Genomic DNA, 72,089 nt, shown 5'->3' on the forward strand with positions numbered 1-72,089 from the left:
AAATGGCCTCTGTCTGCATTTACCAGCAAGTCATTTACTACTTTAACGAGTGCAGTTTCTGTGCTGTGATTTTTTCTAAAACCTGACTGAAATTTATCAAGAATAGCATGTTTATTGAGGTGGTCATTTAACTGCATAATGACTGCCTTCTTTAGAACTTTACTTAAGAAGGGCAGGTTAGAGATGGGTCTAAAATTTTCAAAAGCAGAGGGTCAAGTTTATTTTTCTTGAGTCGGGGTTTAACTACAGCAGTCTTAAGACAGTCTGCGAAGACCCCCGTATTTAATGACAAATTTACTATGTCAAGAATATTATCAATTAGCACACCTGATACTTCCTTGGAAAACCTTGTTGGTATTGGGTCAAGGACGTAGGTGGAGGGATTCAGTTGAGAGATTATTCTATGTAAATCAGGTAAATCTATCCTGGTGAAAGAATTTAATTTGTTTATAATGGAGTACTGGGGCTTAAGAGGTTCCGCAGTGTTGGGTTAGGGTTAGGGTTATTGTTATGTTATTTCTAATATCATTAATTTTTTGATTGAAAAATACAGCAATGTTCTCACAGGTTTCACTGGAAGTATTTTGGGGGCATTCCTTTGTGTTACCTGGGTTTAACAGACGATCAATTGTAGAAAATAAGACTCTGGGATTACTAGCATTGTTATTTATAATCTTAGAGAAATAGCAACGCCTCTCAAGACGGACTGTGTTATTGTATTCTGTTATTTTAACCTTCAATATCTTATAATGAATAGTTAGTTTAGTTTTCCTCCATTTACGCTCAGCTCTACGACATGTTCTTTTTAAATCAGACACTCTTTGGGTCTTCCATGGAATAACAATGCTAGAAGATTTTTAACTGTCTTTTCAGGTGCAATATGTCAACAGTAGCTCTTACTTTAGAATTAAAATTTTCTACCTTACTACTTACATTATCCTCGCTATTATAGTTGGCACTATAAATGGACTGATTGGTTAGAATGTTTGTAAGTTTTAAAGCTGCTGATGAGTCAAAGAAGCGTTTTTTAACAACATGCTTCTCATGAATGCTTTCTATCATTATTTCTATATTAAATAGTAGAAGAAAGTGGTCTGATAGACCAATATCAATGATCTGCTTCACATCAACTTTTAGTCCTTTGGTAATTACTAAGTCTAACATATGACCTGCTTTATGTGTAGGTTGATTAACGAGCTGTCTCAAATCAAAAGAGTCCAGGAGGTTCATGAATTCCTTTATTTTTAGGTCACACTGATTATCGATATGAAAGTTAAAGTCAATGACTATTAAGAATGTGTCATAGTTCGTAATTAAAATTGACATCAAGTCTGAAAATTCCTCAAAGAAAGACGCGTTAAATTTAGGAGGTCTATACATGGATAAAACTAGAACATTAGAATCTCCATGAATAACAACGGCGAGATACTCAAATGACTTAAATTTACCAAAACTAACATCTTTACACTTTAACCGGCTCGAGTAAATATTTGCCAAGCCGCCGCCATTCTTTCCCTGACGGTCTGCACGTGTAAAACTGTAATCCGGAGGCGCAGATTCCACCTACAGTCCTGCAGCTCCTACAGTCCTGTCAGAAGGTATTTTTTTGATCGGGGAATCAAACGTTCTGCTAATTCCTACAGACTCGGGTGAGCTATTTCAAAGGACTTATATTGTATCATGGCGCAAGACTGACTGTATGTCTTTTATGACGAAGAGGTGATTGTGCTAGTAGTCCGCAATTTTCAGGACTCCTCGTTTGGCCTGCCGGCAGTTGCGGGACAGAACAGTGGACATCTGTGGATCTATTTATCATCTCTGGGGGAACTGGGGGAATTAATATTGTTATTGTGTAAATATATGTATATATTTGTGGCGCTACAGAATAAGGGTTATTTATGGTGGCAGGGGTGTGGTGCATGGGTAAGAGATTGTATTCTTTTTTTCATTGTATGTAATATAGTCGTTATTTGATGATAGATCTTGACTATTGGTTTTTTGGGGGGCTATAAAGTATTGGCATTAAGGGACTGAACCGGGTAGAATAAAGGGTGTAAAGGAAATTGTTTGGGGTGTGATATTGGCCTATCCTTTTATCATCTGCGATTACCTAGGACAGATTAGCGGTAGCAATCGGCTCGTGTTAGTGAGCGGGACGAATTGTTACAGTGTGATGCCTTGTTCTATTAAGGGGTAGTCTTCCTCCACAGGTGGGAGGATGGAACAGAAAGACCAACTGAATATTTGTCATGTGTTTTTACAAAAGCTGAGCAGGGCTACCCAAGATCTGAAAAGGAAGCATTAGAAATAATCTATGGTTTGAGTAAGTTTCATCAGTACCTCTTTGGCAAACCACTTACAACTGGGACATAACACAAACCCTTGCTGGGATTGTTTGGCGAACGGGGGGGGGGGTGCCTTGATGCTGGTAGCAGCATAGGTTCAGCACTGGGCATTGTCATGATCTTCATATGGATATAATTTAATGTATAAAGAAGAAACACCACATGCAAATTCCAGTATCTTGAGTCATCTTTCACAATGAGGAGAGAGTAAGAAAAACCTAGAAAATCTGCAAATATGTTGGGCTATTTAAGCTCATGTATAGCACTCCAGTTAAGGCCAGTCAGATAAAGTCATGGATCTGAACCTATACTTCAATAGGGCCTTTTTAAGGAAGCTAAACATGTAAACATGTCAAGCCAACAAGACAATAATATATTTGCAGTGGAGCACAGTTAATTGTTAAAGATAGTTAGTTGTATACTATAATGGAGTCCACAAGATAGGAGGAAATTAACAATCAAGCTACATGAAGCATACCCAGAAATCAATTGTATGAAAGCACAGTTACATCTGTTGGCCAAACATGGATAAAGAATTGGAGTTAGCAGTACATGAATGCACCAGTTGTCAAGAAAATCAGGCCACACTTGCTGGGACTCTCCTTTTTCCATGGCAGTGATTTGAACGGCAATGGTCTTATCTCCACATGGGCATTTATGCCCTTATATTGAGTAAGATATTGCTTATTTGTGTTGATGCACATTCCAAATAGAGACGGAGGAATAAATATATGATGACATCAATGACTGGCCACTGAAAAGTTGCAAGTAATTGTTGTCCACACATGGTGGTAGGACCGATAAAAACGGTGAATGTTCGACCATTTTCCCAGATCTGCTAATTTTTGAGTCCCATGACATTGCACAGCCACAACGTGACCATATCCCAGTGATATAATTATGTGATTACCAACTTTGCACCCTGTAAACAATAGGACATTGTCAGCACACAGAACAGAAAGAGAATAAATGATTTAATTATGCATAAACATTGAAAAAAATTCCCTCAGTCATCTGAAGTGTTTCTAGATTCAGAGATGATTGACCTATATAAAATAACATGACACTCCATTCACCAGTCTTGATTACTAAGAATACATATTCTAAAATTCAACTTATATAATTCAGTTAAACAGAAAATCTGTAACATGTAGTCTTAATTCCATAACAATCAATACGTGTTCATCTGTTATATTAACTAGAACATCTAATTTTGAGATGTTTGAATCTAATTGAGAAGTTAGTTGGAATTAAAAACCTTATTTCCAAATGACTGAAGCTGGGAAGCACCTAATATTCTAGCAACTACATGGCATTATCTACCTACATAGCAGCACTAATGTGCTTAACTGACTAGCTACCCACTTGAAATTTGTTATGCCCTGGAGGTAGAAAGTGCATATCTTTCCATATTGGATCTTTTCCAATTAATATGACATAATATATCATCTTTTTTGAAAGGATTGCATTCAGAGGCTTAAAACCCCTTTAGTCTGCCCATCTTCTCCTTATCAATTTTCTACTTTGACTGTTCAAATTTCAGTTATGCAGGGAGCAAAAGATAGAAACCAGCTCTGGACATGGTATTGGTTTGCTACAGAACACACATTTGCCTACACAATCATTCCTACTCACTGATCCAGTTTAGTGCCACCAATGAATCTTACATACATACCTTTGTGTTGTGGGGTATATGGAGAGACGTCCATGCAGACACAAGGAGAATGTGTAGGTAGCACACAGATAGCATCCAGATTTAGTTTTTGACTTAGTCTGTGGAAAGTACAAGGTGACAGCACTAAAACTCCATCAGATCAATAAGGTTTTGTGTCTAATTGTTTAACACTATATATTTGCAGGACTGGGTTCAAGTTCATTTTCAGCCTTTAGCAAATTAAGGATGCATTTATGGATAAACATTTTTTTTCAAAGTCTATAAATGGATTTATGAATGATCATATTTTTTTTCTAAAATTATATCCAGAGTGTACATTCCATTAACAACATAAAAAACCATGAAGTGCCTACGCCTGGCACAGTAGATATTAAAGTATTAATTCTCAGTTGTCATCTTCTGCAAAGTACCAGCCAGAAAATTATGTATAGTGTGTTCTCTTGGCTTTCCTTGACCTAGATGAGTTAACCCTCGCATGAGTCAATAAATCGAATCTTTTATACGGTTTCAATTACAGTTTCTTGGAGCAACCTTTCTTTTCTCCCATAAATTTACCCCTAAGGTTTTTCTTTTATCATTTTGAAAGCTTAATGAATTTCAATTAATCTTAAATTGTAGTGTATATTAAATAAGTATGTCCATTTTCATTCCTAAATCACTTTTTTCATTTTTTCAACCGATATAAAATATCAGTATTGTCTAGCAAAACCTATGATGTTAATCATTCTTAGTTTAAATGAGTCTTTAATTCACAAAGTTAGAAAGTAAGGATATTAAATGTTTTGCAAAATTGACTTTAGAAAGGACAGATAAAAATCATAATAATTTTAGCAGTTTGGTGCTTCACAGGCGCTTTATTTACTTGAATGCTCTCCATTTGCTTTTTTGTGTGAGAAATGCGGTCTCAACACTCTAGGCTGGACAGACATATACAGATTTCGATCATAAATCTTGACCTGCCCACTCTAAACAGAGTCTAATGCCCATGTTAAACTGACTTGACTTAACTCAGTCAATCAACCCAGTTTGTCATTGTCAAAACTCTTGCCCCCACCTTCCACACCACTGATAAGACATGTTAACCAAGACCTCCCCACAATATTCAGTGCTTTCGTCATTTCAGATCTCATCCACCTTTGCACTCTTGTCATTAAGGAGCTTTTTAATAGAAGAAGTGACTTCACCACAGAGTCAGACCCAATCGAGTATCCCTTTTCTGCAATGACTTCTCCCTGGAATGTTCATTAAATGGGTGTAAGAGTTCCTCAACATGTTCCTTCCACATGTCAAAGATACCTTCAGTCAATACCACCTGAAAGTTATTCCCTCTAGTGTCTGCAAAGTTCTCCTGCAGGCCTTACTGCTTTAGTAACTGCCTTCTTGGCCTTTCAGTACCTCTCAGTCAAATCTGGAGACTTAGATGCTAACATTGTACTAAATCTATCTTCCTGCCTTTGGATACAAATGGGTCCTGAGATGGCTAGTTACTGTCATGATGCTAGCACCATGGGAATGTAAAATCTCCCAATGTAAAATACAACAAATTGTCTTAGGTGTTCTCTTAAAGTGATGCTAATTCAGATGGGTTGGTTATAACCATGCAATAAGTTAATAAGAATTACTGTAGTAGGCTACACATTCTTTATTACAGCGGTCCCCAACTCCGGTCCCGGAGGACCACAGTGGTTGCAGATTTTCATTCTAACCCTTTTCCTAATTAGTGACCTGTTTATGCTGCTAATTAACTTCTTTTGAATTCATTTTAATTGACTTGCTCTTGAAGACTCAGACCCCATAATTGTTTCTTTTTCCTTATTTAGCAGCCAAACAATAATGAGATATAAAATGGACCAAAACATGACCATTAAACGGTGTCAATCATACAATATCTGGAAAAGAAGAAATGTGAAGGTCTCAGGAATGTCGATCTGCTCAGGCCCCCAAAACATTTTAACAATGCTCTTAGAAAAGAGAAAATCAAAGATTTCGGAAATGTGTGCCATTGCACAATGAGAGCAGCAACAAGCCACAGAATTAAAGAACGAGTTTAATTAACAATGAGACTCTGCGCCTAATTAAGCAATTGGTTGGAATTTCAGATCCTGACTTATCTGGTCTTCTGTTGCCTCACTCACTTCACATTTCTTTACAGTTTAGTTGCTATTTAAGGAAAGAGATGAAGTAATTTAGAGCAAATGACGAAAAAATTCAGGGGAACAAACCTTAAAAAAATCAATTAAAATGAAAGGAAAAAGAGTTAATTAGCAGCAAAAACAAGTCGCTAATTAAGAAAAGGGTTAGAATGAAAACCTGCAGCCACTGGGGCCCTCCAGGACTGGAGTTGGGGACCCCTGCTTTATTCATTTTATTTTAGATGGGCCATGTCAGTCTACAAATGTTTTAGCCTTTATTTCTACTGCTGCGCCTGACACAGACTGGTACAGTGGTCTTTTTTACCCTAGTGTATTTGTTTACATGGCATTAATTATTCATTAGTTTCTACCTTTAGAATGTTTGTAGGTTTTTATGCCTTTATCTATGGGACTTGTAAACTACCTTTGAATTTGGCTCAGAATAGGTGGTGTTCCTGACCTCTGTCACCACAACTGCCTCAGATATGCTTTGGCTCGTCCACCAACTGTAGAAAGAACTTAGCGGCACATATTTCAGTGATACTACACACAGGCAATGACATGCTTTACATCTGTGATAATATATCTGTTTTACATTGCATGTCTGGGATACTGTTCTTAGATTACAAGTCAGTGTATTACAGATCTTCTGGTCACCTATAGGTGTCCTGTGACATTTAAAGGCAAGAGAGGTGATTATAGCAATACTCTACCCAAAAACTATATATTTGATTAAATGTCACTTGCCTTATGTTGTTTGTAGTGGTGGCCAAGAAAAAAAAAAAGAATTTTATGTTTTCATGGAGAATGTAGGAAACAATGTTTTTGCTTGAATAAAAGCATGCAGTAAACAATGCTGGACAACAGCGAACAAAATCAAAAATATCCATACAACTAGGATACTCTTGTCGCATAATGTCGTATGCTCACAATGTGCAAAATGCATGCCATTTTGCAAAAATATTTTTGAAAAGAAAGTAGCCCACAACCGAAAAGCCCTTTCATGTAGGATTAGACTTTTAAACTGAAAATCCACCTCTGCACCAGTTCATTGGTCAAGAGTCCTGTCTTAATGTGAGCATTTTCCAGAAGTGGTTTACTTAATAATATTTTAGTAAAAATACATTGTTTTTCCCATTGAGGGCAAATGCCAAGATGATCTGACATGTGGATTATGTGACACGAGTACCCTGAGATATTTTCAATGATCTTTGTTTGCTATTGTCTGTCATCGTGTACCTCATATCAAAAGACAATTTAAAGTTAGGAGAAGCAGTTGTGTGTCCTCAATAGTAGTCAGGTGCTTCTGCTGTTTCCTTGGAAAACTCCTGAATATTGGTAAGGCATCATCAAGAATGTTTTATTTCTTTTTTATCTAGTAAATGGCGACAAAGACCATAAGATAAACCAAGTCTCACACATTTTAGATGTCTTTTCTTACAGGATGGCTTCAAATATAAGCCATTGTTTTCAATAAAAAATACAGAGTATATTTTTCATATTTTTAATGAATTGGATTCTTTACTATCAGATGAGAATTTTAAAATCAAGGAATAAAAGTGAGAATGTGCAGCCTGTAAGAAAAAAGATTTTTTCAAAAAACAAAATGAAAACAGTCTCTAAAGAGTGTAAAAGACAAAGGGCACCATTGAGCCCCAAAACCTCAGACACAACATACCAAACTGTCTCTGGTGCAAAGCAAAGGTTTTATTTCACAAAAATACCTTTTTAAAGAGCAATCAACAATCTTCCAGTTCAAATTCCTCCTTTCCCTTCTCCAGGTAAGCTTTGCCTTCTGCCTTAGATGGCTTGCTTTTATGTTATACCCGGATGTACTTCCAGTATCTGGGCATAGCCTGATGGAAGCACTTCCTGGTCAGATGGAAGCCTCTAGAAACAGGGAGTCCTTCTCCCTGCACCTATCTCAGGTGGCATCCAAGGACCCTGACAGGTTTATCCCTTATGACTAAGATTCCTATGAATCCCTCTGTGTCCTTACTGCCACCAACCATATTGGCAGAGGAACTACTCTTGATGTGCCAACTGCCCCACAGTATTCACTAATTCTTCCTTTTGCATGAGTGATTCAGTTGTATCCAAGCTGGGTTATGCTTCCTTTCATGCTGTCCTTCCATTTCGGCTTCCTGTCTGGCAAAGGGTTCAGCACAGCACTTACAAGAGTTATTGAGTGCTGCAGCTTCAGGTAATTTATAAGAAGAAAGTTTTTAACATAATTAACATTTGCTTTAGCCACAGACAAAGTCAATCAGCAAAGTGCAAGAATATACACTTAATTATATTTTGCTTCCAGTTATGCTTCATTTAGGAGAACCTATTAAACAAAAATGAATGCAAAATATTTGTTCATTTTGTCAAAGTGAGGTCCTCTTTGCTTATGTCTTTTATTCTCAGTCCTGCTGCTTAACACTTAGACTCAAATTCTGCCCTAATGTGAACCATTTCCTGTTACCACAGTTCAACTTCTGTTCTGCTTCTAATTCTGAATCAACTCTCCCTGATTCTCCAGTTGGACATGCTGCAGCTTACGTAGTATTCTTTTGAAATCAAGCAACCTTAATGCTTACTATAATTTTATTTTCTGTACATCGCTCAAGGATTTTTTTTGCAATTACCAAGCAACTAATACCTTATTATTGGTGGATTTTGAAAAATTGAACGGTTTTAAATAAAGTAATATGCTGCATTACATTAAAATGGTTTATGCATGAATTGCAAAATAAATTAGATATGGCTATAAACTCAGAAAAATAAATGAAGCAGCCAATTAAGGAAAAATATGTGGAAAAAGGCTCACTTGGTAAGACTATCATTTCTCTAAGCATGAATTAACCCTAAAACATCACTTGCATGAGGCATGAGTTTCTCCACAAATGAGCAAGACCACAAAGATTGTAGCACCATGGACAAGAACATATATCCTTGGACAGGACCTTCTTATAAGAGACTGTAGACTCAGACTGGCTAATGAAGAGAAACCAATGGAGATGGCTATCCCAAATTACTTACTGAATCTACAAGAAGGTCAACAAGAGGTTCTTCTATGTCCAGGAGAAAAGACCATCAATAAAGAAGATGATATAATAGTGCTGACAGTGTCTGACAGTGAGATCAGACTGCCATATCCCTCTCTCATTTTAACATGCATTACTGGAGCAGAAACCAGCCAAGAGGCAAAGTAAGAGCAAAGAACAGCATGCAGAACCAATCCAGTGTTACATATATCTTATTTCTGTAGATCCCAGGGGGAAAGCTGGCTTGATTCATTTAAAAGTGATCCAGGATGTTATGAAAAAGCTAACAGAGTTTATGGAGGCTGCACAGAAGGTTTCAGATATGTAATTATTTACCTAGACCTAACAGTTGTTAATATTTTTTATATAGTATGATAGCACAGAGAAATACAGGTAAAATTCTGTTACAATGAATATCTTTACAATGGAATTTTCATTACAACTAAGTATTTTTATGGTCTCGACAGTTTCCCCATCTCGTTACTACGAAATACATTCAGCAGATACTTTCATTACAATGAAGTGCCCAAAAGAACTTGAAATGCCTGAATGAATCATCCACAGAGCAGTTAGTTCTGGTCGTCAACATTTGAAAAACATCCATTGGAATTTAATTCATTGTCACCCTCTTATAAAAATGGCAGACATGAAAAAACGATAACAGTTCATATTAAAAAAAAAAAACTTTACATTTTTGCACCTCTCAATTCCGGCAAAAAGAAAAAAGTGAATTTGCAATTTTGCCATCAACACTGTCAACTTTCTTGAAAGACCGAGCAAAAAAAGAAGAAAAATCTCGGGTTGCAAACGTATGCAAACTGCTGCGTTTGAAGACGTTGAAAAAGCAGTTTTTATGTGGTTCAATGATGCTCATTCAAGAAACATTCCTATTAATGCAGCATTCATTCAAGAAAATGTGAGGTTTCTAAACTCTCTTGGAACCTCCCCCAAGTGGAAAACATGCCGAAGAGTGTCCTGAAGTACGATCGCCGTGTCTGTGGAAGACTGTTTATCCATTGCCGGATCAAAAGCAGGCTCATATCTCTGAAAAGATCTCAATGGGTGATGCAAGGAACATTGTAAATGGAGAGAACAGTATTACTTGGTCACTAACCTGGCCACAATCCTGCCTGACTGCTGTGTCTGCGTATAGGAGAGTGGTAGATCCATCCATCCATTATCCAACCCATTATAGATCACATTATAATAAATAAATGTGCTGTTCCTGTTTCAAGCTGAATAAAGCTGGTTTTGCTAAAGTACTGAGACTCAGCCTTGTGTTTTGGGGTGTAAGACAGGGACTTATAGCGCAACCAATATCTTTTAGGATTTGCTTCCATGACACTTCACTGAAGTGCTGTAAGCCTGCTGTTGCCCTGCCACGGCAACGGACAAACAATCTTCCACAGATGCAGCAATCGTACTTCAGGATGCACTTCAGCGTGTCGTTCCCATTGGGTGGGTCCCAAAAGAGTTCAGAAACCTCACAAAATGAAGAAGAAGAAAAGGATGATTCAGCTTCTGATTGATAACTGTGCTGCCCACAACATGCTTCCACATTTAGATAATGTTTGTGTTGAATTCCTCCCACCCAACTGCACAGCAGTGCTTCAGCCATTGGATATGGGCATCATTCGCACCTTGAAAGTGTATTATCACAAGGAAATGCTGAGAAAAATTCTCATTAGCATAACCTGTAGACAGGAGGAGATTAAAATTAATGTGAAAGAAGCTGCTGAAATGATTGCAAATGCCTGCAAGCAAATTAAAGAAAGCACTATAGTGACAAATACAGAATCTCATTACTATGAAATTTTCATTACAACAAAATATTTTTAGGTCCCAGCAATTCATTGTAACAGAATTTTACCTGTATATTGTGCAGGAAGCACCTTATTTGGTATCAAAAGTAAAAACAGATTATTGCAAAACTCTCCAGTGTTAGTCAAATACACCAATATCATTGTTTGTACCTCTTAGGAGCAAGAGAGAAGAAACCGAGAAAAGTCTGGGTTGATTTAAATAAGGAATAAGCTAACCTCTTCTAGCAGGGTTACTAAGAATGAAGCTCCTGATAAAGAGAAAGTGATAAAATATTTCTGGTGCAAAATGCTCCTCTCAATCCTGAAATGTGTCTGTATGTCTACAACTGGATGGGCCAAGCACCAGCATGAAGTGTCTGCCAACTTTGACCACTTCAATTAAGCCTGGGAAATATTTTCTGGTTTTCAAGGGATTACCAGGTTGGAAAACTTGCATCCAAGTACAGTGGGAGAGGAGAATAGTCTGGCATGTGCCAAAGTGAAAGAAGAACACTCACACTGCCATTGAAGATGTATTTGTACACAATGGCATCCAAAGAAGGCCAAGACCAAGGCTTAGTGTTGAGATGAACCCTAAAATGGGATGCAAGTGATTTTAACCATGCCTTGAGAAGGTGAAGGATACAGGCATATAAGGAGTCAGAATTTTTTAGGTTATTTACTTTTATAGAAGGAAAGCTCTCAGCACACCCTACCAGCTAATTTCAGAGGGCTGAGTACTAATGCAGAATTTTTTTATGCCTAGGCTATTACATACTGTACATAATCAGTTACTCTTTAGATCCATTCTAAAGTCAATACAGTTTCTTAGTATTTGCCCATGCCTGCCCTGCCAAGCTCTATACTTCTCCTTCCTATAATGCCTTCTATTACTTTAGCATAATCCTTGGACTTCTGTGCTAATGACTTAACAGTTCACCTTCCCAATTTCATAGTGTCTGGTAACTGTACTCTAATAATAATTTCAGGAATGCAACAGTAGTACATTCTTCAGAATCACTTGGTGTGCCAGATATTATTTACCTAAGGACGAAAGAGAGAGGGGGAATGAGAACAATGAGACTATCATCTTGTCCTCTAAATGGCAGTGTTTTATTGTGGATAGGCAACTTGCCCCTAAAACATAAACCCTTTTTTGATCTTGCATATTCTTTTCCTGTAGACTCAAAGTTATATGTTACAGCTGTGTCTCTGCTTTCAAGTGCCTTTTCTTACATTTATTAACATTGGGGATATACAGTTCAGAGCTGCAATTCACTGGCATATACAGCCCACTGCCTTCCATCAGTTGTTCCTTCAGACTTCACCTTGGCATGGCTGTCACTGTAGCCATCCTGTCAGAGTCATGTTTGACGTAGCTGAGAAAGGAACTCAGTTCCCAGCCTGAGTAGTAGAGTAGAGTAAACATGCAAACAGGGAAGTAGGCTTAATAGCTCTCATCTTCAAACATTATGCCAATAGCTAGTGCCATAACTGAAAGCATATAGAGTGTGACAGTTCACACCATACAACCTGGATGGACCTGTAGTTTTGTAAGACAGACAATTCTATATGTGTGCTGTTTTTCCAGGCGGGTCTTCTCTTGTACTTGTGGAAACTTTAGCAGTGGCTCAAGGCATTCTCAATCTGATTACCCCTCTTCCCCTTACACTGTTTTGATCAGCTCATTGGATATGGTGTACTCCTGTCCCAGAGGTGGCTTGACACGGGGAGAACATGCAAACTCCATGCAGGGAGGACCCAGAAAAGCGAACCCAGGTCTCCTTACTGCGAGGTAGCAGCACTACCACTGCGCCACCATGCCGAACGCATTAATAAGTATTGTGAAAATATTTCAAAATGAATTTAAAAAGGAGGAAGCATTGTTGCCTGATAGCAGTGAGCAGACAAGACCCCTCGAGATGCTTCTTATCACACTGTTGTGGAATGAGCCTGTGGCTAAAAGTGCTCCAAGGGAGCGCCTCCTGAAGGGGATTTTCATGATTGCACAATAAGTAAAAAATGAACAATTAATCAGAATGAAGCTTGGCACATTTTATTAGCATTGCACAGTGCTAGAAACCTTCTAATTTTAAGCAAAACTGCTCTGAGATTTTCCATCACAGAGATAAATATTTTGTATTTTGCCTATATTTGTGCTCCAAAAGCAGCACAATTGAGGAAGAAGAAAATATTTTTTACAAGATATTATTCTTTTGTTTCATTCTATATACTAATATATGACACTGTAATATTTTACTGTTAAAATTACATTTTTATAAAGGGAAAATCAAGTACTGGACACATAAAACATGGAACATCAAGCCGCTTGTTTAGTAAATACTTAAGCTGTCCCAATATCTCATCCAGATACTTCTAATTAAGAATGTAATAATTAATAAGAACATATGATTTGCATTGATTTTTTCCCTTTTGTATCACTGAAGTTCTTTGATTCTTTTTTTCTTTGTATTCTGAAAAAAGACATTTATATTTATATCAGCACTTATAAAAATGTTTTGATAGCTAGGCTCTCTTTGCATTGTTACTGTTTAAGCTACCAAAAGATTCATGGATTTACTTTGTGTTTGCCTTGATTTCAATGAAGAATGAATTGTTAGCTTTAATTTGTACATGTAAGTAGATCTAAGACATTAGACAGCATTCTATTACTTCAGTTTGAATAATCCTAATGTACAAATGAGGACCGTTAAAACTAATCAAGTATTTTCTTTAGACGTTTCAGTTAATCCAAAGTATTCAAAAGTAAGACTTGGTAGTGAACTCTGCAGTAAGCACACATTACATCATAAAACAGTCTAAACTCTTAGGTTTTTGTGTATTTTTATGCAAAGACTGGGAAGTACAGCAGTGACACCATTCTAATACGGTTTATGATCTTTTATGTTTTAGCCCCATCTGCTGGCCAATTCTGGTACCTCCATTTCCAATTTTGTTCTAGGACCAGATGTTATATTGTATATTCATAATGATTCTGTTTATCTTCAGTAATGCGTATCTTGCATTTTAAAATACAATTACTGGAAGAATTATAACAATGCTTAATATGCTACATTGTTCAGTAGTGCTTAAGTTGGAAAAATAATTGGGGAATTGCACTTTCATAATAGATATGTACACTGTGGGATGATAACGTGAACTGGCACAAATTATAATGCAGACATCCTTATATAAATTGACAGTGTGGATCCTTACATAAACTAACAAAATATCATTTGCACTTTAGACATGGGAGATGAACAAACCTGTGTGTTTCTTCATGCCGGTCCCAAGCCTGGGTAAATGGAGAGGATTATACCAGGAAGTCATAAGACAGATCAATATGTGGACAACAATATAGATTTTCATACCGGATTGGTCAAGGCCCGGGTTAACAACAGCTGCCACCAGTACTGTTAGCCAACAGGGTGCTGGGGGAAATTGGGCTACTGCTGGCCGAAGGAGAAGAAGAGGAGGAAGGCGTGCCTGGAGGTAGGGGGAGGTTTAAGGATGAGGTGAGAGAGAACATGCAGGTGGTGGATGTGACAGAGCAAGATGCAGAGGACAGGAAGATATGGGAAAAGATGATCCACTGTGTCAACCCCTAACGGGAGTAGCTGGATGAAGAAGAAGAAGACTAAAGATCACTAAGTAACCAGTAGTTTAACACTGCCCTCCTTTAGCACTCATTGCTGTACCAGACTGAATCTGGAAATCCAGTTGTTTAGTGGCTCCAGCTATTCACCAGTCAGTGTTTTGTTCTCCCAGGACTCTGATTGGTTTTACAGAAACAGTTTATAGGCACCAGTCCCAATAACCCTGAACCAGATAAGATGCTTAGAAACTGAATGTATCAGGTTTTACAGAGTGGATGTAAAGAATGGTCTCTGCTGAATTGCTCTGTTTGTCCTTAGCAATGAGGTTGCAGAGCTGTGTTCTTGTCCCTTTGAACTTACTTTAAGCACTACTGTTCGGTCTAGCAAAGTCATTGCTCCTGGATAAAACAATTTAAAATTTTAGACTACAGTATGTTTTCTTTATCCAGCTTGAAGCATTTAAAGCAGAGAGTGAGAGTGCTTGATTTATTTCTGGGTGGGAGACAATCTGTGGTGCGTGCCTGCTAAGAGTAAAACCGAACTTATTAACAAAATGCTGTAAAATATTTTTCCAGTTACAAAACTTCCTTTTCTGCTTGAAAACTTTATTTATTCTGGCATTCTTTTAGACTTTGTTAAATAAATAGTATTAAAGCATGGTACAGTGGTGTAGTGGTTAGCATTGCTCATATGTCCGGTCATGGGTTAAATCCACTCCATGGATTTTTCTCTAACTTCCCCATCCCCACATTGTAAGTGTTGCTGTGTGTGTGTGTGTTTAGAGGGATCTGTGATGAACTGGCATCCTGTTTTCTGCTTTGCACCCAGCGCTGCTAGGGTAGCCTTAAGGATTTAAGAATTCTTTGTCACCACGTGTAAAAATTGCTATGTCTGGTGTTTAAAAATTGTACTATGTTTCACACATACTGTAACTGCTTCTTAACTTTATAAAAGAATAGCTGTTTTATCCTGCTTCACCCGTAAAGTTTCCTAAGGCAATTGGCCTTGGATATGGTGTCAAGGGTTAATCGAATGTACTGGAAGTACTATGCAAGTAATTGAGCATTTTTCTGTCTAAAATCCCTGTTGTTGTTTTCTTTCCCCCACAGGCTAATATTATTAGTTCACTGAAGCCCCTTACTCTTGAACGTGCTACATACAATTGCACATGAGTAAAACATCAATTTTAGAGGAAACTGTATTCTGTTGAATTCAAAAAAGTTAGGACACTGTATAAAATATAATTATAAACAGAATGTGATGACTTGCAAATCATCTAAACTGGTATTTCATTAAAAATTGAATAAAGACAAATTATCACATGTGAACACTGATCAATTTTACTATTTTATGAGAAATACATGCTCATTTTGAATCACTCATTTTGTAATACGTTTCAAAAAAAGTTGGGATGGGACAACAAAAAAGTTTTGTAATGTTAAACATAAAGTACCTGATGGAACACCTCACAACTTAAGTCGGGTAATTGGCAACAGATCAGTAACATGACTGGTTATTAAAAGAAAAGCAGAACTAAAGAGGGGGAGGGGTTCACCACTCTAAAAGACTGCATAGGCAAATAGTGCAACAATTTAAGAATAATTTTCCTCAACATAAAATTGTAAATAATTTGGGGATCTACAGCACATAGTATCATTAAAATATTCAGGAAACCCAGAGGCTAAAAGACAATATTGTATGGCCATGATCTTTGGGGGCTCAAGCAGCACTGCATTAAAAACAGACACGATTCTTAGGAACCGTTCCAAAAACCATTGTCTGTTAATACATTTTGTCACTGCATTGACAAATACAAGGTAAACACTCAAGTCACCATGATCCAGAACACGCCACTATCTTCTCTGGGCCTGAGCTCATTTAAGATGGACTGAGGCAAAGTGGAAAACTGTCCTGTAGTCTGATGAATCAAAATGTAAATTTCTTTTTGGAAATCATGGATGGCGCGTCCTCTGGGCAAAAGACGAAAGGACCATCCAACTTGTTATCAGTACACAGTTGAAAAGCCAACATCTATGATGGTAAGGGGATGCATTAGTGCACATGGCATGGGTAGCTTGCACATATGGGAAGTTACCATTATTGGTGAACATTATGTACAGGTTTTGGAGAATGTATGCTGCCATCCAGATGACTTTTTTTTTTTTCAGGGAAAGCCTTGCTTATTTCAGCAAGACAATGGCAAACCACATTCTGCACTTATTACAACAGCATGGTGTTGTGTGTTTTTCTTATTTTTCCAATATACCAGTACAGCAAAGTAATTTAACACATACACTAAAATAAACTGCCACTGGATTAACAACTCTTTATTGAACAACAACACACTACTTTTACATACCATACATGCAGCATACTGTATTTACTGCCCTACTAAGTGTACTCCTCCACTAAAGAAACTAGTGCTAAAAGTCTCATGCAATACATTTCCTCCTCACTAAAGTTAACTGTATACAGATGACGAAATACATATATAGATATATTAGAATATAAACTTTACAAATCAAGCATCTCTGGGGGTTTTCTGTACCTGACAGGGTAACGTCTCTGTGTATCCTATAAAATGGAAATTTTGGACTGTTCAGTAACAGATGTCTCAGGTAATCTATAGGGTGGTCCAGATCTAATTATGCAATTTTCATTACGCTATAACTTATTAGATAGAGATAGATAGATAGATAGATAGATAGATAGATAGATAGATAGATAGATAGATAGATAGATAGATAGATAGATAGATACTTTATTAATCCCAAGGGGAAATTCACATAATCCAGCAGCAGTATACTGATACAAAGAAACAATATTAAATTAAATAGTAATAAAAATGAAAAAAAAATAAAATAAAATTAATGTTCGCATTTACTCCCCCGGGTGGAATTGTAGAGTCGCATAGTGTGGGGGAGGAACGATCTCCTCAGTCTGTCAGTGGAGCAAGACAGTGACAAAAGTCTGTCACTGAAGCTACTCCTCTGCCTGGAGATGACACTGTTAAGTGGATGCAGTGGATTCTTCATGATTGACAGGAGTTTGCTTAGTGCCCGTCGCTCTGCCACAGATGTTAAACTGTCCAACTTTAATCCTACAATGGAGCCTGCCTTCTTAACAAGTTTGTCCAGGCGTGAGGCGTCTTTCATCTTTATGCTGCCACCCCAGCACACCACCGCGTAGAAGAGGGCACTCGCCACAACCGTCTGGTAGAACATCTGCAGCATCTTACTGCAGATGTTGAAGGATGCCAACCTTCTCAGAAAGTATAGTCGGCTCTGAGCTTTCTTACATAGAGCATCAGTATTGGCAGTCCAGTCCAATTTGTCATCCAGCTGCACTCCCAGATATTTAAAGGTCTGCACCCTCTGCACACAGTCACCTCTGATGATCACAGGGTCCATGAGGGGCCTAGGCCTCCTAAAATCCACCACCAGCTCCTTGGTCTTGCTGGTGTTAAGGTGTAAGTGGTTTGAGTCGCACCATTTAACAAAGTCTTTGATTAACTTTCTGTACCCCTCCTCCTGTCCACTCCTGATGCAGCCCACAATAGCAGTGTCATCAGCGAACTTTTGCACATGGCAGGTCTCTGAGTCATATTGGAAGTTTGATGTATATAGATTGAACAGGACCAGAGAAAGTACAGTCCCCTGCGGCGCCCCTGTATTGCTGCACACAATGTCAGACCTGCAGTTCCCAAGACGCACATATTGAGGTCTGTCTGTAAGATAGTCCACAATCCATGCCACAAGGTGTGAATCTTTATTACATAGAAAATCACCCGAAAAATCCCGGACCATTGAGAAGTGTGCAAACTGACGACATGAAGAATCGTCTTTGTGCCAAACTGGAATCGTCCCCGCATAAATCAAAGTCATCCAGACTATCTGGATCTACATAATGCTGTTCAGAGGCTGCGGTATCAACTATGACTGAAATGGTATTTTCAGATCACTCTTTAGCTTCATCACTGGATGCACAGACAGCAGGTGAGGTGGGTTTCTCATGCGTGTTTACTATCTGGTCTGCATGCCCTCTCCAGGTAGATTCTCCATTATCTTCTATATATACAAGCAGACCAGTCCTATTGATTATTGTTCCAGGCCGCCATTTCTCATGCCGATAATTTTGTACGAGCACTTCTTGGCCCACCTGTAAACTCCTTCTAGTTCTGTCATTGAAATCTAAAAAACTGCTTATTCTCAGTATTTTGCCTGATGTCTGGCTTAATGAGATTCATTTGTGATGTTAAGTTTCTTCTTTGAGACATCATAGCAGTAGTTTGTCCTGTGCTGGAATGTACTGCATTTTTGTACTTAAATAAAAAGTCATCTATTTTGTGTTGCAGCAAAATTTTCTCAAATCATTAGTAGCAGGATGATATGGGGCAGAATGAAAATGTCTAATAGCACATTCAATTCTTTAGCCAGAAACTGTGGTCCCTTATCAGTACAGACTTGCTTGGGTAATTCATTCTTTGCAAAAATAGTTCTTAGTACAAAAACAGTTCTCTCTGAAGCAGTTGTTTTCAAAACAACTACTTCTGGCCATTGAAAACAATTAAACACGTTAAATCTTTAAAGGGTTCCATAAAATCAACATGTGCTCCTTAGAAGGGTGCAGGGATGACAAGAGTGGAGTACTGTATTTTGTACTTTTTGACATCCATAACAAGTCTTTCTTAAATCCTCTATTTGTTTATTGATTCTTGGCCACCACATGTACAGTAGCTAAGAGCCAGGCTTTTTATTTTAAATGTGCCTAAATGTCCCTCATGCAGTACAACTAACATTCAGTTATGCAATTTAACTGGTATGGGCACTATTGACCCATACATAAGGGTACTTTGACATGCAGATTTTTGGTCTTTTCTTATTGCAAATGCAGAATACAAGTCTGTATGTACTGGCCATCCTTTCAGAATAAGCTCATGCATTTTGATAAAACTCATTCATTTAATATTTCCCTCTATATAAATTAATTTGTGATAGGCAACAGTGGTGTCAAACACATCAGCTGGATCAACAGCATTTGACTCCTCTCTTGTCTTCAGTGGCAAATGAGACAGTACATCTGAATTCCCATGTCATTTAGTCCCTTTATATTCAAGAGCATACTGATGCACACCAAGAAAAAGTTACCATAACCATAGCTGTGTAGATGTCATCATTGAAACACTCTTTATAGGATTAAATATTGTGACTAAGTGTTGGTAGGGCGGCACAGTGGCGCAGTGGGTAGCACTGCTGCCTTGCAGTTAGGAGACCCAGGTTCGCTTCCCGGGTCCTTCCTGCATGGATTTTGCATGTTCTCCCCGTGTCTGCGTGGGTTTCCTTTGGGTACTAAGGTTTCCTCCCACAGTCAAAAGACATGCAGGTTAGGTGCATTGGTGATTCTAAATTGTCCCGTGGGTGTGTGTGCACGCCCAGCGGTGGGTTGGTGCCCTGCCTGGGGCTTGTTTCCTGCCTAATGCCCTGTGTTGGCTGGGATTGGCTCCAGCAGACCCCCGTTACCCTGTAGTTAGGATATAGTGAGTTGGATAATGGATGGATGGATGGACTAAGTGTTGGTGATCAGTAATAAGAATTAACTTTCAGCCATGAAATTGTGGTGGAATTTTTTTTACACCAAATATTAAACTAAGAGCTTCCCTATTAATTTGGGCATAATTGTTTTCTACTGCTGTTAGTGACCAAAAGAAAAGGCCTTTCAGAGCCATCTGGGAATGTATGTGATAATGCAGCACCAGCAGGGATGCATCACATGCCAGTTTGATATGTAAAGAAGGATTGAAATTTGTGAGCACTATATAAGTTTTTTTGGTCTTTTGAAAAGTTTGTTTGCAACTGCTTATCCACTTCCAGTTTGCAGCAATCCATGTAGGGGGTTTACCACTGTGGACAGACTGGGAAGAAACATGTGGTAATAATTTATGAGACCAAGGTAAGAGTGAAGCTGAGAGACATTCTTACAGTCATTCTGATATACAGGATTTAGTCAATCTTTGCCAATGACATGTCCACAGTAAGTTATCTTGACTTTAAAAAATTCACACTTATCCTTTATTCGCTCCCAAACCATATTTACGTAATCTAGTCAAAACCTGCTGTAAATGATTTAAGTCAGTCATTGTTCAACCCGCTATATCCTAACATAGGGTAATGGGGGTCTGCTGGAGCCAATCCCAGCCAACACAGGGTACAAGGCAGGAACACATGCCAGGCAGGGTGCCAGCCCACTGAAGGGCACACACACGCACACACCAGGGACAATTTTGGATCGCCAATGCACCTAACCTGCATGTCTTTGGACTGTGGGAGGAAACTAGAGCACCTGGAGGAAACCCACGCATACACATGCAAACTCCACTCAGGGAGGATCTGGGAAGCGAACCCAGGTCACCTGACTACGAGGCAGCAGTGCTACCACTGCGCCACCGTGCTGCCTAACTTATTCAAGTGGTCCTCATTATTCTTCCCTGTTACAATAATATCGTCCAGATAGCATTGTGTTCCTGGAATGCCTTCTAGTACTTGGTCCATGGCCTTCTGCCAAAGTGCTGGAGCAGAGGCTATTCCAAAAACAAGATGATTATACCAATAAAGCCCCTTCTGTGTATTAATTGTTAAAATGTTCTTTTGAGGTATCTTCCACCTCCATTTGAAGTTAAGCTTGGGCTAAATCAATTTTTGTAAAGCGTTCTGCACCTGTTAATGATGCACTATATTATACTATACAGTATGTAGTACTGGATTTATAGTTACTTTAAAGTCTCCACAAATGCACATGTTTCCTTCTTTTCCCTTTTTTATTACAGGCACAATGGGGGTAGCCATTTCACTCCACTCTACCTTAGACAGGATCCATACCTTCTTCAAGCATTCCAGTTCAGCCTCAGCCTCCATTCTGGGAACAGGTCGAGCCTTAAACTTTTGGAGTGGTGTTTAGCCTTTATTACCTTCAGTATTCCTGTTTGCTTTTTAAAATATGTCTTACATGTATTTCATCTTCAAGCCCCCCACCCCCATTCTTTAAAGTTTATGTATATAAGAGCACTCAGCAATCCAATCCAGTGTGAATTTGTATGGATTTTATACCATATTGTGAGAAGTAAGAAGATGCTGAGAGAACAGTGGAGAGTACTGCGTATACCCCACTTGCTAACCCGTCTTCTTTGAGTTTCACTTAAATTTTCTTTGTCTGCTTCATATCTTAGTTTCCACACAGTTTGCCACTCTGACTCTCTTTCCTCTGCAGGGAAGCTGCCCTTCTTCTCTCTCCATCATCTGTGATTACAGCATCAGCTTGTAAAGTGGCACTGTTCTCCTTGTGGCATTCATTAGCATGAACTACACTGCCCATTCCTCCACGTGATCATAGCATTGCTGTAAACAATATATTTATAGATGCATATGATGTTTAATGTATGACAATAAACACTGCCCTTACTCCATGTGATTCAGTTTGAAACATCCATCTATCAATTCTATCCAGGCTGTATCAGACACAAAGCAGGAGCCAACATTGGATGCCGTGCTAGTTTACACCCTCACACATATTCATACTCTCTCACACTGAGCTGAAAAACACATTGCTTTAATAATTCTATTTTTCTGATTTTCTGATTCCCTGCCTACACTCAATTATATCCTGCCAATTTAGTCACCAAAACAATAACATGCACATAGATGGAAAACTGCAGCATCAGAAAAATCACAATGTGTAAACCACACATACAATAACTGAGAATGCAAGCCCAGTTTCTCAGACTTAACCACTAGACTATTGTACTGCCCAAGCAGAAATATGAAAGATTACTGTGTGTAAATACTTCATAAAATAATTATATGCACACACTAGATGAATCAGATGGTATGGCAGGATCAAATTTGATGATGGCTTCTGAAGTAATATACTGTATATAAATTATTTGAATTTAGAAAATGGTATTTCATTTGACTTGTCTATTTGAATGGATGAATATGAATATACAAAATGATCTACAGTATATACAAAATCATTACAAAACTCAATATGCGGTGTAAATATTGTTCTTCAATGCTTCAACGCACACATTGTGTGTTTTCACTAAAGTGATTGGGATTACTACGATTTTTGTTAAGGTCCTCATTAACATTTTTCAGCACAAGTAGGTGTGTATGAAACTATATTTCAGAAATTAGCTGGAGTAAAAATGTTACCTGATCAGACTCACCTCTATCAAAAATCATGATGGTCAATGTGTGCTGAAGTGCATTCATGCCTCCATATTCCTATGGTCATATGGTGGACAAAATGATAAGTAGTATATCTTTAAAAACATTATTTTCAAAAGATCTTTAAAGAAGCTGACTTTCTCTGCTTTTTTATTTGTTTAAATTGTAAGACGCCAGGGGGTCACTGTTGCCCTTTTAAACCCAACAGACAGACGCATAGGACACTGGGTAAAGGCACTGAGAAGTATTTTTATTATTTTCTTCTCAATAATAGTACCCTAAGTACCACAGCCACCAATAAACTGGCAAGTAATAAGCACAATAACCATACAATTCTCTCTCTATCTTCTCCACACCTCCCAGCAAGCTTTGTCCACCTCCAACCAACTCTGGCAAGCTTGCTGGGTTCACAGCAGTCCTTTATATAGTCCTTGACCCGGAAGTGCTTCTTTCGTTCCATCCATGTGACTTGCCAGCACTGCTAGGTCAGACGGAGAACTTGGAGCTTCTGTCCTCATGACTTGGGAGTACACTTTGGGCTATGGATGAGATATGCAGCATCCCCTGGCGGCACCCACGCTACCCAGATTGGCTGTGGTATTAAACTACATGTCCCATATGGCCCTACAGGCAAGGGGAGCTGACATCTAGCATTTTGTGGGAGACAGTGTCCTTGAAAAGCTGCTTTCCCCCCATCAGTTCCATCCCAGGTGCATCCAGGCCGGTTTGAGCTGCAGGCCGTCTCATACAATATCTTTGTTATATTTTCAAGTTGATTTATTTTTTTGTCATCAAGTTTTTGTTAAAATAGGAGACCTCAATATGGGAATAAATAAACAAAGCCTTACCATGGCACTCAGCGTCAAAAGTCCTTGGTGTGATTGCCATAGGATGGTCCACAGTATGTAAGAAATATTATCAGACAAGGTAGTCAAGATTAGAAATGCAATGCCAATTATTGGCTGACTGGCTCCTTACCAAGGGATAAACTTATATTTGACTTCAATTTTTTTTTTTTTTGTATTGTTTTTTAACCTACTGATGTTCATGCAAAATTGGCATATTCGTGCGTATTTTATTATATCAGGTTGTCTTTTTTTAATTTCCAGATTATAGAGTTGTAGCCCTGCTGGCATCCTGTCCGGGGTTTGTTTCCTGCCTTGCGCCCTGTGTTGGCTGGGATTGGCTCCAGCAGACCCCCATGACCCTGTAGTTAGGCTATGGTGGGTTGGATAGATGGATAGAGTTGTAAGAGTACTCTTGCATATGCTTATTATGATCTCTGTACTCTGTACACAAGATAATAACGACCCTATAAACCCATCATCATGTTTTCCTTTACTGAAGTATTGAATCTAACTTAAAAGTGTTTTAGTGCCATCTGTTGACTGTTTCCAGATTTTTTTTTTTTTACATTATGCTTTCAGTTAAATTAGAATGTAGTCTGTATCATTTTTTCCCACAAGAGGGTGCAGTTGGCTAAAGTCCTTTCACCCACGTATTGTGTGTTTTGTTTCACACTTTAAACTGGGATCTGCATTTTAAAATGCTAGCTGGACTGTTTTAAAGGAAAAGAAATGAGTTTTTACTAACCAATTTTTATGAACACTGTACCATGTACTCAGTAATAGATTATAATTATAAGCTCATTCTTTAATAAACGTTTAAGATCGATGCAACTTAGCACACATACATTTAACAAATACTAATTGTTCTTATAGAATGCCACATTCATCAATTGACTTTTTGTACTTTTTACCAGTATGCTTTTGTGAGGAACTATAGTAGCTTATAATAGATGCAAAGAATCTAGAACCGATGCCAGTCCATTGCAGGGCTCATTCACCCTGTGCAGTCAAACTGGACTAATTTGGTATTACCCACCAGATTGATTTGAAGTTTGCCAGCAAGTTCTTTACAGGTGCCACCACTGCCAAGAATGCTTTAAGCGTTCAGATCCCTTTCAGACAACTTCTGTACCCATTGTACCACTTTAGCACCTCTGTAAGCTGTAATGTAAAACCTATTATAAGCTTTATAAATAGAATTCAGATTTTACACCAACACCGATAACCTTATGTAGAGTGCTTGATCTGTTGCCTAAGGAGTTAAACTACAACACAGAAGGATCCAAGTACAGTACTCATAGTTTGATGTCAACAATGTCATTTCAACTACAGTATATGAACAAGAATCTCTGAGAAAACTACTGCACAGCACCTGTGAGTGTGCATTGGATGTTCATCAATTAGGAAAAGTGCTAAGAAGAAAGAAAAGAAAGTTTGGCTGAAATGGATATAAACAATGCAGAACAGAATACTGCTATAGATCCCAGCTTTAAAGTCCTAGGTATGAACTTTTACTGAGTCTGCATGTTATTTCTGTGCTTGTGTGAGTTGTAATCCCAGTACTGCAATTTCCTCCCCTATCCTGAACTTTGAAATTGTTTAACTGGAGACTTTAAAGTGTCCCCGTGTGAGTGAGTGCACAAGTGTGCCCTGTTAGGTACTGGCTCTCTGTCCAGGGTTGACCGAGGGAGTACACTGGTCATGGAGGAACTGTTGGGGTGACAACCCGGTCACCCCTTTTAATATTTACACAGTCCTTAACCAAAACAAGTGCTTGATGGTACATTCAATAAAACATAATAAAAAAACAGGTTAAGAAAAAATGAAATAAGAGACTTCTTCAATCTTTTTCTCTGATTCTTCAGTTTCAGGAAGGAGCTCCAGTCACCAGTCTGCTCTCTCCTGAGTGAGGCACAATATACCAGGAGTGTCTCTCTTTTAGAAAGCATACATGTTTTATGCCTAATAGAGTACTAATATTTTTTTCCAACACACAAATAATTTGGTGTTGTAAGTGTCATTCTCGACTAAAGTAGTGATATATGAAACTTCAGTAAAAATTGCAATTTTTAAAAATGTCTGAATGATAGAAAAGATACCTTTCATTATTTTTTATTATTTCTATTATTACTGTAATTTTAAACACAATTTAACTAAACAAGAGATTTATACAAGTTTATGTCTATGAGTGTCTAATGTTATGCCTTGTGGTGAAGCTTCCTAGTTCCATTTTTCCATGCCTGAGGAATAATACTTGCATTCATTTGTCATGCCTTTTTTTGAGAGATGCAATTGTAATTATTATTACCCTTAATTATATGGAGTCATATTTATTACTCTTAGTCAACAACTTTCAATCATTTAATTGTATTTTAAGGTTAATTGCAGTTTTATTTACTCCCAGAAGTGCTGAATGTTTTAAAGAAATCCTAAACAGAATTTGTTTAAGGAAATGATTAGAATTACAACTTCATTCTGAAGAAGTGACATTTGGTTGTTATACTGGAATGCATTATATTTAATATTACAGTCTACATCTCTCACCAGCCTTGGTTGCTTTAAGTTAAATGTCTGGCCAATTTCCTCCAAATAAATTGTAGTTTGCCATTCATGGAAATATTTAAGGTTTCATATAAAGTTATAAGCTTTTTTTTGTATATATATATATTAGCTGTGCTACCTATCTAAGATAGGTGGAAATATAAGTACTCAGCCTAGACCTAGTGTTAAGGTTTGCAGTGCACTGTCTTTTGGAATGTGTTTTTCAATGCATGTAGTAATGCAATGCGTTGTATTTGTCATTACAACTGATGGCACATCACAAACATTTGTAGTCAGAAAATGCATTGCTAGAAATATTTGTGCTGTGTTATATGTTGAAAAAACAAATGCAAATGCATTTTATAATTGCAAATGTTTGTGGTGCACCATCGGTTGGAATAACACAAACATGGCAAACAGACAGACACAAACACTCAGACACTTGACCTTTTGTTAAGGTGGATAAGTTGATTTCTGTCTGTTACACAGTTATTCTCTGTTGGATGATTTCAGTACAGTGTGTCCATCCAGTTACTATGTCTCAGTTACATCCCATTTGGTAAAGGATTCGTAAAAGTAGTGCTAATGTTTGTGATGTGACATCTGTTGGATAACAGGGACTAGCAACTAGGCAAACATGCAAAAAGACATACTGACACTTTATTTTGGTGGATATACAGTACTTTTTTGTCTTTCTTTTCAAATTCTTTATTTAAACGTTGTCCATGTTTATTTTATATAGGACAAAGCTGTTATTTGGAAAAAAAAACATTTTTCTGTATCTGTTCTTTTTTGAAGTACTGTATAAAGTAACACTGTTTAATTATTTCAGTGTATTTTGCTCTCTCAAAACATCCAGTCATAGGCTTTGTTTTTTACTTCACACAACGCATGCACCTGTGGACATTACTGCTACACAAATAGGTGTACAGTAATTCCTCACTATATCGCGCTTCGACTTTCATTGCTTCAATCTATCTTGGATTTTATATGTAGGCATATTTAAATATATAACACGGATTTTTCACTGCTTCGCGGGTTTCTGCGGACAATTTACTTCTGGTACATGCTTCCTCAGTTGGGTTGCCCAGTTGATTTCATACAAGGGACGCTATTGGCGGATGGCTGAGAAACTACCCAATCAGAGCACGCAGTTAAGTTCCTGTGTGCTGATTGGCTCAGCAACGGAGCGGCGAATTCGATTCCGCTGCATTAACCAGGAAGTCTCGTCTCGTTCATTCAGCATCAACGTATTTTGCTGTGTAAAGCGTTAACTTTTGTGCTCTTTGGTGTTTATCTTTGTGCAAAGTCAAGCCCTTCGTTATGGCTCCAAAACGATATCTGCTCCTGCTACTGCTTCAGGAGCCGTGCCCAGGCACCAACGGAAGATACTAACGATTGCTGAAAAAGTAAAAGTTTTGGATATGTTGAAGGAAGGGAAAAGCTACACCGCTGTAGGATGCCATTACGCCATCAATGAGTCCACGATTCTTTTTATTTAAAAACGAGGAAAAGAATATAAGATCTATGTGTCCTTTATCCAGGGAGCAAAACGAGTTGTAAGCGGATGTAATAAGGCGGTAGTCCGGATGGAATCTGCTTTAGGGATTTGGATTAAAGACTGCCGGAAGATGAACAACGGCGGTGCTACACAATCGCCTGAAGAGGCTCCTTTAGAAGAGCTATAACATTCTCCTTTGTTGTGCAGTAAAATTAAACTCATCGTTATTGGACAAGTTGTCGTGTCATTGTTGGTGAGTAACCATAATTAATTTTCTACGTACTTAGTACATGTACATACATTTATTGTAACTGTACACACATTTTATATAATTTTTCTTGCATTGTAGGTATTTATTGCCAGTGGCCTGTCTATCTTAATGGCTGTAACATATGTAATATCGGAGACGCTCTACAGTATCTTTAAAATAACATTTTGGTTTTATGTACAGCATTTACATGTTAAAGATTTTTCACTTATTTTTATATTACCTAATCAATTACAATATGTTTAAAACTGTATTACGTATTAAATAAAACTCCTCAATGATATACAATATGTATGTTTGTGAGTAGTATATAAACAGTGTGTTTACATACATAATTTCAACGAATCTTACCTAATAACTAAGAGAATATAAAGGGTTTATGCTGTATAACTGTGTGGGAAATATTTATAAACAGTGTGGGAGAGTTTGTAAGGGCTTAAAATATATAAACATAACCATACAAACATATGGTTTCTACGCAGATTTTCACCTATCGCGGGGGGTTCTGGAACGCAATCCCCACGATCGAGGAGGGATTACTGTACTGTTTATACTTGTATGTGTACTTTATGTAAATCTGGAAGAATCCACCAGGTGGCAGTTTGAGGTATTATCACAGTGAGAAAATGTTGGGCTTCACAGTGTTGTGAATTGACTGAAACACCCATTAAATTCCAAGAACACCTTGCCACAATATTTTTGAAAAGGAAGGATGTTCAATGATTACATCCATCAATCTAGGGATGCGCCCATTTCATCTAGCATTGTGCACGAGGCAGAAACAATCCCTGGACGGGGCATCAGCTCATCGCAAGGTGAATACAAGGACTCACATAGTGTCATTTTAGCATCACCAAATCCCAAAATATGCATATCCTCTGAAGGAAACCAGAGCACACTATGGAAGGCCACCAGGATGACATGCAAACTCCAAGGAAGGGAACACATGGGACGTGACTCCCTGCAAAGCAGTAACACTGCCATTTCGCCACTGTGCCACCCCCACATGTGTAATTATTAACAGTATTCATTATTTAAATGAAGTTAACAAATTATCTGTAAAATGTAATATACATACTTTAATAAATTTCAATTTTAATGAATGGCCTACTTTAATGATAGAATAAACTACAAGATTAAAGTGGAAATTTCCAGATTAAAGCCGAAATTTCCATTTTAATCACAAATTTGACTTTTTCACAGTGTCCCTAATTTTTTTTCTCTGTGGCTCAAATATGCTGCTGTATTGTGAAGGTGCAAAAAAAAAAAAGACTGCACAGAAGATGATATGTGAGACCTTTAAAATGTATTACGCCATTATGATGTCTCCATATATATATATATATATATATATATATATATATATATATATATATATATATATATATATATATATATATATATATACAGTACGTATTGCAAGTGCTGTGATGAACCCTTTCCTGGCAGGGATGCCATAATAGAAGGACAGTATGGAAGGTGACATAACCCTGCTGGGATGGAACTGAAGCAATACCTCATACAAAGAGATAAATTAATGGATAATGTGGTGGAATTGGTGCATCAAGGGCAGTTCCTCCCCTAGTATAATAGATGGCAGTGGTCCTCTGGTGTGGACCCAATAAGGACGCCCACAGAGGATGTACGGGAGTCATACTTCTGCTATGCAATCCTGTTGGGGTCCTCAGGTGCTGCCAGGGGGTGCTGCAGTGAGAGGGACTCTCTGCCTCAGGATTACAGTAATCCCTCGCTATATCGCGCTTCGACTTTCGCGGCTTCACTCTATCGCGGATTTTAAATGTAAGCACATCTAAATATATATCACGGATTTTTCGCTGGTTCGCGGATTTCTGCGGACAATGGGTCTTTTAATTTATGCTACACGCTTCCTCAGTTTGTTTGCCATGTTGATTTCATACAAGGGACGCTATTGGCGGATGGCTTAGAAGCTACCCAATCAGAGCATGTATTACATATTAACTAAAACTCCTCAATACTATAAGATATGCATCCCGTGCGGAGCTTGATTGTTTGCTGGTCTCTGCCTCTATCTCACCCTCTCTGACATTCTCTGCGCCTGACGGAGGGGCTGTGAGCAGAGGTGCTGTTTGCACAGAAGCTGTTTGCCTAGTGGATACGGACGCACCTCTAAGAAATGCCGCTTTATTGCGGTGCTTCCAAAAACACACTTATTGATTTTTTGATGATTTGCTTTAATCGCTCTCTCTCTCTCTCTCTGACGTTCTCTGCGCCTGACGGAGGAGATGTGAGCAGAGGGGTTGTTTGCACAGAGGCTGTTTGCTAAGAAGATACTGATGCTCCTCTAAAAAATGCCGCGGTAAACTTAAAAGCACACGTATTGATTTTTTGATTGTTTGCTTTTCTTTGCGAGCGCTCTCTCTCTGAAATTCTCTGCTCCTGAAGAGAAGAAGATCTATTTGCATTCTTTTAATTGTGAGAAAGAACTGTCATCTCTGTCTTGTCATGGAACACAGTTTAAACTTTTGACTAAAGGGTGTTATTTCATGTCTATAGGGCTCTAATAACGTTAACAGTGTGGGAGAGTTTATAAGAGCTTAAAATATATACAAATAACCATACAAACATATGGTTTCTACTTCGCGGATTTTCATCTATCGCGGGGGGTTCTGGAACGCAACCCCCGCGATCGAGGAGGGATTACTGTATTCCATATAACTTGGAATTACTTCAGATGGGCTATACCACAGTACTAGAAGTACTTCAAGGTCCAATACAAAAGCGAGTCATCCAGCCTCCTCCAGTGAGGCAGAAGGCAAAGCTCACCTGGAGGAGGAAAAGGATGACTGCGTATTGAAAGGCTGTGGATTCATCTGTAAAGAAGGTATTTTATGAAAATAAAACGTTTATTTTGCACCTGGGACTGTTTAATGTGGTGTGTCTGGTGTTTTGGGCCTCAGTGGTGCTCCCTTTCTTTTACACTCTTTAGAGACGGTTTTTGTTTTGTTTTTTGAAAGAATATATATATATATATATAAACACACATACTGTACATACACACTGTGAAAGGATTCCAAAAGATTTTTCATACATCTTTTACTTAGATAAAATAATGTTAGTTTAGATAAATGAGTAGTGATAGTAGCCTGCTAAATAATGAGTAATAATAACAATACCTTTACAGACAACAATTACATTTACAGAATAGAATTGAGCAGACTCATTTTTCCACAAGTTGATTAAAAATACATGACACTTGAGCAATAATTATTTTGAAAACTGTGCAGTCATTTTAGACAGTCATTTGAAAACTTACAGAAAATACTGCCAACAAGGCTATCTCTTCTATTACTTTGCTGGACAAGGTTTTCCTTGAATTATTACTGTGTTATCCATTTTTTGAAATCATTGGCTTTATCGTATACAGAGACCACAGAAAGCTATTTTGGATTTCAGACAGAACTGAAATCTTGCAGAATAAAAAATGTACTGGAACTTCAGTAATTCTAGTCAAAATCAACAATGAAATTGAGATTTTCTATTCACAAGTAAGCAAGTGGTAGCGCTGCTGCCTCGCAGTTAGGAGACCCGGGTTCGCTTCCCGGGTCCTCCCTGCGTGGAGTTTGCATGTTCTCCCGTGTCTGCGTGGGTTTCCTCCGGGCGCTCCGGTTTCCTCCCACAATCCAAAGACATGCAGGTTAGGTGGATTGGTGATTCTAAATTGGCCCTAGTGTGTGCTTGGTGTGTGGGTGTGTTTGTGTGTGTCCTGCAGTGGGTTGGCACCCTGCCCAGGATTGGTTCCTGCCTTGTGCCCTGTGTTGGCTGGGATTGGCTCCAGCAGACCCCCGTGACCCTATTCGGATTCAGCGGGTTAGACAATGGATGGATGGATGGATGGAAGTAAGCAAGACTAAAAGCTGTTCCAAAAACAATGGTAGAACTTTTTTTAACTTACATTTTGAAGTAAAGGCAGAAGATTATCTTCAAGCCACAATTATGAACAACACCATTGCAAGACACATTATATTACATTACCACATTTTGAACTGCAATAATATTTAAAGCTGTGTAAGCAACTTCTAAATTTAAATAAGATCACTTCTGCACTGTAGAAAAACAAAATGCAAATTTTGTTGCAAGTTCCATTGATATTTAGATATCTGCATTTCATTAAGGCATATTTTTGCGATTAAAGACTTACTAACTAAAAAAAAACTTGGCTACATGATGCACTTCAGTTTCTGATAGAAACTGTCAAAATCAACAATGAAAAAGAAAATAAACAGAAGGCAATATAATGTTTATAAAGTTAATTTATATTCATAGAGACCAAATTATATCCTTTTCGTAAGTGACAGTTGGCCTTTAGCACATCTCAGCCACCTGGAGCTAAACTTATGCAATCCACTGTTGATGTAAACAATTTCATCAATTGCATTTGTAGAGACATCCGGGAAACAATTGTAGCCAAAAGCAGTACGCGCCTGGAGCTGGATAAAATTTGTCAGCTGAACTTAAGGTGAACTCACTGATCTGTTTTTAATTTTGGGAGAAATCTTTCAACTATGAGGCACACAATTTTGCACATTTTACAAATGATTTTTAAAAACATTGTGCTGAAATGATGACTTTTCTTAGCATTTCCATATTTTGATAAATCCTAAAAATGAATTTCACATTCTTTTTAAGATTTGAGGTTGGTGACTATGCACGATCCTTTTCACGTTTTGAGTCGCAATCAGTTACTTCTGTTATCTTTCGAGTGACTAGATTATTTGGTACATAAATATTTCACCCCTATAATTTTCTCTTTAAAGATAATCAAGAGGGCTCTAAATTAAACTGTATTCAACAAAGACATTGATATGTGATGATACATGCTTTTCTAAGTCATCTGCTGGTAAGCGTGGAGTGATTCACCAGTTGCTTTTTAATTCAGATAGACGTGCAGATAGCCGGTTCCAAGATTACTTGAGTATGATGAATATTTCTAGGGAATGCTACTTGTATGATTTAATGAAGGAGAGTAACTTATTACGAGTAAAGTAATCGATTCACGAAAAGATATAATGCAATAATAAAAGAAAGGTATATGGTGTTGGACGTGGACAAAAAAAGAATCCAAGAATCAGGTAAAGATGATAGAAAAGAACATGTGGAAATGAATTTGGGTTCCAGAATCATAAAGCCCTGTTTTAATAGTCTTTTGAGAAAAGATAGCAACTGGAGAACACAAAACACAATCGTTTAACACAGTTTAGTGTCTTCCTCCTGTGCCGGAATAAATATTTTGAAGATTTCCTGTGTTAGGTAGTATTTAAACCTTGCAGGCTGGGAGAGTAGGAGTCAAGCTTCTCATTTGTCATTAGTCCTGCCTGAGAAGAAAATGAAGAAAAAAGTGTGTATTTGTGTCAGATTCTTTCCTGTTTTACTCTTAAACTCCTTCCATGGAAAAGGAACACATGACCCATACATGTGACACAACTATTTTATGATTTTTCTCATGAAACCATCATTTTTAGAAAATAGTGTCATAGGTTAAGAAAAGTTTACTACAATAGATTTTAAAATAAAGTTTCATACCAGTTAATGTTTATCTTTAGGCAAATTTGAAAGTAAAGAAAGAAAACTGAATGTATTCATTATCATCTCATTTGATAGCCTACATCTCAGTCAGAATGGCTTTGCTTTTGCACATTTTGTCATGCACTATAATGAACCAGCCATTACAGTAGAGAACCACATCAGAAGCAAAGAAGTTAATTTTGTGTATTACGATTGCAGGCCCCTTAGTTTTCTTACAAAGACAAATGTAAACTGTCTGACCAACCCATCCTTACTTATATGTCAAAAGGCAATATCTACTTTTACAAAGATGTACTGAGGAAAAACTCATTATTCTTTTCAATTTATGACTCATTGCCTTAAAATTCCAGTTAATGAACTTCATTGAGCACTGTGCTACGACTTGTCGTGCTTACGGATAATGTTTAGTTTTAGCTAAAACGTGTGATATAATTGCTTCTACTAATATTTTTTGAATGAGATCAGTTGCTTGCCATCATTATGTGACATTTACATTTTTGTATTATATAAATATAAAAAAGTGCCATATACTACAGTTTATGCACATTTTTGAATATGTTACATAGATGCAATCATTTATTGGTTTCAGTGTTTTATTATGAGACATACTGTGCCTATAAAAGCATTTACTTGTTGGAAGTTTTCACATTTTATTGTTGTATAACAAGTGGATTTAATTTGGGTTTTATGATACTGATCAGCACAAAAAGAGGCTCTTTAATGTCAAAGTGAAAAAAGATCTTTGCAACATGATTTATATTAATTACAAATATACAACACAATATAATTGATAGCATAAGTGACCACCCCCTTAATATGATATATCTACATCATTGTCAATACAGCCAATTGATTTTAGAAGTCACAAAATTAGTTCAATGGAGATCACCCGTGTGGGATTTCAATTGATTGTCTGAAAAGGTCCAACTTTTCATGGGTCAGTATCATAGCATAACCTACACAGTAAAGAAGAAATATACATTACATTTATATAGTTCTTTTCAAGACAATCAAAGTGATTTACATAGAGGAGGAGGAACCTCTTCAACCATCATCAATGTGCAACATCCACCTGGATGACACAACAGCAGCCATTTTTCTTCCAGTATGCTCACCACACATCAGTTATTAGGCGGTGAAGGGGTGAGAAACATACTTAGCCAATTTAGACACAACACTCTGTGAAACTCTGGTGAAAAGCACAAGTCAGGGGGCAGACACAAGAAAATATCAAAGTCACTAAAAAGCCAATAAAATTAATCATTAAAGAATTTAACAGGGAGAATGTTTGTTTTCCATCAAGAAACAATCCAAAGTACAATGCCAAAGCTACACAGGAATTGCTTTAAAACAACAATGTTAATGCCCTGGAGTGCTGAGTCAGAGTCCAGATCTCAACCCAATGGAGAATTTGTGGCTGGACTTGAAAAAAGCTTTTCACTCACGATCCTCATGCAACCTTACAGAGCTTGAGCAGTTTTACATAGAAGAATGTGAAAATTTTGTGATGCCCTGATATGCAAAGCTAATATACTGTAGAGTGACCTATCCACAAAGACTCAGGACCAGACTTGGTGCAAAGCACCTAGTAAATACTCACTTGAAATAGTCAAAATATATGCAATCATTTATTTTGTTTTACATCTCTAATTAATTTAGACTACTTTGTAAAGGTCTATTTTCACTTTGGCATTGAAAAGTCTTTATCTGTTGATCAATGACACAAAAGCCTAGTTAAACTCACTATGATTCAATGTTGCATAGCAACAAAATTTGACAACTTCCAAGTGGGTGAATATTTTTATAGGTGCTGTACATTATTGATCAATAACACATACAGAACTACATATCATTCATGTTAAATCCACACAACCCATCCTAGAAAACAAATCGTAAAAGGGTTTAATATGAAGTAATCCCTAAGCAATGCTGAAATTTCCAAAAGATTGGCAATCACTCATCATGTACAGTTTATTAAAGATAGCACTTATAAATTCCTGTTAGATTCTAAATACCTTTTGATTTGTTCATTGTGAAGTAAACATTAAGTTTTTCTAATTGTAAATATGAAAATTACTTTTGGTCATTGTTATATGGATTAGGGTTCTTGGATCTGAGCATGAAAATATGGTGTGCTGGCAATGTACTATAGTGTAAGTGGTCATGAAGCAGTGTTGTCGCTTTGGGTGTTCCTCCAAACAGAGGATTAGGGTCTTGACCAAAAAATATTTTTAAATAGTGTGGGGTTAGAGAAATGTGTACAACATAGAATTTTGAGCGGAATTAGATGCCATTTTGCACATATTCAATAAGAGTGCATTTTATTTAGAGCTAACTAGCCTACCTTATCTAAAAATATAATTGAAAGTTGCTGTTTCCAGCTCTGCCTCTGATTATGTAGAGGTGTGTCCTAAACATTAGCATGTTTGAAAATACTATCTACTGTATATTTTTATCACAAATAGATAATATAAGTTCTATAATACACAGGGAAGGAAATTTAGGAACATAGTCAGTTTTCTATTAGCTAAACCTCTATCCATAATGTAGTAAGTGAAATGATTAGACAAAAAGTTATATTTAAGTCACAGTTTTTCAAAGGATTCAAATATATTGAATTGTCTGGGTAATAATTAACAATAATGAACTTTTCAGTATTTAGAGTTAGATGAATGACAGTTATTTTCAAGTCAGGGCTGTATCAAAGAGTAGTTTCATGTCACTATGCTAAAAAAACACAAATAAGATGTCATTTTGAATGGACCTAGGTCATAATTAATAGGATTCAATACATATTGTAACATATGGCAAACAGTTCAGTACAGTCAGTAATTAACAGAATTTTTTTTGTCCGACATACAGTATGTTTTTGAATTAATGTTAAGTTGCTTTTGTAAAATGCTATGAAAGATAAATATGCTGGATCTTCATGACTCTTTGGAGGTGACGTCACAGATTAATTGCATGTTAGATCTGCTCTTCATCTTTTCATCCTTCTTAAAGGGTCACACATCCTCTTCTCCTCTACCACCAGCAAATAAAAATGCATAAAGGAATATTTTTATTTCTCTGTTTGTTCAGAGTTTAAAGGACACAGTTAGACAAAAACTGCAGCAACACGTTTAACAAGAAAAATGCAAAAAGCCACATGTCGAAAATGTTCACATAGTCAATCACTATATAAGCTATGTAGTTAATTTAATTCATTTGAAATACAGTAGCTTATATTAAGGGGCAGATAAATTTTATTTGTGACACAAGAGAAATTCACAAGGTTGAAATGAAATTACTCTTTGCAGATCATGCCTATTCCACTACTGTATGGTTGGGTGTCAGGCTGATACTTGTCTTTCAGGGTGTAAGACATAATCATCCTCATTTTAAAAAACATAAGTATTTGAGCAGTACTTAGTACTAGCATAGTGAAGAGCACGGCCACTTCATGGATGCAGGTTTAATTCCTGCACTTTGTCTTTGTGGATTCTGAGTATTCTCCCAGGTCACTTGTAAGCTTTCCTCTCAAAACCTTAAAGCTGTGCTCATTCCAAAACGCCCTGGGCGTGAGTGACTGGTGCCCAGTGCAGGGATGTTTTTTGTGCCTCATACTCAGAGCTGAACTGCTGTAAAATCGTACCCTTACATCACATTAATCTGAAGGAGTTTAGATCACACACAGCTAACTATGCAATTCAACAATTAATTATTACAGAGCACATACATTAACAAACCTTTGTTCTTCTGCCAATGATCTGAGCAGAACAACACATTTCACAAATGTTAAAAGCACATCCTGCCAAATCTTTACAAAAAATGTAAAAAATGTCACAACAGCTGTAATAATAAGAAGGGTTAATTCATTTCAAAGGCACTTTATACAACTTATCCCTGAGGCATATTGCACAGGGAGATGAAGAAATTTATGTCATTGTCAATAAAATAAAGAGAGCCCATGTGGAGTGGAGTGCACAACTCAGCTGAGAGAACTTCCTGGAGACATCTTGGGCGCAATGTCATTGGTTATTGGGCTTGTGTTCAACATTTCATTGCCTCTCCAAGGCAGATAGAATTTCCAGACTGGGATTCCAAATGATGTTTGTTCTAGCTCTGTAGTCAAAGAAAAATCAGCATTTTTTATGGAAATATAAATCTTATATGGTACAATAATGTTATGACTTCTTCTTTTAAATGAATGAAACAAATCAGTTTGATTTAAGAAGCAGGACTGTATCTTTAGATCAAAATGTATAGCATAGACTAAAGGTATTCATAAATTCTATATGGTAGAGACAGACCATTTAAGGTTTACATATCAAAAAGAGTGTTTTAAAATCAAATCTAAAAATAATGCAAAGCCAACATAGTGATTTAAGCACGGGATCTACTTATTCTTAGTTTCTTTATTCAGAATTCTGAATTAACTGTGATATAATGTAAAAGTAATTATAATCAAAAAACTGTTTAAAGCATTACAGGAGATTTGAGTAGCACTCAAAAAGCAAATTTTATTTTTTGTTGACATAAATGTCAAAATCCTGACTCATTTTTCACCTTAAATAAGATCAAAAAGATTACTTTGAAATAAAGATGAATTAGCATCTGGTTTATGAATAAATGCACGTCAGTATGTATGTTCTGGAACCACGCAAAACTGGCAGCAAAACCTTTCTAGGAAATTGAAGTATATTTCAGGTATGGTACTCAGAATGTGGGTCACAGTACATGGCATTTCGATGGCACAGTTGGAGTGGCTCGAGGGTGGAAAACGTGTCTTGAAATACTACAGTGTGATCAACCATTTTACTATGCTTTGTCACAAGAATGACGAAAAGATATTATAAAGATTTGGGGCTGCCACCTGTATAATATATCCGGGCTGCAAAAAGGTATTTCTGAAGAGATGTTTACAAGAGTCCAAAAAAGAACTGATTATATGAAGTCAAAATGGCAGCTTTAAAGGCCATAGTAGGAAATTACGTCATCGGGGCCGGAAGGGGAAGTGACATCATCAGAGGCAGGACCAGAAGTGACGTCATTAGAGGTGCCAGAACCCCGTGGGATTTCCCCAGAAAGGACTGCAAGGGATTGAGAGGGAATAGTTAGTGTACTCTGCCGGTCTCTGGTCAGACATGGAATTGCCATTATTCAGGCCCTTTAGTTGACTCCTACTCACACGTGTGTGACAGCTTGCAACCCCAAACTACAATAAATTAACTCCACAGGCAACGTTTTCCCAACCGAAGAGATACAAGGAAATGAAAACAAAAACAGAGGGAATCTTTAAGTACAGGAAAAAAAAATATGTGTGATTGCCGTAAGTAAAGCCAAGTCAACTGCTTCAAAGGTTAATATGAGCACCACTTCTTCTTCTTTGTGTTGTTTCTCTGTTCTACTCTGCTCACCACTTCAAGTATCAAGAAACCCCACAGCTAAGTCAAATCCCACAGCAAACTAAGATCACTGATCGAACTTAATTTACACATAATAATGTTTTTAAATAATACCCAGGCAATGGCAGGTAACACAGCTAGTTAAAATGTATACTTTATATACCTTGGTTTTATAAGCAACTCCACTCTTTTGTAGCTTTGATCAAATTTAACCAATTATATTGAAAATAATGTACACAAGTAACCTGCCTTCATTTGACAATAATTCAACTGATTTTGAATACTTCTCCATAAAAATAACCGTAGGTATCAGGGTTTGGGTATGCAGGAAAGACGTAAATAATATGTAAAACCTCCAAAAGCATCACACTGGCAAAAGTATAGGTCCTATATATGGCATTCTGGGAATGCAGGGTCTTGTTTAGGTTGTGGGTACTGTGGAAGGGCAGGGAGTGGGGGCATCAGCACTAGTGAGAGATGCCACCTGGAAATAAGTATGCCTATGTTTATGGGATGCTAAAGGGTATATGATTTAGCAGTTGCCAGAGATGCCTCATTCTGTGTCCAGAGAAGTGGTGCTAGGTAGGCTGGTTAGTAATTTCAATTCTTCTAGGCTTTATGTGGAAGTATGTGGCTACTACCTTCAGTACTTACAATGATATGTCCATTCAAGGGTAAACCCTGGGAGACCTGGCAGTACGTCAGTACTCCATTATCTAGAAGATCCAATCCTTTAACAGCAACTGAAGGCTTAATGATACAAGAATACCAGGATCTCCTCAATGGAGAACTAGCCTTGCATCTCAATGATTCCGGTACTTAGCTGCAAGTGATACACTGCCTTATTGCGGACAATACATTTGTATTGAAAAATGGAATGGAATTTCGGGCAAAGTTATGACTGACAAGGAGACCAAATCCAATGTTGAGAGACTCATTGGATTATGGAAGGTGAGACAGGACAGGCAAGAAAGAGCATGAGGCTCCTCATTAACTTCACCATAGAGGTACATCCAATGAGGCTACAGGGCTATGTTAGACATTTTCTGTTTTGTTGTTTTGTATTCTTGGTAATGTTTACATTTTTGTTTACCGTTTGCCTTCTTGTTGTTATTTTGAGTTTAGAGGGCTGCCACAAGGACCCACTCCTACAGTGTGATAGTGGTAAACTTACCAAAACAAGAAGAAAATGTGTTTTTTCCCCCTGTGTGTGGTAAGCATGCCAGCTTTATTAATAGATAGAACCTAAATATAATTTATTTTCAAGGTCCCTACCCTTAGTACTAGCTCATTCTGAATAAAAATTTTCTGCTTTATAAAAGAAACTGGCATATATGTATACAGTATTTACATTATCTAGATCCCTTATATTTGTTTAAACATTGTTATTTTCTAAGTCTTTAGACTTAAAAATAAATAACAGTAACATAACTATTTTCTACTAGCTGGTATACAACAACAACAAAAAAAAAACAAAACAACTATTTATTTAAAATCCCGGAATATGGAAGAAACATTATTTAAATTTTCAACTTGATGCACCCCTGGATTTTATTAGGTGGATTCAGTAGTGGATGTGTACAAAATAAGGACTTAGATTATGGTAGGCTGCCAATTCTGCAAGACAAATTTCAAAGGTTAGGATATACCTTAAGGGCACAACTGTCAAAGCAGTCTTCACGGATGTACTGTGTTGATTTAAGAGATAGGAAGATTTCACATATAATAAATATTTTGATTTAAAATAGGAGAAAAAGGTATATAGGGTATTAGGGATTTGTATTTGGAACAGATGAGACATATAAAGCTTGCATTTAAGTCAACTGATTCATTGGGGTACATGAAAAATAAATGAAACTTATTTCATTCATGGAGTAGAGGCAGGAAAATGACATTAGGACAGGCAAAAATTAGAAGTATTAACAATGCCTTACAATACTTTAACAATATCATTTCTGAGAAATTTGGTATATAGGATTGGAAGGCCTTCTTAGGCCCCATGGCCTGTACTCATCAAAACTGTTCTTCTAGACTTCTAATGACTATATATGAAAGCAGAAATTGAAATAATAAAATAAAATAGAATTTTGGAAGTTATTAACAAGGAAACTCAGGAATAGCAATACATTTAGAATTGCTAGTCTTAAGTCTCCAGTTATTAAAAACAAAATGGAATTGTATATGTTTATACATAAAAATCACATAGCATCATCACATACACTTACACTTCATAATAATAATGCAATAATGCATATATGTTAAATTTAACTTTTTTAAATGTTTAGCTATGGATTTATTGAATGTACTGACTTCAGTATTGCTGACAGGCACAGTCCAATAACAGAGCCCAGATTCACATGCAAGCACTGAGTAAAAATGTCACGCAAAGCTGTGTGTTTTTGTGCCTGCATGTTTTCAATGGGCCTCAGGCCCTTAGTCTCCTTTGTACTGGAGCTGCAGTTTTAATAGGCTGGCAATAATGCACTGCGGGAATTGTAACTTTCAAGACTGACAGGTTTGTGGTTTGTAACTGGCTCCAGTTCCCTCCAGGGTTCTGCTTGATTAATTGAGATGGCAGATTTATGATGGGCTGCTTGCTAGTGGGGAAGCTGTTGATTGCTCAGCTTTAATTACAGGCTTTGCACTCCACAGGGTAACCCGTGTGTCACGAATGGCAGACAGTGATATCTGCTATTAGTGTTTCTAGGATATACTAAGACAGTTTAAAAAAATGAAACCACTTCAGATGACTTGGGCAAGGAAACATCCATGATATGAGATTCTGATATTTCTTTAAAAAAATTCTAAGACTCCCAGCTATTTTATAACGGGGATTAAACACCTAAGTGGTATGCTTAGTAAGACAATGCTGTACTGCAATACTGAAAACAAAACTGAAAAATTTCAAGTACATAACTAATATTACAAATATTGTATATGCACCCCAAAGTAGCAAAACAATCGTATTATATTAACTGTGGCTAATAACTCCTATAACTGAAACTATAGTGATAATTGTTTATGAGTTATTATCTTAATTCTTAGGAAATATAGTAATCCCTTGTGATTTGTGGTATTTAGGGACACAGTAGCCCCACGAATGTGAAATCCGCAAATACGTTTTCAGCCCTCCACCTCACTTCATAATACTGCACTGTTTATAACAAAACTTACCAATAGTAGACAATTATTTAACAAATTCTAGACAATACAATACAGTTACATATATAACACCAAAAAAAGAAAAAAGATATGTAATTGCTGCACCGTATACCTATAGAGAGTCTTGGTACCCACTGGTGAAGCTGTGGCAATGTCTTCACTGATTTCCTGCTCTTTTTCTTGGTATACCTCATTGTCTACTTGATAAAGGAATACTCCACCCAAAAACAATATTTTTTAAATGTTTCCAAGCTCATATAGTTTGTACTGGTGGCTAAGAAAAAAATGTTCATCTATTGTTTTTGTTGAGAAAGTACAATTCAATGGCTCCCATCGGTGACTAATTCTGATCAACAGCAAACAGTGTGAAAAACTGTTTCTCATGTAGTGGTGTTGCTTGATCCACATGTCCGATATCCATTCATATAGTCAAAATGTGCAAAATGTGGGCATTTTTTGATGTATTGTTAACATCTACTTCCTATAAAGGTGGCATTCACAGTAGACAGAAAAGATGTCTCTCATAATGGCGTGCATGTTTGATTTGAAGATCTACCTCTCCTCCTTATTCACTGGTTGAAAGTCCTGTTTTCTGTTCAAATTGTGCATTGTGCATTGTGGCATTGACATATTTCTTGTTTACTACTCGCAAAATTATTTATATATCATTATTGATGATAAACCCACAAACAGTCAGATCAGTGAATCATAAACCCGTGAATCACAAAGGACAACTGTATATTGTTCTTTGTAAACCTCTATGACATATGCTGCTTCGTAAAAAGAAAATGACAAATTTCAATTGGTCATTCTTCTTATAAGCTGTACCTTTGCAGTTCCAGATCATTCTTGATTATATTATTTGAAACTATCTGTATTTATGATACAACTTGTTTGCCACATTTTATACTCAAGTTTAAGGTCTACTGAGGCCCATCATTATTGACTTGTTCACTTCCAAGTAACATATACCTCTCCTGGTTTAGTGTTATCAGCAAACTTAACCAACCTATTCTCATTTTTATCTATGTTGTTTATTTAAATAAAAAAATCTGATCCTAATTTCGAGATCACTTGTTTTTTTGCATTTAATCCTGCCTTTTGTAAAATAAATGCTTAAGACTCTTACAGGGTACCAGGGCAAAAGCACTTTGAAGGTTAAGGTAAGCTAACCTCATATACTTTGCAGCCCTTTAAATGTTATTTATGAAAACTTACACCTGTTAATAAAACAGGACCCCTCTCCTCCAAACCTGGGCTCATTGTCTGACAACACACCTATACTATGATACTAGTTTCTGTATTGATGTTGTCACACACGTGCAAGTAAGAGGCAGCTAAAGGGCCTGAGTAGTTGTAATACCACAACCGACCAGGGGGTGGCAGAGTGCACTGACTGTCTTTCTCAGTTACTGTCCTGACGGTCCTGATGACACCACTTCCGGGTTTTGCCCCAGAGATGACGTCACTTCTGGTTTCGGTCCTAAAGATGATGTCACTTCCTGAACTGGCCTTTAAATCCGCCTTCTTTACTATATGTGATCAGTTCTGTTTTGGACTCAGTCTTGTCAACAACTCTTTAAAAATTGCTACATTTGCAGCCAGGATACATTATATGAGCGGCTGCCCCAAACCTTCATGATGTCTGGTGTGTTTATTTGTGACAATGTGTATGATCACTTCTATTAATTCACCCAGAATACAGTTTTGGCTTTTGGATAGTAATTATTATAGTTAGGACAAATGGCTTTTGACCAGCTGCTAGTACTTAGGAATTTCTGTAGTTTGCAGTTAAAAGAGAAAGGAGAACCACAAAACACTTCTCCAAAGATAAGCCAAAGAAAACAGTGATCTACGTATATAATAGAATTTATTAAACAGAAATGTCAAAGTATTCTAATTAAACAAGGCTGATAAGGGCTAGATCCATTTGGATAATGTGAGCTATATACACCAGGAGAAGTGAATGTGATGTTAGTAAACAAAAACAGAAATCAAAAAAACAAAAGTTCAAAGTGCAACCTAACTGCCCAATTTTCACTGATATTTAGACTCTCCACTGATACTGGATATTTGTTGCTAGGCCATATTTAACCCTGAGGTAATTGGCTTCACCCCCAGATCAACTGGCAATCACAAGAATTTTGACCAATTGGAACACATGGTGCCATGAAGCATAGCTGGAGCCAATAGCATGGAAAATGATCACATGACAACTATTCATGGTCATGCACATTTTCCAGTCATGTGACATGTCAGCACAATGGAGAAAAAAAAAAACTAAAACTAAAGCAAGTAATAAGAGGCAAAAGTGACATCCAATAACAATTCAAAAACCAAACAGACCAAACAAAAATATCAAAAGACCACTTATCCAGAAATAAAGGGAAGCAAAGCAACACAAGTATCTCAGACCTTAATTAGGCCAAAGGCAAATGCTAAACGCTGAAATGTAAGGGAGTACCATTGATTTTACTCGACATTTAAAATACAATAACAATAATTAACAAAATTAACATAAGAAGACTATATAAGATGATTAAAAAATGAGAATATTAATTTAAATATGTTAATAAAAGAAAACAAAAACATTTCAATTAAAAAAAGAAAAGAAAAAACAACAAAATAAGCAAATAATAACAAAAGAAGCAAAAGCCCAAGTTAAATGATGACATAACCACTGTCTCAAGGGGTAGCTTCCAGACATCCTATAAAAAGATGTCCAAATATTAGAAAAGCCAGAGTGTAAGGAAACTGGTCACATGCTGGCAGGGACTCAAGCAGCTGAAGTCAGCGATGAAGGCAAAAAAAATGGTGTGGATTCAGGCACTAAATCTGAATTGTCCATTGATGTGGTCTATGGCATCTAAAACGCATCAACCTTTCTAAGGCTATGAATGACTGGCTAGCTGAAGATGACTGGAGACCTTGGTTCGGGTGCAAGAGCTAGAAACTCTGGTCCTAACAGATTTTTGCTTTTATTTTGTGAAGAAAAAACAGTTTTATCGTAAAGGTAAATGTACATGTTTGCAAGCCCTTCATTATCTTCTCGAATTAGTAAAACTAACAGCAGGTGAGCAACCTAGCTTTTGCATTCTGGATTATGATGAACAAGCACTGTTTTAGTGCTGCTATTTAAGCCTTTTAATCTCTAAAACCACTATCCATCACTACTCAAAAATGTCCATCAGTGTTTTGTCTAGTTTCAGTAGTTCTTCATAAACAGAACATCGTCTAAAGCAGCGTTTCCCAACCTGTGGACTACAGTTGAGCCATGGATAATCTTACCCCATTCCGACCATCATACTCAATTCACAGAGGCAGCTGGCAGATCGCGGCCAATCCTGGATTACTTTCCTAACCCTTGCTCTGATGATTGTTTCGAAGAAAAAGCAATGACAACTGCACTTGATTCATGTAACAGTCTGACAATCACACTAGAGCTCTCCACCCCACTTTGATGATTACTGTAAATTCATGGAGGGGGACAATGTGGGTTGTGGACACACTTGCACATCATGTTTAGGTTTAACAAGCTTTGAGCATTCCCATCCAAATTCATAGTTTATCATTTTTATCATCAAATTGTTTAACCTGATTTTGGTCATGAAGTTTTTGTAAGTTTAGAAGGCTAAGATATTTATCTTATTATATCTATCTATCTATCTAACTATCTATCTATTTTGTTGTGATTCAGGGCTTGAATATTTCAAATAAACCTCAAGGCCAGTTCTTTTTAATAAGCCAAGAGGCTGCAAAGAAAAATGGTTAGAGTGAAATTCTTAAAGCCCCTATTAAAAATATTAATAAATAAAAATTCTTAAGTTGATTGTATTAAATTAAGAAGAACTTCAAAAAGGAATATCGAATCCTAAGAATGATTCCAAAGCAAAAAATGTCCAAAGGACCAAACTTTCAAATGGTAGGAAGATTAAAAAACAAGAAAAAACAAGACGCTAAATACCAATGTTGCCTCTAAGAAAAGAACAGGAGACCAAAACTAGAAATACCTGTATATTTATCAATAATTTAAAAATCAAAAATTGAAAAGAAGAGCAAAATATATCAGAAACCAGAAAATCCAAAACAAAGGTCAGATATTATTGAATCATTTAATGAAATAATCTAAAGCTGTGTTAAGCAACAAAAACAGAAAATGCTAATGCCTTTCCTGCCTGCTTATGGACAGCTAGATCCTTAAATATAACAGCACTACTAGCTGTACAGGTATGGTTTAAGTAGGTCCCTTCCCCATGGGTCCAATGTAAAAAGGGCAAGGGGAAAGACAAAATAACGGACAGCACAAGAAAAGATGATTACTGAATAATAAGTTAAACTAAAAAACCTAATCAAAAATTATATAAATAAAGAAAACTAATTAACACATTTTAATTAAGTCATCAAAATAGGTTACAAAGAGTAACAGAATATACAAATGCTAATAAATAAAACAGAATTAAGGAATGAAACTGCAGCACAAATATAGCAACCTTCTTCCCGATTGTTATTTTGATTGCTATTAGCTTTACCAGTTATATTCTCTGCTGTGTCCAATCAGCAATAATTGACTCCCATAAAATAACAACTAACTTGTGTTTAAGGATGGGTTAAAAGGGGCTTACTGTAAAATCTGGGGGTTTGTTTGCTTTGGATTATGTATACATTATACCTGATGCTTACGTCTGACCATGTCCCTTCTGTTTCTACCACTATAAACTGAAAAATCTGCCATGGTACTGTTGGGGAGCATTAAATTTCATTAAAGAATATACATATATATAAAGAATTTTTTCCAACTCTATATTACAATGTAGACCAGCAGTTTCTTCTTTAAGATTAACAGCTTAATCTTGAGGTGCATGGAGAATCTCACAGCTGTTACAGATAAAGCCTTCTGAGAAGGCTACTACGACAATTTAGTAGGCATGAAAAATATAAAAATGTGTTATGGGCACCATAACATGTCAGTATGTCTTCAGAGATTATAGTAGTTAAAGAGAAACTAAAAGCAGAATAGTAAATGGTGCTGAAAAAGGCCCTAAACACTAACCTGAATAAAAGGCAATGAAACACAAGTCCTGTGCTCACAGCTGCTAGTGTTTTGTTTCAGCCAACGTTTTTGCCCTGGCTTCAGTTTATTTTTTGCTTGTTCAATCTTTTTGTTGTTTTTTGAATATAATTTTGTGTATGGTTCAATTTTGCTTTTGTTTGTGTTTTGTCTTTATGCAATATTGTGTTTTTCTTTGGAATATTGTTTTCTGATTATTTTGAATTGTTATAGTATGCATATAGTTTATTTAATCATCTGCCCTGTCTTCTAGATCAGCCAAAGGAGGCGGGACCACCTGATTACGTATGTGGCTGGGGTTCTGGCACCAGCTAGTATTTAAGAGGAAACTGCAGTTGGCATTGTGTTCTTGGTTTCAGTTCCTGCTTTTTGATGATTGTGTTTCATTGGATTCTGTAGTTTTGACTCTTTGAATTCATCTCCACCAAAGTCTGCCCTTTTTCTTGCCTTGCTGTTTTGTTATTCCTTTCTTTTTTCTTAAATGTACTTTTCAAATTAAACTTTGTTGTCCTTTGGAACTGGAGGTTTGAGGTTGTTTTTTCTTTTACAATTGTCCATAGCACTTTCTACAAATTTAAAAAAGCATTTTGCCCTCAATGGTGCTTTACAGTGGAGTGTATGTGGCCTGGAGGAAAAGCTTGAAAACTTACCAAATACGTCAATTTTTCAAGCTAATACAGTTGTCAAGTATTGATCAGCCCTTTTCATGTTTGTGAATTGGGAAATGATCATTCTATTTGATATTCCTAGTGCTGTTTTATTCTTGAGATAGGGAAACATTTTCACCAGTGTGAGTTCTCACATAAATACAGAAGTAAATGAAAACAAAACCAACCATGTGGCATGAAAACATTACTGTGATTTGGTCTTTTGAGAGGAAACTACCCCCTGGGAGGGGTGAAAGGTTGTTGTGCAGGGAAACTAAGTGCTGAGCTGTCATGCACAGCTGGTCTTCTTTTAAAATGACTGAATCTTGCAGGTGTTTATTGTTCAAAAATGATTTGTATAAACTATTTTACAATGTGTATGTAATCATAAGACACCAATATTTGACAAGAAAGCTTTGAAAATGGCCATATTTGGTAAGTTTTTAAGCTTTTCCTCCATGCCCCAAAGCATAAAATGTAAAGCAACAAAATAATTTTTAATATAGCACAATTTTGAATGGATATTGCATATATACTATGTTTGTGAAAAAATAGCTTTGACTTGAAAAATACCAAACTTATCCTTCAATGCTAAGACTAAAAACAATGTAACATTTAATAGTACTGTATAGGTAATGGTAGCCTCCTATGCTCCTTGAACATTGCTGAGTTTTTCTAAACATAAATTGCCAGTTCATCCACAATAAATTAATTAATAACTTCTAATTTAAAACTAATCTGCAAAAACAGCTACAGAAGAGAACAATTATCTAATGTACAATGTACATCTAGCATATGCATAAATTACCAAAGCTTTATTTTCCAAATTGAGAAATCATAATTATTTGTTTTTTAATGTAGATCTATTTCAGTTATCTGAAAAAGAACTGATTCATCTACCTCCAACAAAACAAGATACAGTTGTTGTGTACCTGAGAGTTCCAATCATGTAAGTCCCGAACATAGAGGGGGAAACACAATTAAAAAACATTGAAGGGCACATTGAACCCTTATAAATAAAAAGATCTATTAATACAAAAATGCTCAGTAACAAAAGAAAGCTCCATAGAGTACAAAAGGCAATAGGAGTTACTTGTAAGAAAGGAAATCCAATAAGTAAAAAGTTCCAATACAGTAATCCAATGACAAAATAAAAAAAAAACAGCAGAAGGTAAAAAAAAAAAAAAATCAGTAATCACAATAAGTACAAACCAAAGACATAACAAACGCTCACCAACTCCCTAGGGCATTTGAATGAACTACAAGGAAATGTGGGAAACCCTCTGCCTTTAGAGGTCTGAGGGCTGTCCCTGATGGAGAGAAGTATATGAATCCACCTTTTGGATTCAAACACTAGACGCATAACAAATGCAAACAAGGAATAATGCAAAAAATTAAAAAAGAACATTAATGTAAATAAAATAATAAAGAATTATCAAAACTGATATAATATGGCTGCAACATAAAATAGGGTGTTGAATGTAGTGAAATAAAAAAAAATAAAAAAAACATGTTGAGGTAAATTCTATTCAGCAAGGAGATGACCGTGTCTTCAATTCCAGCGTAATCCTGGTCAGTAAACTGCGGAGTGCCTAGTAGTGGTTTGATTAAAAAGTGTAATGCTTATAGTCATTTAGGAGTTCCAGTTCTTCTGCCCATATTAGAAAAAGTAGTTCTGCAGTAAACAAAATGTTGGATCAAGAAATGAAACAGGCAAAGGTCTGAAGCCAAAAAAGGAAACCAAACAAAATACCAAAGCTTCATACACAAATCGGAAATAAATTCGAGGAAAACATGTAGGTCCAAGTTCTCTAAATGGATTTTGAATAGCTAAATGCGCCACAAAAATCTGTGAAATATCTGTACTGAGGAGAGTATACCAATATCTTTAAGCCTGTTTGTACAGGGACATCAAACTCTGCAATTGTGGTTGTCACATGGTAATAATGGGGAGCTGACACAAACAACAGTGTGGCCGCAGCCATTAATGAAACACAAAAAATGAAGGGCCCCACAAAATGTAAAAACACAAAAAATGGCTGTGCTATACGATTACTAAAATGAAGATGAAAAATATTAACACACTCAAAATGAAAAAAAGCCAAAGAAACAGATGGATTTTGCATGTCACTCCACACAGACTTTCAGAAAACACCCCCAGTCCCTCTGAGCTGATACAGCCGGTCCTTGTACCTTTGTGTTTATGTTGTATGTGTTTTCATTTATTTTTTCTGCAGCAGAGTATGGCACAGTGGGCTCATAAGTGAAAGTAGGATTTATAAAAATGAACTGATTGAAATTGTACCTCCATTAACTTGATTAACTAGACTTAGAAATGAAGTAATTTAATTAATTTGAAAGTGTATGTGAAAAGAAAAATGCAAACATCATCTTGCTACTGTTTAACAATCTTTCTTGTTAATTACTCACACATAAACCCCAGTAACTGATTGGGTTAAACCTAAACATCTAAAAAAGCAAGTTAGAACTTATAATTAATATAATTGTAACAAAAGATAATGAAATCAAAGACACATAATCAAAAATATTATTTAGATATATTTTATAGAAAACAATACTTTACAAAAAGTCAAGAATAATTATTATAATTATTAGAGATGTACACATGTTAAATCATATAATTTAACCCCACTTTTACATAAGAATTTAATCTGAACTGACTTTTTTATCAAACAAAAAGTAAAACAATTGATCTGACTAGTCCATTGTATTAACTTACAGAATCATTATATAATAAATCTGTAAATACTGTTGAAGTATATGAACTCTAGCAATATCCAGTCTGAGTATTCACAAATATATATTACTCATATATAACTATATGTTGTGGACTGTTGGGGGCATCGCTGAATACCAAACCCCAGACACTACTACACCAACACAATCCCAGGTTCAAGTAAAATAATCTAATAATACCTTTCCACGGGTTCTTCATTAATAATTCTCCTTCTTCATTCATTCTTATTATTTTTCTTTCCACCCCACCCCTCCCAGATGAGCTTTGCCCAACTCCACTCCCAAAGTGAACTGGAACTGGGAGCAATTCATGTGCTATAATATTGCATGGAGGACTCACTTCTAAGCCAGGTGGAAGACCCCCAAAGTAAGCTGACCTGGTCTTGGCAGCTCCCTCTGGCACCCTACAGGTCTGACCAATAGGACTACAATTTTGATATTGCCCTGTGCATGGACAATACATCAAAGGGACACTAAAAGCCAGCACAGTGAGGGAGTATACAGCCCTGATTGGGGGCCTCCTACCTGTCCTTCTGTCCAGACAAGGGTTCATTCAACCCATTCCAAGCCATTCCACCCCTGCTTTCTATGCATTCTATTACTGTATACATATATACACAAATAAAATTCTGGTACGTCCCAACTAGAATTTTCATGCCAAAAATGCCACTGGTCTTGAGAACTAGAATCCTAAACAGAAACTCAGTTTTACTTTAACTTCCTGTTTGCAATGGAGTTAAAATCATTATAATTCTTTATATACAGTATTTGTAATGGTGGTAGTTGTCTCTGCAAGCAGAAGGTTTGCAGGGAGGAAGACGTGATAGAAGATATTGTCTATTAAAGCCAAAAGGTTAGAGAGGAGTCAATGCACTCAAAAAAAATGATGTATTTCATTATGCCAGCTCTAAAGGAAGGAACTACCAAGCAACATAATATCCTGTATGTGCTGTGGATGCCAATGAAGAGCTTGAGGTAGGGGCAACAAAGAAGAAAAGAGAGTTAAGGGTGACTAGGGAGGAACTAGGCAATGCTCTCCTTCTGTGCTAGATGGAAGGCAACACATCAGGTGCCAAAGATATCTAACATGACGTATAAATATAAACAGTAAGGATGGTGGGTTGGTACGAAGCAGATCAAATGATTTACAGAAAAATAGATGGTTTGGATTTTTTTTTCTCCCTAAATAATAAAAACCATCATTTAAAAACTGTATTTTGTGTTTACTTGTTTTATATTTGACTAATGGTTATATGTGTTTGATGATCAGAAACATTTTGTGTGACAAATATGCAAAAGAATAAGAAATCAGGAAGGGGGCAAATAGTTTTTCACACCACTGTATGTAGAATTAGTTTCTAAGTCTGTAAAGATGTGTTCAATGATAAGGTCAGATGGCCAGTAGAACAGGAAAATCAAAAAACAGTTAAGCTGGAGAAGAAAAAAAACAAAATCTGCAGAGATTTCAAGGCCAAAAGACTACTGGACATTCTGCATAACATAAATGTTCCTAATTCCTTTTCTTTTTTTAGGCTTTTCTAGGAGGATTCGATGTAGTGGGTTTTGAGGTAAGTTGGGGTTTCATTGAGACTTCACAGGCCGCTGCACAGGATTTTCATCAGAAGAACTAGAAAAACAAAAACAGATTAAAAGTAGAGATTAATGAAAGTTACGCATTCATTTAAGATTAAGATTATTCTTTGCATATCTATTTATTAAGAGTAAAAGGAAAAAGTATTTACAAAAAAGCAAAATGAAAAAGGTGGGTTTTTAGGAGTTTTTTTAAAATGATCCACACTGTTAGATTGCAGTGTCTAAATTGGTAAAGTATTCTAGATTTTTGTTGCATAACAGCAAAGGGCTTCCTCACCATTTCATTTATGCTTGGATCTTGGAATTAATGTACCTATCTTTGTATATTTTGGCATGTTTTAAATTGCTTTGCATACTGCATCTCTAAAAGCAATAAACTTTTGAGGGGGTGAATTTTATAAATTCCTCATCTGCTAGAAATAATGATGTGAGTCACGACAGGTTAATACATAAGAACTAAAGTGATACTAGTGATAAAAATAAATATTGTCTCTTATTAACTATAAGCAGAATTATCTCCATGGATTGGAGATTTCATAAACTATGAGATACACATCATATTTATGGATAATTTGGATACAGCATGGTGAAGAACTATCTCCATCAAGGTTCATTACACAATTGAAGTCCAGCTATTAAAGAGTTCGTAAGAGGTCATGTTGAGAATTGGTACAATGAATTCCTTATTGTTGTATTCAGTGCTTACAAATTAAATAGATTCATACAGATTTCCCAAGACCATAGTATAATAGCTGCCCTTTAGTGTAGGATACTTTGTCAGTGATTATGAATGAAATTGATTTTGATTTAAAATTCACACTACCCTAGTCTTCTTACAATAGTAAGTCTGAACAAGCGAATCTCCCTCCAGCCAAGATTCATCTTTGCTATTTAAAGTGAATCTTTTGCTGCTTTGTATCTACTTTACTGTATGTTTTTGTTGTGTTTTTTCATATTTTTATGTGTTTTCAATTATGCTTGTAACAATGTACCATCTTTTTAAATGCACTTCTGTTCCATGTACCTTGTCAGTGGAGCTCCAGGAGGTGGGGCCACTTTGACATCACCAATCCTGGGTTCTCTCTCTGGCTATTTAAGACCAGATAAGAGGAAGTTCAGGTAGTGGACTATTGAGTTTATAAGTGAGTCCTGTTTTTCCATGGATTTTATCAAATTTTGTGATGAGTTTGCCCTGTTTCTTGGATTTATCTATTGGATTGTGTTATTGGGACTTGTTTGCCTTGGACTGCTATTAAGGCAAATCCTTTTAATTACAGTATGTTGTACCTGTTTGTTATTTCTTCGTTTTTTTTAAATAACCTCTCACTTTGTACAGTTTACAATTTGGGTTTATCTTTACCAGCTAGAGCTTTCACAGTCCTTTGTAAGAAAGCTGTAAATATTTAGCTACTTTTATTGTCTTTTTGAACTTTTAAAGTCAACTTCCCATTTTAGGGCCTGCTCAGGCTGTAGCAGTAGGAGGGTATGCTGATTTAAGGTAAGCCTTTTCTGGGCAGGTCAGTCAAGGTCCTGGCCTGTTTTATGGTCGTTTTGGAGGTCTTACACAACCTTTTTTGTCATTTTTTTTACTCCATCTCGCAGCATCTGCAAAAATACTATCGCTACCTTTTCCGGAGATGAGGTGAGAAAGCATTTTTATTTCTTCTTAAGGTTCTGCTTGAGACTCAACATGTTCGAACTCGCTGTCTTTATTGAGATATCCACATTACTACTAAAATATAAAAAGAGGCTAATGTTTCCTGCTTTAAGTAGAAAGATGGCTTCCTCTTAATGTGAAATTCTGACCATGACAACATACAATGCCAGCAAAGAAAAAAGTGGGTTATGACCTTCTGTCCTTGGTATTTTGCACATAAGCTACAATGCTACAAGCTTGGTTAGCAAGAATGACCAAAAGTTGGTGCTGGTAATAAATTGTTAATGGGAAATTGCTTAATTTAATCCCACACTGTACACATTTAAACCCATTTAATAGTAAATTTTACTGCTTGTATTGTGGGTCTCTTGCTGTTTTGGAAAAGTATTTGAAGTGACTGTATTGAGTTTACATAGTTTTTTTTTTTTTATAAAGTTATAACTTTTCACACTTTCTCTGAACACTTGTGTGTCTTATCACAGTGGAAAAATATATTTTTTAAAACCTTTCAATATGAAGTATAATATAGAACTGACAAGCTAAAGAAATCACTATATGTAATGATTTAATGATGCACCAGTTTATTGGCAACAGATTGAAACTAGACAGTTTTTGCACAAGATATGAAATTGGAAAACTTACCAATTGCTAGCCAGTTTTACAATTTGTTGGAAAAAATGTAAGACGCTTGCACATGCAGTGGAATTCTAGGTCTCTGCATCAGTCACTAAAGCAAATTACTTAAGTCTGCAGTGCTACCTCCTTTGACCTGTACAAAGTTCTAGTGCTAGTAAGCCTGCAGATAAAAAGAGAAAGTGCCATTTCTGGATGTGACAAAAGCAGGATAGTTCTTTGTTTCTTTGGGCCATAAATACGGTATGAATGAGTTCAATTAATAAGGAATAAAAAGTAACCAAAAGCTGTGAAATGATCAAAACAACTGAAATGGATGCATGAACGAAACATAGTGCCCTGGCCTGGGATTTGAACTCTAGTACATTTAAAGTGGACTGAATTTAAGGAACAACTTTGTGTGCTGTTATGGTAAAGAAAATTAGGATAGCAGTGCAGGTTTTTTTTAAAAAAAAAAACAGTATGCCTTAGGCTTGGTGGGTGTTGGTGCGTGCCACTGTGAAGATGCGTGGCTGTTGAATGTTTAAGGAGGAAATTGGCTGATTGCATATTCACATGCAAATGCTTAGATGGTTTCTTCATTGTTACTCCATGGGTCGTTAAACAAAGCACCTGCACCCAAAGAATACAGTTTTTGAGTAGGAGGGAAAGGAAAAATGAAAATAATGAGAAAATGCAGTGGGAAAACCATCAAGCTAGAGAAACGAGTTAGAGAAACAAGGTGTAATGATCAGGAGTTTGAGCCAGTGCAGCGGACAGGTGGCATGGCAGTTGAGAGTAGGTCCTGCAAGGAGCAGGAGTGTCCAAGAGGCTTTGTGGGGTTTCATATGAATGCCTAAGAATAGTGGTGGGACAATAGATTTGGACTTTGGATGTCCCCAGCAGAGACCAGTTGACTTGGCTGGGGGCGAGAGCTGTTAAATGGATGACTGTGCCTACCTGTGCTTGGGTAAGCTGGGGAGGAAAGGAAGAGAGGGGCACTGAGCTTGCAGGTGAAATACCAAAAAAGAGCTAATTTGAACTCCAAAACTTTAGACTTGATTTTAACCCTTGTATTGATTTATTGATTTATTTATTCATTGATGTCAACCTCCTGCAAATAAGTACTGGATTTTATTGATTACTGTATTTATATATTGAAGAACTGCAATGCTCTTTATTTATTTATTGCACACTAGCTGTTTAAATAAACCGGACAATGCAGTTTTTGTTGCACTGATTTTGTTTGCAGTAGTCCATCCTTAGTTTCATGACTATCCATGTCCTGGATACAGGCATCACAGCTGTTTAGTCCAGTATTCGAGGAATTCACTTTTTCGTGGAAGGGATGACTGGGGATAATAGGGGGTGTCAAATATATTGCAGTGATGGTGACAATGTGCTGTAATCATAATCGTACTACGTAACCTCCATAAACTTGTAAATTAATTTATGTCTCTGAAATAAAATTACTAGCCTTATATAATTAGAAAAAATGATACGAAACTGAATAATCTGTGGTTAACATTACTCATGATTCCTGCTATCTGTATCCCCACAAAAGTATGCAAAGAAGGCAATCTCACCATCCAAACATTGTACAGTGTCACAGTATACAGTACTTTGCATTAAATCAGTCTTTAGTAATGCCCTACAGTTTCAATCCTGTTGTCATGATGATAATGTATTTTGATTTTACCATGTGTGTGCCTCCAATATTACATCACTATGAGGATTATTGTAATTGTCATTGTTGCTGTTGTTTTATTATTTATGTTGTAGCCTTTATTTTTGTTACTCGCAAATGTTTATGATGAGTTGGCACTCATGCTGTCTTCTGTTTTGTTGTTGTGTACGTTAATTATTCTATTGTAACAAATGTGCATATTTTCATAAAACTGTTACCTTTAACCATTCATCTTTTGAAGCCATTTAAGTCCAGTACAAAGTAAAACCTATTTCTTTAACATTAAGGAGAAGGCAAACTTCATTCTATACTTTCGCCAAAATGTTAAAAGCTGAATTCAGCCATAGTGCGCCACTTTCATTGAAAACACACTAAAGTTAAAGAATAGAAAGAAATTAAACTTAAAAAAAAGAAAATACCCAATGAGACTGAGCAGTAGGTAGAAGAAAAATAACCCTTTAGTTTAGTTTACTTTCTTTGCATCATAGAACATGCATACTTCACATAGGCAGTGACTGCGCTTCGACTTCAAATGCAGCAGCGCTAATTGCTGTCCTTTGCCATTATGTCTGCTGTGTAAATGACTTGCAAGTTTGCAGGAAACAGAACAAAAGGTAATGCAGTGAGCAAGCTTTTGAAACACATGGGTACAATGTCTTAGTCTATTATTTCTACTATAAAACAATAATAAAGTTCTTAAAAAAGAAAAAAAGAATGTCAACAAGTTTCTGAAATAACCACTTAGAATATATTTTAGTTACTTAGATGCACACTGGCGGCACGGTGGCGCAGTGGTAGTGCTGCTGCCTCGCAGTTAGGAGACCCGGGTTCGCTTCCCGGGTCCTCCCTGCGTGGAGTTTGCATGTTCTCCCCGTGTCTGCGTGGGTTTCCTCCCACAGTCCAAAGACATGCAGGTTAGGTGGATTGGCGATTCTAAATTGTGCTTGGTGTGTGGGTGTGTGTCCTGCGGTGGGTTGGCGCCCTGCCCGGGATTGGTTCCTGCCTTGCGCCCTGTGATGGCTGAGATTGGCTCCAGCAGACCCCCGTGACCCTGTGTTCGGATTCAACGGGTTAGAAAATGGATGGATGGATAGATGCACACTTTTATATTAACATTACTGACAAGTACAATCAGTGCCTTTCCTTATCATTAATGACAAGATAAATTCTTACTACTGTATAGAATGTATTAAAAAGGATTATACAATAACTTTTTATGCATTAATATTTATAAAAAGGATGGAATTCAGTTGTGTACAGTACATTTTAATCAATTATTTGTATACAGTGTTGATTCTATTTTATGTATGGTTTTATCTTGTAATGTGCCTATAAAGTCAAAATTAAATAAAATGTATTATTATTGCTGTTTGCATTTCCTACAAAAGACATTCACTTCAAACTTTCTCTGTGAGGATGTAACACCCTGAAAAGCATAATGTCACCGACTATAAAATAATAATAGGTCATAACCAACAAAATTCTAAAAAGTGTTCAACTTAAGTTCCATAATTTAACAAAAGCTTGAGATTTATTTGTACTAGTAGCATGCAACTTAAACCTTTTACTTCTCCATCTGGTGAATTTTTAAACAAGTGCAGTCACAGTACTGTAAATTTCTAAGAAAGGTACAATTGCATTTTGTGTGATACTGGCAGGGTACTGCAAGATAATGCAGTACTCCTCACTCATTCTGCTTGGTTGCAACACTATTTGTCCTTGCAGGGCTTTGCTATAAGTTAAACATCCAGTTAAAACTCAAAATAGCAATCTGTGCAAAACATTACAAACAAAGATAACTTGCTCTCTCCATTCTTGCCTACACCCCCTCAACCCACATTTTGCCTCTCCAATTGAGGCTAAGATCACTGATGTCACAGTCTGACATGCGAAGAAGTGTTGCACACCCAAAATACACAAATCCAGCCCCACCAACAGTAGTGATCTAATAATTGGTGAGATACTCATATCAATATTAACAGAGAGAAATAAAAAGACAAAGTTTATAATTATCTCCCACCCAAAATTTTTAAATGAAGGAAAAATAATTTAGTGAACTAGAAATTAACAAACAAAAAATTAATAGGCATTATTACATATTATAGCAAAATAAAATAACATTATGCAGGTAAGTGATAAACAGCTGTAACAAAAACAATAAAAGCCTAGGCTATGTGACAGTTATACAAGTAACAATAACAAACAAGGAATTGTGCGCACAGTGTAACATTGAGGTGTGTTCGGAGTCTTAGTTAACTGTTTTGAAAGTTGGAACATATTTAAATTTCTAGTCATTTCACCAAAGAGTTAGTTATCACAATTTTGTTTATTAAATATTTTTGTAAGAGTAAAAATGAACAGTGATATCAGAATGTAATCACATGTATTATTACAAGTACATAAAAAATGTTTTTAATACCATTTTGCAATATCATGTAGTTAAAAACATAGCCCAATTAGGTTTGTAGATTTCATAGACAGTGATGTAAATATTGCATTAAGTGATGTACTATTGTTAGTTTTTGGTTATGGAGACTCTATGGCTAATTGTAGTGCAACATTTATAAACATACATTTTTTTAAGGAAGTGCCAGATGGAAATTTAACATCTGTTTCGAAGCTTCAAGCTGAAACTGTTGGCTGGATCTGGCTATGATAGATATGAAATCATTGTGGTGCTAATTATAGTGTCAGAGAAATATTGAATCATTATAATCTCCAAACAGTGCAGCTGTGAGGCTACATTTTCTGTGTAACGGAAATCCTGAACACGTATTTATTTACTATGTCATTGCGTGAGCAGCTTCAACAGGAAGCATAAAAAATATTAGCCAGTAAAATGCTGTATAAAGAAAATATGCAGGTTGAATTTCATTTCAATATACATGTTTAAATCAAATAGTAAACTAATCTGTAACTGAAGTTGCACCGAATGCTTCTCTTATTTAAAATGGATGAGTTGGGAAATTCAGTAATGCTTTCCAATGAGAGGTTTTAAAATTTCAAAGCTTTGCAGAGTTCATTGTGGTCAAGATTATTTCAATGAAAAGTGAATTTCTGACACATTTTCTTTAAGAACATGTAGGCCAGATTTCAACATAATCATTCCGTTGTCCACGTTGTTTAGTGTAGACAGTCAAACAGACAGGCAAGGCAACTGCAGTAGGTGCTTTTGGAATTATATGTGACCAGCCCTAATAAGGGCTAAACTATTTGCTGAAAAAAATCTACATATGTATAAAAGTGTTTGTAAAAAGGTTAAAACTCATTTTCATGATGCAAAGGAGATCTCATTTACAAGAAACACATTGACATCTCAGTGCAGTACACAGTCCATTAGGAGTGATAAGAATTTTAACAGACAATTTGCTATGCTCCACTGTAAAAATGTAATCAGTAGACACACTGCTAAAATACTTGGTAATATTATTTCTGCTAAGTTAGAACAATGGTAAATCCAACAAAATCAAGTTTATGTATTTATTAAAGACTATAAACATAGAGAAGACTATGTGAGATGCAAACCAAGTGTAGGCTGCTTTGCTCAAACTCTTCAGCTTTTTATTTGTGACTCCCTGTTCATTCAGAATTCTGTCAGTAGGATATTTTTACCATAGCAAGAAGTACTGTTGGCTGTTTTAAACATTCCACAAGTGCTATGGCAAAACTATGTGAAATACAAAACGTATTGAAATAACCTGAACATGAACTGATGATTATTAGAACAGAACCAGGGAGTTGTTCACTTTATGAATAAGGAAAGCTCAAGTCAAGAATTTAACTTCCTTTACTTTATCTCAGGGGCTGTTTATGGAAATCCTTTTAATGGTTTTACAACCATTTTAAAAGTTAACTAGATATGTTTTGAGTAAAACAGCTTCCATTTTTTTTTTTTTTATTTATTAATTTTATTACAATCAATACATAGCAATCACATTTTTACAAAAAAAAAAAGAATTATGCTAAGAACAGATCGATCCCCACCCTTGAGAGAGAGAGCAAGCCAAACGGTGTAAAATTTAAGGCTTTTAAAAATACCTAAATCAACAAATTCTCTGTGCTTTATAAATCATTTCAAAATATTACTGATTAGATCCTGCCATGTTTTGAAAAAGTCTGCACAGATCCTCTAACTGAGTATTTGATTTTTCCAATTTTAAATAATATAACACATCAGTTTCCCACTGACTTAAAGAGGAGAGTTTGGGTTCTTCCAGTTTATCAGAATAAGTCTGCGTGCCAACAGTGTAGTGAATGCAATCACAATTTGTTTGTCTTTCTCCACTTTAAGACCCTCTGGAAGAACCCCAAACACAGCTGTTAATGGGTTAGGAGGGATTGTGAGTCCAAGACTGTCTGAGAGGTAATTAAAAATTTTTGTCCAGAATAATGTTAATTTGGAGCAGGCCCAGAACATGTGACCTAGTGAGGCTGGGGTTTTTGCAGCGTTCACAGGTTGGATCATGCCCTGGAAACATTTTGAGAGTTTTAGTCGAGACAGATGTGCTCGATATATAATTTTGAGTTGTATAATTGTATGCTTTGCATATGGAGCTTGAGTGAATTCTCTGCATTGCTACTTTCCACTCCTTTTCTGATATATTAATTGAGAGGTCATTTTCCCAGTGTCCTCTTGGATCTTTGAAAGGAAGGGATTGTAAAAGGATTTTATATATTGTAGAGATGGAGTCTAACTCCTTGAAATTGAGCAATAATTTTCCAGCGTGGATGAGGGTGCAAGATGAGGAAAATCTGGAAGGTTCTGTTTAACAAAGTTCCTGATTTGAAGATAGTGAAAGAAATTTGTAGCTGGAATGTTAAATTTGGAATGTAATTGTTCATAGGATGCAAAGACGTTGTCTATATAAAGATCTCTAAGCAAGTTAATTCCAAATTTTTCCAGATATTAAAACTGCATATGTTTGTGAGGGTTGAAAGAGGTGGTTCTTTTGCAGGGTGCCACAGAAAGAAGCTTCTCCGTCTTAAAATGCTTTCTACATTGGTTCCAGATTCTAAGTGAGTGGAGCACAATTGGGTTATTAGTGTATTGCCGATAACGTGTGTTTATTGGAGCACAAAGCAAGGAATACAAAGAAGTACTGCAGGATTTTACTTCTATTGCGGTCCATGCCTGTGTATGTTCTTCTATTTGTGTCCAGGTTCTTATCGACTGTATATTTGCCCCAGTAATAAAACTGGAAGTTAGGTAGAGCCATGCCGCCTTCTGCCTTTTGTCTTTGTAAGGTCGCTCTTTTGATGCGTGGATGTTTAGAATTCCAAATAAATGAGGTTATTGTTGAATCTAATTGCTTAAAGAACGATTTATTAATGTATATTGGTATGTTTTGAAATAAAAAGGAGCTTAGGAAGAATATTCATCTTAACAGTGTTAATTCTTCCAGCTAGTGTGAGATGAAGGGTTGACCATCTATGCAAGTCTTGTTTAATTTTTTCCATACAGACGACGAAATTTTGTTGATAAAGAGCTTTATGTTTACTTGTGATGTTTACCCGAGGTATTTAAACTGTTCTGCAATGATAAAAGGAAGGGTGTCTAATCTAATATTATATGCTTGCGAATTCACCGGAAAGAGTACACTTTTATTCAGATTAATTCTGAGACCAGAGAGCTTTTGAAATTCTGTGAGTGCTGCTAAGACTGCAGGCACAGAATTTTCTGGGTCCGATATATACAGTACCATGTCATCTGCATATAATGAGATTTTCTGTTCCAGTCCTTCTCTGCTAATCCCCTTTATCTGATCAGTATTTCGACAATGTATTGCCAGTGGTTCAATGGCAATTGCAAACAGCAGTGGTGACAAAGGGCATCCTTGTCTTGTGCCACGCTCTAGTTTAAAGTAGTCTGAGCAAATGTTATTGATGCAAACTGAAGCTTCTGGGTTAGTATACAGTAATTTAATCCATGCACAAATGTTCGGGCCAAACCCAAACTTCTCCAAAATAGTAAAAGGTATTTCCATTCAATCATGTCGAATGCTTTTTCTGCATCCAATGATAATAATATTTCTGGGGTGTTTGATTTAGTTGGTGAGTATATTACATTAAACAGGCGTCAAGATTTGAAGATAAGTGTCGGCCCCTAATAAATCCAGTTTGGTCTTGTGATATTACTGAGGGGAGCACTTTCTCCATCCTTCTAGCTATGATTTTAGAGAGTATTTTAACGTCGTTATTCAGAAGTGAAATTGGTCTGTATGATGCACATTGTAATAAGTCCTTATTTTGTTTTGGAAAGACAGTGATTAGTGCTTGGCGAAAGGTTTGTGGAAGAGATTGGTTATCTCTGGCTTCTGTAAATGTTGCTAATAGGAGGGAGCTAGCTGAGCGGAGAATTTCTTGTAAAACTCTGCAGGGTAGCCATCAGGGCCTGCTGCTTTTCCACCTTGGAGTGACTTTATAGCATCCAGTAATTCTGATAATGACAGAGGTTTATCGAGCTCCTCCACACTAATAGCGTCAATTTGTGGTATCTGTAATTTATCCAGAAATGCATTAGATTGTATATTGTCTTCTTTAAACTCAGTAGTATATAGGGATTTATAGTAGTCTCTAAAAGTGTACATTATATTTTTGTGTTCGATGATTTTATCTCCATTCGTGTTAGTAATTACGAGATTGCGTATGCATATCTTGCTTGTGAATTTGTTGCGCTAAAAGCTTATTAGCTTTCTCCATGTTCATAATAATGATGTCTGGATTTGTAAATTAGTTGTTCGGTTTCTTTAGTTGTCAAGAGGTTTAATTCTGAATGTAGAGCCTGCCTCCTCTTATGTAGAGTCTCGCTTGGTAGTCTGGCATGTTCTTCATCTATTTTAGTAATTTCGCTTTTATCTCTGCTACTTTCTTCGCGGATTTATTTCTGTGGGAAAGATATGAGATAATCTGTCCTCTTAAGAAGGCCTTAAGAGTTTCCCAGAGTATTCCTGCAGAGATCTCAGGGGATGTATTTGTCTCTAGAAAGAATTCAATTTGTTTGGATATAAATTCAGTACAATTCTCGTCAGCTAATAGAAGCGGATTGAGACGCCATCTGCGGGTGAGTGTATGGGGCTTAGTAATTTCAGCTCCAAGATCATCGGAGCATGGTCTGAAATAACAATAGCATCGTATTTACAAGATTTAATCTTAGGCAAGAAGTTATTATCTATAAAGAAGTAATCAATCCTTGAGTAGCAATGATGTACTGGTGAGTAGAAAGAATATGTTCTTGAATTTGGGTTTAAAACCTCCAGGGATCTGATAAGTTGTGATCAGTTATAAACTTTGTAATTATCTTTGCGGTGTTAGTTGCGTTCCCCTGTGGAGGAAGTCTTATCTAAAAGTGGATTTAGAACACAATTAAAGTCCCCAGCCATTATAAGTTTATGAGTGTTCAGATTGGGAATGGATGCAAATAAATTTTGTATAAATTCCTTATCATCAACATTAGGTGCATAAACATTTATCAAAATCATTTTACAGTTAGATAAGTCTCCCATGACCATCACATATCTCCCTTCAGGATCCAATACTACATCTGATGCTACAAATGGTACTGTTCTATGTATGAGAATTCCCACCCCTCTAGTTTTCTTTGTAAAACTAGAATGGAACATTTGGCCAGTCCAGTCTTTTGCAGCCGGAACTGATCCTTACTTAGTAAGTGGGTTTCCTGTAAAAATACTATTTTAGCATTTAGACCTGTTAGGTGAGAAAGTACTTTCTTTCTCTTTAATTCGTGATTCAGGCCTTTAACATTCCAGCTTACAAGGTTAACTGTCCCATCATGGAGACACTGATTCTGAGTTTTTGGTGTCATATTATAGTCTTAACTGGAAGTGAAATAGTTTAGGTCTTAATTTCCTATTCCCCCAAGAGTTGTTGCCATGCAGCTTATTATTACGTTGATAGTTATAATTATAAAGATTGAGATGATAGATTAGATATAGATCAAGCCTGCTCTCTTTCTCTTCCCCTTAACCCCCACCCTCCCTTTTTGCCTCCCCAGGTGAGGCTAAAACCCACTTCATGCAGTCCCAGTCCTCTGACATACCCAGAGACAGAGCACGCCCAAAGCACATCAAGCCCCCATGGAGTGGCGCTTTAAGGTTAAAAGATAGAGATATCTGTTACCAATATAGTCTTTAAAAGAGGAAAAAGAAAAAAAAAAAAAAGAAAAGAATTTTGCACTATATATATATATATATACATACATATATATATATATATATATACATACACATATACATATAATCTTCATCAATTTTAGTGCATTAAGATGATATCCCCAGATAATAAACCCAGGTGATGGTGTTAAAGATGTGTCCAAAACAAGCATAACAAGTCTTAATGCAGTAATAGCAATAACAGCAAACCAAGGGTATGATATTGAACAGTCTCATTTAGGGTACACATGAAATAATTAGAAAAGAAAAAAGAGGAGGAAAACGTAATTAAGCACAATAAAACATAAACATTTAGCCCTAGTAATACTAAGTAATGATAAGTAATAAGTAAGTAATAATAATATAAGAATATGAGAATATATGCTGATAAAAACCCGTATTTTAAAACAAATAGATCAGACAGTAGATTATTAATCCTAGCTTTATCATTTACCGCCATGACTCACAATTATGTATCAGAATAGTCCCGGGATCAGCTTTCTTAACTCATTTTCTGCCTCCTCCTTGCTAGCGAAAACATAGAAATGACCCTGCCATTCCACTTTCAGTTTTGCCGGATACAGGAGGCCGTATTTGACATTGGCTTGCCGTAGCTGCTGTTTAATATTATAGAAGGCGGCGTTTGATAGCTGTTGCTGGAGAGAAGTCAGGGAAGACGCGAATGTGGCAATCTTCATATATAATATCTTCCTTTTTTCCTGAGGAGTTCCATCACCTCTAACTTAAATGATAATCGCTCAAAACGAACTATAAAAGATCTTGGTCGGGTCTGACGGTGTTTGATCAGCGTCTGTAAGCCGCTGCTATCTCAGATTCTGCTTTAAAGTCGCCCCGATTATTTTAGAAAAAGTTCAGTTGCGAATTTCACGGGTTTAAACTTTCTCGATTCTCCGGCAGGCCTTCAATTCTGACATTATACCTTCTATTCCCATCTTCTAAAGCAGCCAGTCTGTCTCCAAGTTTTTCTCCGAGTTTTTACATTCAACTGACATTTACTGCTCTTTCCTCGGCACTGGCAGCTAGATGTTCGGCTATTTCGATCCGATTCGTGAATGTCTCACTAAGATGCTCCAATCGATCAGCAAGCGTGCTCAGTTTAACTGAGTTTTTCTCAATGCGCTCTTCGATTTTACCCAGCACCTGTCGAAGTTCAAGTTGTACCTCTTGGCGAAGCCTTTCATTTGCCTGTTGGATTTCCTGTTTTAATTCCTGTTTCAGTCTCTCATGTGCCTTTGCCGTTGCTTTCTCATTAGCCTTCTCGCTTTTCTTTATATCTTGCCTGAGCTCAGCGAGCAACACTTTCAGTTCAGATAGCTCAAATGTGCCTTCTTGTACCGTAGATGAAGCAGCAGACTCTGCTGAAGCGGTGTCCCGCTGCTCCAGTCCCGCGTATTGCGTAACTGAAGCCGCGGACCTCCCGGCCTTTTCCAGTTTCAGGTAATCCTCTCCAATCGGCGAGCTATCCACATCTGCACTCACGATCGCACCTTCGCTCCCCTTTTCGCTCTCAGCTGGCGACGACGTAGCGGACCGTGGTCCCGAGGAGTCTGTACTTTCGCCCATCTGATCCAGGTCTGTCTCTGAGAGGCCGTATCTCGAACTAGGGCTTGCTGATCGCAGCTTGGATGTAGCTTTAGTCTTCGATTCTTTCGGACCCCCCTTCTTGTTGGCCATGTTTATATGTGTTTACATATACTGTAGCGGTCCCTCTCGGGTTGAATAAATACAGGATATCTCAGAATAATAAGCAAATAATATGAAAAATAGCACCACTGCTAGCGGAGCTCCACTTCAGACGTCCATCTCTCGCATCGGACGAGACCAATTTTTTTATGATTATTCCAGCATGTAAGGTTCTCACTCAGTAACTGAACAATCAGTTGCCCAGTACAGACAGTGATGGGAGTAAAACCCATATCTCACTATCTGTGGAAAAGACTGATATATACGTATAGCCATACATAAAAATGAAGAAAGTGAACCTATGACAGCAACAGAAACTCCTGAAAAAAACAATAAAAGACAGTGCAGAAATTTGGTCATTCTGGGGGTGGTTTAGATAACAAAAACATCAACAGTTTAGCTTTGTTGTCATTTGAGCAGCAGTATTCAACCTATATTTCGGAGAGCTGTTTGTAGATTGACGGTGATTCCTTGTCTTGGTGGAAAGACAACTCACATTTCTTTTACTTTCTAGAGCAGCAAAGGTTTATTTGGGAACATCAGTTACAAGGGTAACAAGTGAAAGATTATTCAACCGTGCTAGTAATTTTTGTTCAGTGAGAAGATCTGATGTTCTCTAAGATCAAGCTGAACTTGTAGAAGCTAGAAACACTGGTATCTCCAGATTTAAACTGCAAGACTATTGAGTTATCACTAGTGGTTTTGAGATAAAAAATTACTTTTTTGAAATCTTCAAGTTTTCAGTTTTGTTTAGTGTAAAAATGTTTAATTCAGTGTCTAATATTAATAATACTAGTTGGGATTTCATGAAAATTACCTATTAAATGCATAGTATTGTCAGCTAGTGTTCCCATTTCAATTAATGATAGATAGATAGATAGATAGATAGATAGATAGATAGATAGATAGATAGATAGATAGATAGATAGATACTTTATTAATCCCAAGGGGAAATTCACATAATCCAGCAGCAGTATACTTATACAAAGAAACAATATTAAATTAAATAGTATTAAAAATGAAAAAAATAAAAATAAAAAAGCAGACAATAACTTTGAGTAATGTTAGCATTTACTCCCCCAGGTGGAATTGGAGAGTCGCATAGTGTGGGGGAGAAACGATCTCCTCAGTCTATCAATGGAGCAAGACAGTGACAAAAGTCTGTCACTGAAGCTACTCCTCTGTCTGGAGATGACACTGTTCAGTGGATGCAGTGGATTCTTCATGATTGACAGGAGTTTGCTTAGTGCCTGTCGCTCTGCCACAGATGTTAAACTGTCCAACTTTAATCCTACAATAGAGCCTGCCTTCTTAACAAGTTTGTCCAGGCATGAGGAGTCTTTCATCTTTATGCTGTACTATTCATATTTGTATTCTTATTCATATCTTGACTCCATGGAAACTGAATGTACTTATTCGGCCAAATAGGGCTCACCTACTGACGATTACACTCCAAAACAGAGAATGGTGCTGTTGCCTAATGCCTTTTCACTTCCTCCCTCTGCAGAACATATAATTGATGGTCACTCCATCTCTGATGTCACTTCCGGGTGTCCACCTTGAAAACCAGCTCCCACACTATCTTGAGGCAGTCTGCAGAACACTACTGTTTGAACAAGACATAATCACTTCTTTTTATTGAATTACATGTTCAATTTCAATCATCTTCAATATATGGGGTTCCTCTAGGTGCTCCAATGCTCCAACCCTTTATGACATGTTCTTTGTATAATGTGCACTCTATCATTATTTGCAGCAGTTTAAAATGTCATTCTCAAACCTGCTTAAACTTACACTCTTCGGGCTAATTTAAAATTATCATTTACTCTAATACAGTATCTGGAATATGGGAGGTAAACAGGAGTGAGCCCTATACAGAAACTCGGAAAACTTTAAAATCGCACACAACAACAATTCAAACTAGGAACATTGGATCTGTGAGACATCAGTGTTATGTATTGCAATAATGGTAATAATACGTATGTACAATGAATTTATAAACATTTTTGTATCTAAACTGCCTGTAAGGAACAGAAAACCTAAAAATAACCAACACTTTTGTTTTTTTTAGGCTTTCAAAGCAAAGTACATCTGTGTTTCTTTCTCAAAAGAATAAAATTAGAAAGACCAAATTAAAAGAATGGTGCTGCTGTTACAGTGGATCAAAGAACCATTAGCAACACTGAGCTTAAAGTCAGGAAGTGCAGTGCGCTATAATTAAACAATAAAGTGTTCCAGATAAAAGAGAATTTATGAGACTCTTAGAGAAATTGTGTTGGGTTATTTAGGAAACAACACCTGTATTAAACATGCAACTGACTCCCTCAGGGCGTTTTCTTCCTAAATATTAGTCACTGTACCTTTATAGACACAAATCTGGCTGATAATTTTTGACAAACTATTTGTTCTTTTAAAAACAGTCAGTTGCTTTTTATTTCATATGACAAGACTCAAGTGGAACACCTGTGGCCTGCTGGTTTCCACTTGTATTATGCCACATATTTAGAATTAGTTGGAATTTTATACACTGTGAACAAGATGCCCTGTGGGAGAACTGAGGGTTACACACTACAAAATAAAGGCTCAGAGCGTGAAAGAATATGAAATGTGACCTGCTGCTGCAGAGTTGTTTAGATCAGGGTATACGGATAATATCCCAATCTACATCCTTTTCAAGTGAAAACAACATTTATTATGATTCAAATAAATATATAATAGCAAATCTTCCTGTATAACAAGAATGAAAATATTTCCACGCATGGAAATTTTTAGAGCTGCACTTTAAATATGACTATAAGTACATAAAACAGCAACAGTCAAATATAGCAACTTTAACATAAAAAATAACATGATAAAAACAATAAATAGATGAGTGCTCCTAAAATGTTATTTGCAAATCACACATTATACAGTATATTGTGACAGACGGCTGCGGCCCTTTCCCAGTCGGCAGGCCGATATACTGTAAGGACTCGGGGAGCACAAGTGCAGAGGACACTGCCTCCTTCTGAGCGCTAGATAGTTGCCCCTCTGGGTTGCAGCCGCACCTCAGATTCCCTCAGGGCTCCATGGGAGTTGGAGTTTGGCACAGCTCTGTTGGGCTCCATGATGCCTGCCAAGGTTTGTTGTAGAGCCCAAATTTGTGTTTCCACCACACCTGGAAATACTTCCAGATAATGCTGTTGAGCCACCTGAAGTGCTCCCAGGTGCAGCAAAAAAGGAGCCGTCTCACTTTGTAGCACTGCCACATAAATTTATTTTCTGGTTGTCTTTTGTCTCTCTATGTGAATCCTGTCTCTGTCTGAGCAAAACTATAGCATAAGATGGGTGGGTTGGATTATGTAAATAGGGAGGACCTTTGTGAGGTATGGGCTATCGTTGCAATTTCCGGCAGTTCCATGGAAATGGACGCACTTTTGAAAAGGAGCGTGAAAAGGCAGGAAGAGAAGAGGAAAAACAGCCTGAGCTTTATGGCGTAGAGGAAAGACGTGACATATCTAAAGCCAGGAAAAGGATTGTTTCTTGTGGAGCACCAAAAGTCTGATACAGTTTGGTGGTGGCCACCTCGAAGAATCCCGATACACTGAGGGAAGTGGACTAGACAGTGGATGGGATCGAGATCAGAGTGAGCAATAAATAATCTTTTATTCTGGGATTTGCACGTCTGAAGAATTGTACTATTGAGAGATATAATTATCTTATAAAGAGACTAAATTGATTGGATGTTGTGGGATATTTTTGGGTATATGATTTTATGGCATTTGTTTACTGTATATGTTGGGAGAGGGAGTGGGCGGTTTAGGAATCGGTTTATGTCCGTGGAGTTTGTGGGATTGCATATAAGTCATTAATTAAATTTTTTCTCTGTACCTTTTCTCTGGATCATTTCTGTAAAATACAATTTCATGAGTGGATGTAATTTTCGGCACTGTGGAAAGGGGTCTGAAGACAGTTTGGGGTTGACATGCAACCTGTAGTTAATTTTTCACTATAAACGTACTGAAACGTTGCGGTTATGATCTCTACAACTTCACTCAGGGAGCCAGAGTCGGGAGGAAGAATGTGAAGCTTGTCGGAGGAGGAGTGGAAGTGGAAGGGAAAGAGGAAAGGAGAGGAGAAAAAAGAAAAGACATTGTGTGCTGTATATTGTGCTGTGCTCATTGTAACTGTGCTGAGGTGGTAAGAATAATAGGTAGGAGTTTCCCACACCTAAATAAAATGTGCGTTGTTCTTTTGAAAGTTCTTACTTTTCACTTCCAATCATGAAACTCACTTATAAGGCTGCATTTTTCTGCAAGTGGTCTTATTTCTTGAGCCACTAATGAAGCTGATATTTTTGAATGGTTATCACTATGAATTGGATCATTGACCTTACCGGTTTAGGATGATTATGAATTTCATATTATTCCACTGGAAAGAGAGATCTGCAAAAGGTCACTACAAAAAAGACACTTAATTGTGTCATTTTTAATTTTTATTATGTTGTAAAATAAATTCATACTAGAATTGTTCTTTCTGGTTTGCATGTTTTCATTTTTTATGTTCTAAATTTAAGGAATTGTTTATTTTAGATATATAAACATAGCTTCATTAGGAGCAATAAGAAGAATGAGAGTATTGATTTTGCTGATGTATAGGAAGAGCAAATATTCCTGACTGATTTTCATTTAAAATACAGTAGAGGTGTGCTCCATTACTGTGTCCTGCAATGAGCTAATTCTTTGCAGCGAGGGGAGGGTTTTTGTTTTAGCAGGGAAGCAAGACAAGGAGTAAGAGTTTTCTGACTATCGTGTGTAATTTTCATCAGATCTGTCAGATTGCCAAGTTCATCACCTGTGTATGGGTATACTCATTAAGTTAGGATCAATAAGTTGACTTAGGGTTATTTTTTATTCACTACTGCAATAAAGTTCTTTAATTGTAAGAAGTGAGTAATACATTGTTTGATGTGTCATAATCTTTAGTCCTGCTTGAAATGTTGCTTAACAGGGAGATGGGCAATATAATAATAATAATTTAAAAAAAACAAACTATAATAATAATTATAACATTTGCATTATTATTAAAGTGTGATTCAAGTTTGCACCCCCAGGGAAATCAAAAGGTGTTAAAATCATTAATTAACAAACGGGTTACTAAGAATTCTCATAATTTATTCACATTCAGTGGTACTGAAGGTTTTTTAAGCAAGAAGAAAATGAGACATTAATCATGAAGTCATGATAATTTAATAATGGCTTTATTATGGCTCTTTATCTAAAATGTATTTGTTTGTTAGTCTTTTTTGTTAAAATGGGGTTAAGAATATTTGATGTCATATTATGCAAATATCACAGATGAAACAATTTCAAAACACAAGGAAACAGATATGAACCAGCATGGCAAATCCATCTTTCTACACTGCTGGGCCACCAGTTTATCTTAGCAATATTGTGATGATATAAGTCAAAAACTTGTGAATGAAGATACCTACATCTAGAAGGCATTTGGACAATATAGAATAAACAAAAGCATGTGAGCCTGCTCCTAAACTGTACCTTAGCTTAATGACCCAGTTTTACATTGGCAATGATGGACTACACACTTCTGGGACTGCAAGTTCACCCAGTTTTCCACCACTGAGAAGACTGAACTAGGACTTCAATCTGTTTCCCTACAGAACCTGGGTTAGACAGAAACAACCCCTAAATCCTTGGTGACGGCTAGTGTCATTAAACTCAAGATAGTTTCAATGAGATAACAACAAGCTTTATTTCATTTAAACCTTTGTTTATTTGCAGAGATACCAGGCATTTCAAATGGTAGGAGTATTGAAACCTGAACGATTTAAATCAAAGTAAATACAGCAAGTGTCATATCAGGCAGTCCACCATGAGCAGTTCCAGAGCTGAAGTCTTTATCTTTTTAGGCCAGTTGCCATGCATGTATATGCTAGGATACTATTGCAAGTGACTAGCCTTAAAATGATGCCAAAGAAAATGTTTCTGAATCTTCTTGATTATTCATTCTGATGCACATATATGTGCATGCTGAATATACCTTCTGTCTAAAAAAGCACTTGCTGGTTGAACTCCTGTTTTAATACACACAATCAAAAACGAAGCTAGTCTTCCCTCATGA

This window comes from Polypterus senegalus, chromosome 4, assembly GCF_016835505.1.
Source record: "Polypterus senegalus isolate Bchr_013 chromosome 4, ASM1683550v1, whole genome shotgun sequence".
Lineage (NCBI taxonomy): Eukaryota > Metazoa > Chordata > Cladistia > Polypteriformes > Polypteridae > Polypterus > Polypterus senegalus.